This window comes from Salmo salar, chromosome ssa03 (genome assembly GCF_905237065.1).
Source record: "Salmo salar chromosome ssa03, Ssal_v3.1, whole genome shotgun sequence".
NCBI lineage: Eukaryota > Metazoa > Chordata > Actinopteri > Salmoniformes > Salmonidae > Salmo > Salmo salar.
In genome coordinates, this window is record NC_059444.1 from 41,126,092 (window position 1) to 41,198,180 (window position 72,089).

The 72,089-nt window shown below is 40.5% G+C and overlaps 1 protein-coding gene and 1 pseudogene across 1 annotated transcript; both read right to left on the reverse strand.

Annotated features, from left to right (window-relative positions):
* Positions 1 to 3,909: 3,909 nt before the first annotated feature.
* On the reverse strand, positions 3,910 to 59,161 carry LOC106600470 (epidermal growth factor receptor substrate 15-like 1; annotated as a pseudogene).
* A 1,981-nt stretch (positions 59,162 to 61,142) lies between these two features.
* On the reverse strand, positions 61,143 to 62,484 carry LOC106600527 (retinal homeobox protein Rx1; the record flags this gene model as incomplete). Its single annotated transcript, XM_014191950.2, has 1 exon — positions 61,143 to 62,484. A coding segment is annotated over one exon (381 nt), but the record flags the coding sequence as incomplete, so codon positions are not given.
* Between the last annotated feature and the right edge of the window lie 9,605 nt (positions 62,485 to 72,089).

The following is a 72,089-nucleotide window of genomic DNA, read 5'->3' on the forward strand; positions in this document are numbered from 1 at the left end:
TGTTTTATATTGATATAAATGGTATACACAAAATATACACAATACATTTTGTGTGATGGCATTGTCAGTGTGCCTCCATGCTTTGCACAAGTCCTCATATTCTGAAATCTAAAAGGTTGAGACCAACATTGTTGAGTACCTGCGCTAGGCGGAAGTGACCAGACCCTACCCATTTGTGTTGGCTCTTGGGGACTGCTCACAGGTGTTTACAGTCATTAGTGGACAGGCATTGGAGCAAGGTACATTTGCTCGGGGCACTGGATGTTTGCTTCAAGTCCTATTATGTGTTTGATATCAACTTTCCTACAGAGCACAGTTTATCAGCTGCTAGGAGCAGAATCCCTTGCAGTAAGACTGTTGCGAGCATTTCCCCTTTATATTATAATGCTTATATGCTCTTAAGGCACTATTTATAGATCGGTTAATTAACTTTTGGTTTATTTTAATGCATTTGTGCCTGCTTTTTGCCTACTGTACGGTATGTGCTTGTTTACCTTTACTTCAACTACTGTTGCACAAATATTTTGTATATTTGTATGATTAATATATAATTACATTTTTTGTTCAAGATGGGCTAAGCTTTCATTATATTGCAACATTTCATTTTTAAAACAAATGTTACGTTTTGGGAATTCTGAAAAGTGCTTTGAGTGAAATACAGTTATTACTTAATGACATAGTCTATGTCCTTAGTAGAGTTCAACCGTAATATTTGACACTTTCTCTGTGTAACAAATGTAGACCATTATTGTATGGCAAAACAGCATGATGTGTGTGTGTCTGTGTGTGTGTGTGTGCTGTTCCCTACAATAGCCGAAGATGGCTGAAGTGTGGCAGTAAATGTGAATATCTACTGATTTGCTCTGGCACTGTCTGATAGACAGATCTGTGTTAATACCACTTAAGAAACACATTGTCACACACGCATGCTTTATTTTTATCAGATTGCAATCTGAGTGTGCACATCAAGTTTAGCTGAGGCCTTAGTCGGATGTTTGGACTGTTTGATTCATGAAATAATATCAATCAATTTTAAGATGCCATAAAATAGAATTGGTAATTTTATGAAATAACACATACTTAGACAATGTCTTTGTTTCATTGTGCTATTTAAAAAATATATATTTTCTCGTTCGATGTGATGTATATTCCAAAATGCAGGCAATACAAATCAATTATTAGAAATGTAACATTGTATCTTGATTGTGTGTAGGAAAGGGAGGGGTGGGATGGTAGGGAAGGCAATTGAAATTAGGATTAACTGAAAATATCCCAAGGATTACATTTTTTTAAATTACCCAGCTGCTGGGTCAATCCCCCAACCCAACACACTGGGTTGTTTTAACACAGCGATATAGTCTAATTTACCCTGCAGCTGGGTCAAGTGGTCAACCCAAGGTGCTGGGTGTTCAATATTGACCTAGCGTATGGGTTGTCGAAATGACTCAAATTGGGCTATTTTAATTATTTTCAGTTTCCAAATGTTGTTAGTTTTGTCTTTTCTGATTGTTTCAGTGCATGCATTCAACAAGCTTTAGACGAAGGACTTCCACAGGGCCACCACCTCCAGAGCTCACTCAAAAAGGCAATAGTTCTGAACTGGGTTTGATTTAGTTGTTGTTAATTATCTTTAACTTCCATTGGTTGAAATCTATTGCTCAGTTATCATGTACATAATTCTGTAGTTGCCTCTTTAAACAGCCTAAGGTCAACATCGCCATAGTGTTCACATTTCTCTGATGTAAATCTTGTAGCTACATACAAGGATTAAATATACAATTTGCGAAAAATCCAGTCGTTGCTCTTTTCTTCATTACCATGCTGATGATTTCAAGTTGTATTGGATTTATTTGTATCTGTTAAGACATTGAATACATGTTTAGTATATTTAATGTTTAGTTTTTTTCGTCTAAGAAGTAAGTTCATGTAGATACAACTATTAGAATGTTAAAACGCATTAACCAAAAACTGGATCTAATTTGCATATTCAAATTGAGTTTGCAGCAAATTAGCCACCAAAAAAATGAGCTTCCCGCAAATTTGCGATCAATTGGCCAGAAGCCTGTTTTTTTTGGTAAGGGATACTATATTTAACAATTATTTTTTTAGCTTTAACTAGGCAAGTCAGTTAAGAACAAATTCTTATATTCAATGAAGGCTTAGGAACAGTGAATTAACTGCCTTGTTCAGAGGCAGAAAGACAGATTTTTACCTTGTCAGCTCAGGGATTCGATCTTGCAACCTTTCAATTACTAGTCCAACGCTCTAACCACTAGGCTACTTGGTGCCCCAGTAAACATTGGATTTATTAACTAAAAAAAGGTAAGATGTGTTTTTATTGTAATTCTGGTGCTGCTCTACAAAAAATAATGAACAGAAAGAATCGATATAAACCGTTACTTTTCTATGTTCGAATTGGTTCAGAACTTTATTTTGCTGGTTGGAACAATGGAAAGGAATGAAGAAAATAATGGATCTCTTCAGAACAAAATTATTGGAAAATTATTTTGGTCCCAACACCTGGTCATAACCATAAACTCCATCTCCCTGATACATTAAGACAGGATATGCATGTTGGTTTCAATATGTTTATTTTAACCTGTTGAGGATAGGGGGCAGTATTTGCACGGCCGGATAAAAAAGATAGATTTCTAGATTTTCAACAGTCTTTACAAAGTGGTTTGAGTCTTCTATGGTAGAAACTGACCCAAAGAGAGGCTTGGGAAGTTGGTCACAGGGGGAGGGCCATTATTACTATGACGCGGGCGCCCACGGGAACCCTTTTGTTCCGAAATGTTTAGTAAGACAATGCAATCGTCCGCCTTGAATATTATTGAAGCTCTGGTTGAAAAAGGCCCTAAAGATTTATGTTATACAACGTTTGACATGTTTGAACGAACTTAAATATATTTTCTTTGCACATTCGTGACGACAAGTCCCGCGCGCTTCAGTACATTATGAGTAGCCTTCGGAACGCGCTAACAAGAAGGAACTATTGGGACATGAATTATTAACTTTTTCGAACAAAACTACATTTGTTGTGGACCTGGGATTCCAGGAAGTGCCTTCTGATGAAAATAATCAAAGGTAAGGGACTATTTACAATAGTATATTTGATTTTAGATGGTTCCAAGATGGCGCTAACATGTATCGCCTAGCCTATTTTTCTGAGCATACCACGTCGTTTATTGCAAAGTGTGATTTCCCAGTAAAGTTATCTATAAATCTGGCAATGCGGTTGCATTCACGAGATGTTAATCTATAATTCTTTGAATGACAATATTAAATTTTAAAAATGTTTTCGAATAGTAATTTTGTAAATTGTAGCGCTGCTTCACCGGAAGCATTTGAGGGAAAATATTTTCTGAACGCCACGCGCTGATGTAAAATGCTGTTTTTATATATAAATATGAACTTTATCGAACAAAAAATGCATGTATTGTGTAACATGATGTCCTAGGAGTGTCATCTGATGAAGATTGTCAAAGGTTAGTGCTGCATTTAGCTGTGTTTTGGGTATTTGTGATGCATGCTAGTTGCTTTGAAAATGGCAGTGTGATTTTTTTTGGCAGGGTACTCTCCTAACATAATCTAATGTTTTGCTTTTGCTGTAAAGCCTTTTTGAAATTGGACAACGTGGTTCAATTCAGGAGAGGTGTATCTATAAAATGGTGTAAAATAGTCATATGTTTGAGAAATTGAAGTTATAGCATATAGAGGTATTTGTATTTCACGCGACGCGATTCCACTGGCTGTTGACTAGGGTGGGACGCAAGTGTCCCACGTTCCCAGACAGGTTAATTAGGTTTTAGAGTCATAAAGCAACTGAGGAAAAATAAAATGCTACTTTTTATACCACTTGAACGACGAAAAATTATATTTTGTCAGCTCCGTAAAACATTAACTCCATCAGAGTGCTGAAAAAACAGAATGTTTAAGCTATTCAAGTATTTTCTGTGCTAGATATAAGGGATAATGTATACTTTATAAATGTTTTATTTTCTGAATCTAGAAAAGCATGCCAAATTGAAATATGCCCTGGAGCTTTACAAAGCGCTATAAAATAAAGTTTGGAGATTTTTATTACACATTTTAATAATCTAATGTAAGAATTCAACAATAAACACCTTTAACAATAAACATGGAGTCAACATCAATTAATTTAGTTGCATTTTATAGAAAGATTTAAGAATGAACAGGTTTCTTCTTTACATGGTGTGATAGCTGACACTTTGGTCTATGAAAATATATATTTAAAATGTTGTTAATACTAAGAAAAATATTTGTGGGAAAAATGTTCAGGTTGTCCCATCTTTCAAGAATCTCTTACCTAAATTATTTACTTTAACATGCAGTACATTGGAGTCCTGTAAAAAATATATGTTTTTGAATTGAACAACATTACCAGAAATTAGAAATACACGTATTGTTTTAGAAACATTATAAAGCATGCTCATCCATTATTTGTAATTTTTTGTGTATTTATGGCAAAACATATTTTGGCTGGTAAACAATGTGAGTAGCCACAGTGGCTGGTGGACCAAAAAGTACATTTCCCACCCTATACCCAACCCTGCTTACCTGTAGGCTTGGGGCTGGGCCAGGGGCTGTGGGAGGTGAAGAGATCACTGCTATCAAACGGACTGCCACTGGGCTGAGACAGAGACAATGAAAGGAAGATAAAAACACAAAGGCCCAGTGCAGTCAAAAATGTGATTATCCTGTGTGTTAAAAACACTCACCAGACAGTTTATTAGGTACCCCACCCCATTCACAAAAATGGATCGCTCCTACATATGTGGTTTGCTATATAAAGCAAGCAGACAGGAATCAAGGCATTCAGTTACAGTCCGATTGAACGTAAAATGACCTAAGCAACTTTGAGCGTGGTATGATTAGGGCTGTGGCGGTCATGCATTTTGTCAACTGGTGATTGTCATGCAAATAATTGCCGGTCTCATGGTAACTGACCGGTAATTAACATAAACACGTTTAGCATCTCCTGGTTTCCATGCATAGCCTACAAGCCACTGATGCAGACCTTTGGAACATCTACATTTAAAAAAGAAATAAAGCCATTTAATATAGCCAACACCATCACAATAAATCCATTATTTATTTTAGACAGTTGTAAAGAAACATGATATGAAGAAAATGTAGCCTATTTCAGAAGAGCAGAATAGCATATTCTGAATTGTCCTTATGTTAGGCCCTGATCTGGCTATGCCATGGGCTACACTAGTTCATTTAGCAGACAATAATTACTTAGAATTCCGTGGCATTATTTTATAGCATGAAGAATACAATTGAACAAAGCTGAATAAAATAGAAAGGATATTTTCCCCAAACGATTTCCGAGGGAGTGCTCACATGGGCAATTGTGTTGAGCAGTTAACAAAGAAACAGGTCTTCCTCATATGCTTAATTTAGAGTTATTTATGCAACTTTAGTTTTGATACAAACGTTAGGCTATATGTTTTGATTTTTAATACGATGCGACAAATGATGATTTGAAAAAAGTTGCATGAAAGGCATGAGCTCTGCTGTTTCTTGCGCAGGCTATATTTCATCTCATTCACAATTTGACTTGTACTTGATAAAATTTTCATCTATCAGACTATTCTTAATTTAATCTAGTCTTTACATATTGCCTACTAAAATATATATATATATATTTGGAATTATTTTTAATTTAGAATTTCCCACAAAAAAAAGTCATCCGTAGCCTGCACTAGAATAGCGAATGGAGGTTACGTGCATTTACGTTTTTAATATGCAAGCATAGGCACCACGTCTATAAGGTTAGGGGAAGCTTTCCCTAAAGTAAATTTGATAAAGATAGCATAAAATCGCCTACTCCTGTCTATACAGACATAATTCAAATCATTCAAAATAGGCTACTAAAGCATGATTAGCTTTATTTTAAAATAAGTTGTGGATTGTTTTAAATCACATTGCCTACAGTGAAAGGAAAGGCAGTGCGTGCAATTTGGGCAAATTATTGTTGAGTTGCGACTGTCTCTGAAAAGTAAAGAGGCCATGCCAAGCATTTCGCAATATTTCAAAATACAATCGCTGAAATACATAGTTTTTGAAAGCAAATGGTTATTGCTGTAAAGAGAATATAAACAAACAAATAACCAATCTTTTAGTTATCAAAATTCTCAATTTAACTGCGCGAACAACATTATAGCATACCTTATTGGCACCAGTAGAGAGCATCAGCAATATCCTTGGTGTGTGCGCACTGCACATATTCACTATTTATAATTGTTGGGTCAGTGCTACTTAAAAGTTTTTGGAAAATAATTTCCTTCTCCGGTTTAGATGGACGTCATATTTTATTTGTGTCTCCCCATCTCGTAGGCCTATTATATGGACAATGTTGTTTTTATTGATCTATGTGTCAGTGTCAGCAGAGTAGGCTACCCTGTAAATTGTCATATTAAAAAAGATTCTGCTAATGTCTCCAGTCATATAACATGTAGTAGAATTGCATGAAATGTGTTTATTAAATAAGATCACATTTTTCCCATGAAAAGAAAGAAGAAACTTATCCAATATAGCCTATCGCAGGGATCATCAACTATATAGAGACAGCCGCGGGCCGTTTTTTTTCTTGTCTGGATAGTCGGGGGGACGGAACATAACTAAAAATAATTTTTAGACCGCAAATTGACCGCAGCAAGAAGGCCAAAAATATATAATATTTGACTAAAACATAATCATTTCAAATTATGCTTACATTTGTATACATCTCTGTTTTGTGTGGGAATACTTGGGAACAGATTTCCTAAATTAAAATCACTTGAAGCTGATTTCCTGGTGTTTTTACAGTCTATTATGTCCAACAATAAATATATATATATATTTTTTAATCAAATTAAAATATGTTCAGAAAACTTGGGTGGCCAGATAAAACCACCTCCGGGCCAAATTCGACCCGTGGGCCACCAGTTGGGGAACCCTGGCCTATAGCCTAGGCCTACTCTACTCTATACATCAGGGGTCGTCAACTGACGGCCGTGGGATAAATTTGGCCCGTGGGTGGTTTTATTTGACCCCAAGTTTTCTGAACAAAAAAAACAAAAACTTTTTTGGTGGGGGGGGATTTTCATTGTTGGACATAAAAGATTGTAAAAACACCAATAAATCAGCTCCAAGTTATTTTAATTTAAGAAATCTGTTCCCAACTGTCAATTAGCCTATCAGAAGCTTCTAAAGCCATGACATCATTTTTGACATCATTAAGTGTATGTATACTTCTGACCCATTGGAATTGCGATTCAGTGAATTATAAGTGAAATAATCTGTGTCATGCACAAAGTAGATGTCCTAACTGACTTGCCAAAACTATAGTTTGTTAACCTGTTAGGGCTAGGGGGCAGTATTGACACGGCTGGATAAAAAACGTACCCGATTTAATCTGGTTACTACTCCTGCCCAATAACTAGAATATGCATATAATTGGCTTTGGATAGAAAACACCCTAAAGTTTCTAAAACTGTTTGAATGGTGTCTGTGAGTATAACAGAACTCATATGGCAGGCCAAAACCTGAGAAGATTCCATGCAGGAAGTGGCCTGTCTGACAAGGTGTGTTTTATCTTGGCTCTTTTTATTGAAGACTGAGGATCTTTGCAATAACATGACACTTCCTACGGCTCCCATAGGCTCTCAGAGCCCGGGAAAAAGCTGAAGGATATCGAGGCAGGCTCTGGCTGAAACACTTTATCGCGTTTGGATAGTGGCTGGTCAGAGTACTGTGGGCTTAGGCGCGTGCCCGAGTCGACCGAATGCTTTATTTTCTTTCCTCTGTTTACCTAAATGCAGATTCCCGGTCGGAATATTATCGCTTTTTTACGAGAAAAATGGCATAAAAATTGATTTTAAACAGCGGTTGACATGCTTCGAAGTACGGTAATGGAATATTTAGATTTTTTTTGTCACGAATTGCGCCATGCTCGTGACCCTTATTTACACTTCGGATAGTGTCTTGAACGCACGAACAAAACGCCGCTGTTTGGATATAACGATGGATTATTTTGGACCAAACCAACATTTGTTATTGAAGTAGCAGTCCTGGGAGTGCATTCTGACGAAGAACATCAAAGGTAATCAAACTTTTGTAATAGTAAATCGGAGTTTGGTCAGGGCTAAACTTGGTGGGTGTCTAAATAGCTAGCCATGATGGCTGGGCTATGTACTCAGAATATTGCAAAATGTGCTTTCACCGAAAAGCTATTTTAAAATTGGACATATCGAGTGCATAGAGGAGTTCTGTGTCTATAACTCTTAAAGTAATTGTTATGCTTTTTGTGAACGTTTATCGTGAGTAATTTAGTAAATTCACCGGCGGTTTGCGGGGGGTATGCTAGTTCTGAACGTCACATGCTAATGTAAAAAGCTGTTTTTTGATATAAATATGAACTTGATTGAACAAAACATGCATGTATTGTATAACATAATGTCCTAGGTGTGTCATCTGATGAAGATCATCAAAGGTTAGTGCTGCATTTAGCTGTCTTCTGGGTTTTTGTGACATTATATGCTAGCTTGAAAAATGGGTGTCTGATTATTTCTGGCTGGGTACTCTGCTGACATAATCTAATGTTTTGCTTTCGTTGTAAAGCCTTTTTGAAATCGGACAGTGTGGTTAGATTAAAGAGAGTCTTGTCTTTAAAATGGTGTAAAATAGTCATATGTTTGAAAAATTGAAGTTTTAGCATTTTTGAGGAATTTGAATAACGCGCCACGGGTTTACACTGGCTGTTACGTAGGTGGGACGATTTGGTGCCACCTAGCCCAGAGAGGTTAACCTGTTAGGGCTAGGGGGCAGTATTGACACGGCTGGATAAAAAACATACCCGATTTAATCTGGTTACCACTCCTACCCAGTAACTAGAATATGCATATACTTATTACATATGGATAGAAAACACCCTGAATTTTCTAAAACTGTTTGAATGGTGTCTGTGAGTATAACAGAACTCAAATGGCAGGTCAAAACCTGAGAGATTCCTTTACAGGAAGTGGTCTGTCTGACCATTTCTTGAACTTCTTTTCCATCTCTATCATTTACTAAGGATCTCTGCTCTAACGTGACACTTCCCACGTCGTCCATAGGTGCTCAGAGCCCGGGAAAAAACAGAATGTCGTCATTCCAGCCCCAGGCTGAAACACATTATCGCCTTTCTCAAGTGGCCGATCAAGGGACACTGGGCTTATGCGCGTGACCCGAACGCCCCCGCCTTTGGGATTTTTTCCTCTGTTTGCCGAAAAGGAGATTCCCTGTCGGAATATTATCGCTTTTCTACGAGAAAAATGGCGTAAAAATTGATTTTAAACAGCGGTTGACATGCTTCGAAGTACGGTAATGGAATATTTAGAATTTTATTGTCACGAATTGCGCCATGCGCGACACTTCTTTACTATTTCGGATAGTGTCTGGAACGCACGAACAAAACGCCGCTATTCGGATATAACGATGGATTATTTTGGACCAAACCAACATTTGTTATTGAAGTAGCAGTCCTGGGTGTGCATTCTGACGAAGACAACAAAAGGTAATCAAACTTTTATAATAGTAAATATGATTATGGTGAGTGCTAAACTTGCCGGGTGTCTAAATAGCGAGCCCGTGATGCCTGGGCTATGTACTTAGAATATTGCAAAATGTGCTTTCACCAAAAAGCTATTTTAAAATCGGACATATCGAGTGCATAGAGGAGGTCTGTATCTATAATTCTTAAAATAATTGTTATGCTTTTTGTGAACGTTTATCGTGAGTAATTTAGTAAAATGTTAGCGAATTCCCCGGAAGTTTGCGGGGGTATGCTAGTTCTGAACGTCACATGCTAATGTAAAAAGCTGGTTTTTGATATAAATATGAACTTGATTGAACAAAACATGCATGTATTGTATAACATAATGTCCTAGGGTTGTCATCTGATGAAGATCATCAAAGGTGAGTGCTGCATTTAGCTGTCTTCTGGGTTTTGGTGACATTATATGCTGGCTTGAAAAATGGGTGTCTGATTATTTCTGGCTTGGTACTCTGCTGACATAATCTAATGTTTTGCTTTCGTTGTAAAGCCTTTTTGAAATCGGACAGTGTGGTTAGATTAACGAGAGTCTTGTCTTTAAATAGCTGTAAAATAGTCATATGTTTGAGAAATTGAAGTAATAGGATTTTTAAGGTTTTGAAAATCGCGCCACAGGCTGCCAGTGGCTGTTACGTAGGTGGGACGCAAGCGTCCCACCTAGCCCATAGAGGTTAACAAAAAATGTGTCGAGTGGTTGAAAAACGAGTTTTAATGACTCCAACCTAAGTGTATGTAAACTTCCGACTTCAACTGTAAGAGCGACGTCAACTTACTAACATTACGACCAGGAATATGATATTCCCGAAGCGAATCCTCTGTTGGGACCACCACCCTGGACAATGGATCTAATCCCAGAAGCCAACGGCGCCGTAGAAGGGGCAGACAGAGCGGCCTCCTTGTCAGGCTCCGTAGACATAAACATAGCACACTGCTCCCGCGTATACTACTAGCCAATGTCCAGTCTCTTGACAACAAGGTAGATGAAATGCGAGCAAGGGTTGCCTTCCAGAGAGACATCAGAGATTGTAACATTCTCTGTTTCACGGAAACGTGGCTCTCTCGGGATATGTTGTTGGAATCGGTTCAGCCACCGGCATCGCGCCGACAGAGATAAACACCTCTCTGGGAAGAGGAAGGGCGGGGGTGTATGCTTCATGATTAACGACTCATGGTGTAATCATAACAGCATACTTCTGCTCAACCCGCCTTGAATTCCTCACAATCAAATGCCGGCCATATCTTCCAAGATAATTATTGTCAGTTATCGTCACAGCTGTGTACATTCCCCCTCAAGCAGACACCAAGATGGCCCAAAAGGAACTTCACTTGACTCTCTGTAATATGGAAACCATATATCCTGAGGCTGCGTTTATAGTAGCTGGGGATTTTAACCTGTTAGGGCTAGGGGGCAGTATTTGCACGGCTGGATATTTTTTTTTTACCCGATTTAATCTGGTTACTAATCCTACCCAGTAACTAGAATATGCATATACTTATTATATATGGATAGAAAACACTCTAAAGTTTCTAAAACTGTTTGAATGGTGTCTGTGAGTATAACAGAACTCATTTGGCAGGCAAAACCCTTAGACATTTTCTGACAGGAAGTGGATACCTGATGTGTTGTATTACCTTTAAACCTATGCCATTGAAAAACACAGGGGCTGAGGAATATTTTGGCACTTCCTATTGCTTCCACTAGATGTCACCAGCCTTTACAAAGTGTTTTGAGTCTTCTGGAGGGAGATCTGACCGAACAAGAGCCATGGAACGATGATGGCCCATTAGACACCTGGTGCGCGAGTTCATGTTGGGTACCCTCATTCCAATACGTTATAAAAGAGTATGCATTCGTCCACCTTGAATATTATTCATGTTCTGGTTAAAAAAGGCCCTAATGATTTATGCTATACAACGTTTGACATGTTTGAACGAACGTAAATATATTTTTTCCCCTCGTTCATGAAGTGAAGTCCGGCGGGCTTAGATCATGTGCTAACAAGACGGAGATTTTTGGACATAAATGATGAGCTTTTTTGAACAAAACTACATTCGTTATGGACCTGTGATACCTGGAAGTGACATCTGATGAAGAGAATCAAAGGTAATGGATTATTTACATAGTATTTTCGATTTTAGATCTCCCCAACATGACGACTAGTCTGTATCGCAACACGTATTTTTCTGGGCGCAGTGCTCAGATTATTGCAAAGTGTGATTTCCCAGTAGGGTTATTTTTAAATCTGGCAAGTTGATTGCGTTCAAGAGATGTAAATCTATAATTCTTTAAATGACAATATAATATTTTACCAATGTTTTCTAATTTTAATTATTTAATTTGTGATGCTGACTTGACTGCCGGTTATTGGAGGGAAACGATTTCCTCAACATCAATGCCATAGTAAAACGCTGTTTTTGGATATAAATATGAACTTGATAGAACTAAAAATGCATGCATTGTCTAACATAATGTCCTAGGAGTGTCATCTGATGGAGATTGTAAAAGGTTAGTGCATCATTTTAGCTGGTTTTATGGTTTTGGTGACCCTGTCTTTGAATTGACAAAACATTACACACAACTCTTGTAAATGTACTGTCCTAACATACTCTAAATTTATGCTTTCGCCGTAAAACCTTTTTGAAATCGTAAAACGTGGTTAGATTAAGGAGATGTTTATCTTTCAAAGGGTGTAAAATAGTTGTATGTTTGAAAAATTTGAATTTTTACATTTATTTGGATTCAAATTTGCCGCTCTTGAAATGCACCTGCTGTTGATGGAGTGCACCACGGGTGGGACGCCTGCGTCCCACCTAGCCCATAGAGGTTAACAAAGCAAATTGGAAAACAAGGCTACCTAAATTCTATCAGCATATTGATTGCACTACCCGTGGGGGAAATACACTCGACCACTGCTACTCTAACTTCCGCGATGCACATAAAGCCCTCCCCCGCCCTCCCTTCGACAAATCTGACCACGACGCCATCTTTCGCCTTCCGTCTTATAGGGAGAAACTCAAACAGGATGTTCCAGTGACTAGAACCTTTCAACGCTGGTCTGACCAATCGGAATCCACACTTCAAGATTGTTTTGACCACGAGGACTGGGATATGTTCCGGTCAGCCTATTTATAAGGAAATACATTGGAGATGTTGTACCCACTGTGACTATTAACCTGTTGGGTCTAGGGGGCAGCATTTGCACGTCTGGATAAAAAAAATGTACCCGATTTAATCTGGTTACTAATCCTACCCAGTAACTAGAATATGCATATACTTATTATATATGGATAGAAAACACTCTAAAGTTTCCAAAACTGTTTGAATGGTGTCTGTGAGTATAACAGAACTCATTTGGCAGGCAAAACCCTGAGACATTTTCTGACAGGAAGTGGATACCTGATGTGTTGTATTGACTTTAAAGCTATCCCATTGAAAGACACAGGGGTTTAGGAATATTTTGGCACTTCCTATTGCTTCCACTAGATGTCACCAGCCTTTACAAAGTGTTTTGAGTCTTCTGGAGGGAGATCTGACCGAACAAGAGCCATGGAACGGTGATGTCCCATTAGACACCTGGCGCGCTACTTCATGTTGGGTACCCTCGTTCCAATACGTTATAAAAGGCTATGCATTCGTCCACCTTGAATATTATTCATGTTCTGGTTAAAAAGGCCCTAATGATTTATGCTATACAACGTTTGACATGTTTGAACGAACGGAAATATATTTTTTCCCCTCGTTCATGACGAGAAGTCCGGCTGGCTTACATCATGTGCTAACGAGACGGAGATTTTTGGACATAAATGATGAGCTTTTTTGAACAAAACTACATTCGTTATGGACCTGTGATACCTGGAAGTGACATCTGATGAAGAGAATCAAAGGTAATGGATTATTTACATAGTATTTTCGATTTTAGATCTCCCCAACATGACGTCTAGTCTGTATCGCAACGCGTATTTTTCTGGGCACAGTGCTCAGATTATTGCAAAGTGTGATTTCCCAGTAAGGTTATTTTTAAATCTGGCAAGTTGATTGCGTTCAAAAGATGTAAATCTATAATTCTTTAAATGACAATATAATATTTTAACAATGTTTTCTAATTTTAATTATTTAATTTCTGACGCTGACTTGACTGCCGGTTATTGGAGGGAAACGATTTCCTCAACATCAATGCCATAGTAAAACGCTGTTTTTGTATATAAATATGAACTTGATAGAACTAAAAATGCATGCATTGTCTAACATAATGTCCTAGGAGTGTCATCTGATGGAGATTGTAAAAGGTTAGTGTATCATTTTAGCTGGTTTTATGGTTTTGGTGACCCTGTCTTTGACTTGACAAAACATTACACACAACTCTTGTAAATGTACTGTCCTAACATACTCTAAATTTATGCTTTCGCCGTAAAACCTTTTTGAAATCGTAAAACGTGGTTAGATTAAGGAGATGTTTATCTTTCAAATGGTGTAACATAGTTGTATTTTTGAAAAATTTGAATTTTGACATTTATTTGGATTCAAATTTGCCGCTCTTGAAATGCACCTGCTGTTGATGGAGTGCACCACAGGTGGCACGCTAGCGTCCCACCTAGCCCCAAGAGGTTAAAACCTACCCTAACCAGAAAACATGGATGGATGGCGGCATTTGCGCAAAACTTAAAGCATGAATTACCGCATTTAACCATGGAAAGAAGTCTGGGAATATGGCTGAATAATAAAATTGTGTAGTTATTCCCTCTGCAAGGCAATCAAACGAGCAAAATACCGGTACAGGGACAAAGTGGAGTCGCAATTCAATGGCTCAGACACGAGACATATGTGGCAGGGTCAACAGGAAATCACAGACTACAAAAAGAAAACCATTAACCTCTATGGGCTAGGTGGGACGCTTGCGTCCCACCTACGTAACAGCCACTGGCAGCCAGTGGCGCGATTTTCAAAACCTTAAAAATCCTATTACTTCAACTTCTCAAACATATGACTATTTTACAGCCATTTAAAGACAAGACTCTCGTTAATCTAACCACACTGTCCGATTTCAAAAAGGCTTTACAACGAAAGCAAAACATTAGATTATGTCAGCAGAGTACCAAGCCAGAAATAATCAGACACCCATTTTTCAAGCCAGCATATAATGTCACCAAAACCCAGAAGACAGCTAAATGCAGCACTCACCTTTGATGATCTTCATCAGATGACAACCCTAGGACATTATGTTATACAATACATGCATGTTTTGTTCAATCAAGTTCATATTTATATCAAAAACCAGCTTTTTACATTAGCATGTGACGTTCAGAACTAGCATACCCAAAGCAAACTTCCGGGGAATTCGCTAACATTTTACTAAATTACTCACGATAAACGTTCACAAAAAGCATAACAATTATTTTAAGAATTATAGATACAGACCTCCTCTATGCACTCGATATGTCCGATTTTAAAATAGCTTTTTGGTGAAAGCACATTTTGCAATATTCTAAGTACATAGCCCAGGCATCACGGGCTCGCTATTTAGACACCCGGCAAGTTTAGCACTCACCATAATCATATTTACTATTATAAAAATGTCATTACCTTTTGTTGTCTTCGTCAGAATGCACACCCACGACAGCTACTTCAATAACAAATGTTGGTTTGGTCCAAAATAATCCATCGTTATATCCGAATAGCGGCGTTTTGTTCGTGCGTTCCAGACACTATCCGAAATAGTAAAGAAGTGTCACGCGCTTGGCGCAATTCCTGACAATAAAATTCAAAGTATTCCATTGCCGTACGTCGAAGCATGTCAACCGCTGTTTAAAATCAATTTTTACGTCATTTTTCTCGTGAAAAGCGATAATATTCCGACAGGGAATCTCCTTTTCGGCAAACAGAGGAAAAAATCCCAAAGGCGGGGCGGTCGGGGTCACGCGCATAAGCTAGTGTCTCTTGATCGGCCACTTGAGAAAGGCGATAATGTGTTTCAGCCTGGGGCTGGAATGACGACATTCTGTTTTTTCCCGGGCTCTGAGAGCCTATGGAAGACGTGGGAAGTGTCACGTTAGAGCAGAGATCCTTAGTAAATGATAGAGATGGCAAAGAAGTTCCAGAAATGGTCAGACAGGCCACTTCCTGTAAAGGAATCTCTCAGGTTTTGACCTGCCATTTGAGTTCTGTTATACTCACAGACACCATTCAAACAGTTTTAGAAAATGTAGGGTGTTTTCTATCCATATGTAATAAGTATATGCATATTCTAGTTACTGAGTAGGAGTGGTAACCAGATTAAATCGGGTATGTTTTTTATCCAGCCGTGTCAATGCTGCCCCCTAGCCCTAACAGGTTAAGGAGATGTTTATCTTTCAAATGGTGTAAAATAGTTGTATTTTTGAAAAATTTGAATTTTGACATTTATTTGGATTCAAATTTGCCGCTCTTGAAATGCACCTGCTGTTGATGGAGTGCACCACGGGTGGCACGCTAGCGTCCCACCTAGCCCATAGAGGTTAACATCAGTACATAGCATCTCAATGTATTACAAATAGCTTTATCCTTATTAATACATTCTATACAACCATGTGGATGCAAGTCTCATCGCTGAGGCTATTATATAAACCGTTTTATGGTAATATGGCTATATTGTCTCTTCTGAGTATCACAAAATTGTACCAAGCGGACCAGTTCGTAGCTGGATTCTTCACCAATCTTCCATACCTTCTCCAGACACAAATGTCGCTTGGCTCCCCAATTCTGTGAGTTGGAAGAATTTCCTGTGTCTCTCTATGGGCCATGTGGCAAGAGATTCTCCTGGAATGTTACCACTCCTTCCCACAGGGACTGGGTGGGGGAAGGTAGGTTGGGGATGGTGCAAGGGGGGAGGGGGTCAACTGTCCTCCCTGTACTCAAAGAGGCCAACGTCATGACAGTATATTAGGTAGTTGTTGGGGAACTCTTAGATTACTTGTTAGATATTACTGCACTGTCGGAACCAGAAGCACAAGCATTTTGCTACACTCACATTAACCTCTATGGGCTAGGTGGGACGCTAGCGTGCCACCCGTGGTAAAATATTATATTGTCATTTAAAGAATTATAGATTTACATCTCTTGAACGCATTCAACTTGCCAGATTTAAAAATAACCTTACTGGGAAATCACACTTTGCAATAATCTGAGCACTGCGCCCAGAAAAATACGCGTTGCGATACAGACTAGACGTCATGTTGGGGAGATCTAAAATCGAAAATACTATGTAAATAATCCATTACCTTTGATTCTCTTCATCAGATGTCACTTCCAGGTATCACAGGTCCATAACGAATGTAGTTTTGTTAAAAAAAACTCATCATTTATGTCCAAAAATCTCCGTCTTGTTAGCACATGATCTAAGCCAGCCGGACTTCTCGTCATGAACGAGGGGAAAAAATATATTTACGTTCGTTCAAACATGTCAAACGTTGTATAGCATAAATCATTAGGGCCTTTTTAACCAGAACATGAATAATATTCAAGGTGGACGAATGCATACTCTTTTATAACGTATTGGAACGAGGGTACCCAACATGAACTCGCGCGCCAGGTGTCTAATGGGACATCATCGTTCCATGGCTCTTGTTCGGTCAGATCTCCCTCCAGAAGACTCAAAACACTTTGTAAAGGCTGGTGACATCTAGTGGAAGCAATAGGAAGTGCCAAAATATTCCTCAGCCCCTGTGTTTTTCAATGGGATAGGTTTAAAGGTAATACAACACATCAGGTATCCACTTCCTGTCAGAAAATGTCTCAGGGTTTTGCCTGCCAAATGAGTTCTGTTATACTCACAGACACCATTCAAACAGTTTTAGAAACTTTAGAGTGTTTTCTATCCATATATAATAAGTATATGCATATTCTAGTTACTGGGTAGGATTAGTAACCAGATTAAATCGGGTACATTTTTTTTATCCAGACGTGCAAATGCTGCCCCCTAGCCCTAACAGGTTAACATCTGATAACCATGTGTATGTGACAAAAACATTTTTTGATTTGAATTTGATTTGATTATTTATTTTTTTATACTTGAAGGGGTTTAAATTCTAAATCAAATAGCAAAATGATCCTTGGTATGGCCTTACTACCCCCCCATAGAAATGTTGTGCAACAATGAAGTGTTTACATTGATGTCAGAGTAATTAGAGGGACAATAGAGTGCTGAGTACCAGGCCATTAGCGACTGTCAGTTAGCAAGTTCAGTAGACTACTAATTACCATCTGTGTCATCAGAGCACAGTTTTGGAGAAGCCTAGTTACCATGACTAAACGGTCACGTGGAATTTGAATCGTGACCGCTGGTGTGGAGGTAATATGGTCACCGTAACAGCCCTGGGTGTGATCGTCGGTGGTAGGCGCGGTGGATCTTGTATCTCAGAAATGTCCGCCCTTCTGGGCTTTTCACGCACGACTATGTCTAGGGTTTACTAAGAATGGTGCAACAAACAAAAAACAACCATTCAGTGGCAGTCGGCAGTCCTGTGATAATGTCCTTTTAGTGTAAGAGCTGTATGAAAAGACTGCTTGAAATTTCTGCCTGTTTTGGTGGGATGGAGCTTTGGCCAGGCTGGTGACATCAACAGGTGGTAAATTGGTTAATAGACCAATACGAAAGAGAGTTACAAACATCTCTGCCAATAATAGCTAGTTTTCCCCTCCCCACTCAGACCACTCCCAGACAGTCCTAGCAAAATTATTGCCTGGGAAAATGCTCTTCACTAAGAAGTTATTTTTGTTTATTTTTGACCATTTTAATTGAAAGCAATCACAGTAAGGTACTTAACCTGTTATGGCTAGGGGGCAGTATTTTCACGTCTGGATAAAAAACGTACCCGATTTAATCTGGTTACTACTCCTGCCCAGTAACTAGAATATGCATATAATTATTGGCTTTGGATAGAAAACACTCCAAAGTTTCTAAAACTGTTTGAATGGTGTCTGTGAGTATAACAGAACTCAAATGGCAGGTCAAAACCTGAGAGATTCCTTTACAGGAAGTGGCCTGTCTGACCATTTCTTGAACTTCTTTGCCATATCTATCTTTTACAAAGGATCTCTGCTCTAATGTGACACTTCCTACGTCTTCCATGGGCGCTCAGAGCCCGGGAAAAACCTGAATATCGTCATCCCAGCCCCAGGCTGAAACACATTATCGCCTTTCTCAAGTGGCCGATCAAGGGACTGTGGGCTTAGGCGCGTGCCCTGGCTGCCCCCGTCTTTGTGATTATTCCTCTGTTTGCCGAAAAGGAGATTCCCGGTCGGAATATTAGCGCTTTTTTACGAGATAAATTGCATAAAAATTAATTTTAAACAGCGGTTGACATGCTTCGAAGTACGGTAATGGAATATTTAGAATTTTTTTGTCACGAATTGCGCCATGCGCACGACCCTGATTTACCATTTCGGATAGTGTCTGGGACGCACGAACAAAACGCCGCTATTCGGATATAACGATGGATTATTTTGGACCAAACCAACATTTGTTATTGAAGTAGCAGTCCTGGGAGTGCATTCTGACGAAGACAACAAAAGGTAATAAAACTTTTATAATAGTAAATCTTATTTTGGTGAGTGCTAAACTTGCCGGGTGTCTAAATAGCTAGCCCGTGATGGCTGGGCTATGTACTTAGAATATTGCAAAATGTGCTTTCACCAAAAAGCTATTTTAAAATCGGACATATCGAGTGCATAGAGGAGTTCTATATCTATAATTCTTAAAATAATTGTTATGCTTTTTGTGAACGTTTATCGTGAGTAATTTAGTAAATTGTTAGCAAATTCCCCAGAAGTTTGCGGGGGGTATGCTAGTTCTGAACGTCACATGCTAATGTAAAAAGCTGTTTTTTGATATAAATATGAACTTGATTGAACAAAACATGCATGTATTGTATAACATAATGTCCTAGGTGTGTCATCTGATGAAGATCATCAAAGGTTAGTGCTGCATTTAGCTGTCTTCTGGGTTTTTGTGACATTATATGCTAGCTTGAAAAATGGGTGTCTGATTATTTCTGGCTTGGTACTCTGCTGACATAATCTAATGTTTTGCTTTCGCTGTAAAGCCTTTTTGAAATCGGACAGTGTGGTTAGATAAAGGAGAGTCTTGTCTTTAAAATGCTGTGAAATAGTCATATGTTTGAAAAATTGAAGTTTTTGTATTTTTGAGGAATTTGTAATTCGCGCCACGCCTATCATTGGATATTGGAGCAGGTGTTCCGCTAGCGGAACGTCTAGATGTAAGAGGTTAATGGTTACCCAGAAATGATTTGATATTGAGATAAAAAAGAGCTGCATTGGACCTTTAATATCATCAAAATCGATAAATTAAACTGATAAAAGGAGGATCACATTTCAGTACCAACATATTCAATAATTACAATAAAAAACATAAATTATATAAATTACCATTGCATATAATATATTGAATAATTCTGTTAGTATTTACCTTGATGGGAGGAGTAGGTTTTTTACTGAAGGGGTCTGCTGATGAAAACAGATCTGTCTTGGTCATCTTCTTGAAGAAGTCTTCAGACGCAGCATCCTTAAATGCATCACTCTCTTTGAAGGCATCACATCTACATCAAATGGATCAGAGGGGAGAATGGAGAAGTGCTTAGCTGGATCTGAATGATCACTAGGCAGATCTTGACAAGTGTGACATACAGGTATAGAATGTTGAGCCTCTGGAACAAACTCTATGTCCAGTTTATTAGGTAGACAACCCCGTTCACGAAAATGGTTCGCTCCTAAAGGCAGTGAGTCTCGTAGCTGTGGCTTGATATACACTGCTCAAAAAATAAAGGGAACACTTAAACAACACAATGTAACTCCAAGTCAATCACACTTCTGTGAAATCAAACTGTCCACTTAGGAAGCAACACTGATTGACAATACATTTCACATGCTGTTGTGCAAATGGAATAGACAACAGGTGGAAATTATAGGCAATTAGCAAGACACCCCCAATAAAGGAGTGGTTCTGCAGGTGGGGACCACAGACCACTTCTCAGTTCCTATGCTTCCTGACTGATGTTTTGGTCACTTTTGAATGCTGGCGGTGCTTTCACTCTAGTGGTAGCATGAGACGGAGTCTACAACCCACACAAGTTGCTTAGGTAGTGCAGCTCATCCAGGATGGCACATCAATGTGAGCTGTGGCAAGAAGGTTTGCTGTGTCTGTCAGCGTAGTGTCCAGAGCATGGAGGCGCTACCAGGAGACAGGCCAGTACATCAGGAGACATGGAGGAGGCCGTAGGAGGGCAACAACCCAGCAGCGGGACCGCTACCTCCGCCTTTGTGCAAGGAGGAGCAGGAGAAGCACTGCCAGAGCCCTGCAAAATGACCTCCAGCAGGCCACAGATGTGCATGTGTCTGCTCAAACGGTCAGAAACAGACTCCATGAGGGTGGTATGAGGGCCCGACGTCCACAGGTGGGGGTTGTGCTTACAGCCCAACACCGTGCAGGACGTTTTGCATTTGCCAGCGAACACCAAGATTAGCAAATTCGCCTCTGGCGCCCTGTGCTCTTCACAGATGAAAGCAGGTTCACACTGAGCACGTGACAGACGTGACAGAGTCTGGAGACGCCGTTGAGAACGTTCTGCTGCCTGCAACATCCTCCAGCATGACCGGTTTTGCGGTGGGTCAGTCATGGTGTGGGGTGGCATTTCTTTGGGGGGCCGCACAGCCCTCCATGTGCTCGCCAGAGGTAGCCTGACTGCCATTAGGTACTGAGATGAGATCCTCAGACTCCTTGTGAGACCATATGCTGGTGCGGTTGGCCCTGGGTTCCTCCTAATGCAAGACAATGCTAGACCTCATGTGGCTGGAGTGTGTCAGCAGTTCCTGCAAGAGGAAGGCATTGATGCGATGGACTGGCCCGCCCGTTCCCCAGACCTGAATCCAACTGAGCACATCTGGGACATCATGTCTCGCTCCATCCACCAACGCCACGTTGCACCACAGACTGTCCAGGAGTTGGCGGACGCTTTAGTCCAGGTCTGGGAGGAGATCCCTCAGGAGACCATCCGCCACCTCATCAGGAGCATGCCCAGGCGTTGTAGGGTGGTCATACAGGCACATGGAGGCCACACACACTACTGAGCCTCATTTTGACTTGTTTTAAGGACATTACATCAACGTTGGATCAGCCTGTAGTGTGGTTTTCCACTTTAATTTTGAGTGTGACTCCAAATCCAGACCTCCATGGGTTGATAAATTGGATTTTCATTGATTATTTTTGTGTGATATTGTTGTCAGCACATTCATCTACGTAAAGAAAAAAGTATTTAATAAGATTATTTCTTTCATTCAGATCTAGGATGTGTTGTTTAAGTGTTCCCTTTATTTTTGAGCAGTATATAAAGCAGGGAGACAGGCAGAGATATTCAGTTACTGTTCAATTGAACATTAGAATGGGCAAAACAAGTGACCTAAGTCACTCTGAGCGTGGTATGATCATCATTGCCAAACGCGCCGGTTCCAGTATCTCAGAAACAGCCGGCCTTCTGGGCTTTTCACTCACAATAGTATCTAGGGTTTCCCGAAAATGGTGCGACAAACAAAAAACATTCAGTCAGTGGCAGTCCTGTGTGTGAAAACAGCTTGTTAACGAGAGGTTGAAGGAGAATGTAAAAAATTGAACAAGCGGGCTACAAACAGGAAAATAACGGCGAAGTACAACAGTGGTGTGCAGAATGGCATCACGGAACGGACAACTCATCGGTCCTTGTCACGGATGGGCTACTGCAGCAGACGACCACACCGGGATCCGCTCTTATCAGCTAAAAACAAGAAGAAGCGGCTCCAGTGGGCACTCGATCACCAACACTGGACAAATAAATCGCCTGGTCCGATGAATCCCGATTCATGTTGCGCCTAGCTGATGGCAGAGTCAGGATTTGGTCTAAGCAGTATGAGTCCATTGTCCCATCCTGCCTGGTGCCAATGGTGCAGGCTGGTGGTGGTGGTGTAATGGTGTGGGGAATATTTTCGTGGAAAACGTTAGGTTCCTTGAAACCAATTGAGCAACATTTCCATGCCCAAATAATTCAGTCTGTTCTGGAGAAAAAGGTGGGTACCTAATAAACTGCCCTGTGAGTGTACAGTCCTAGCCATATAATTAAAATAGTTTCAGAATTGTTAAAATAATATAAGCACAAACATTCAGAACATATCAAGATAATGCACTATTGCAGCAGTATCACCTTTGAAGGGGTCTGATTTGAAGGGCTCCTATGTCTGGAAGGGGTCTACTGCTGGAAGGGGCTCTGGTGTTGATTTGTTGCTACTAAACGTGGCTATCTTCGATAGATTTTTTTTATTTTACGCACGTGTAGGTAGTGCACCAAAAAATTTCTTCTCCATCTCCAACTCTGATATGAGCATTGATTAAAAAGGTATCATTTCTGTCAGGTGTGAGAAACAGAATGTGATGTCAAACTAAACGCATTGTGAGAATTCCACATGAATAGCCTGTATATAATATATATTTAAGTAAGCCAAGCTCCTTCCTGTCTTGGGTGGTATTTACTTATTAGGGCAAATCATAGCAATACGTATTGCAAAAGAAAAGGACAAAGAGCGTTTCTTATTGGACTTCAGGTATTCCCTCCCTGCTTGTCAGTTTTCTTCCGTTTGGTGCCTAATGAACAAGACCCTGGAATTGGGACAACACTACTCACCATGGCTCCAAAGCCTCCGTTTTCATTCTTTGAGAACCCTCCTTCACTCATGTCAGCCATGTTGGTCATGCTGCCAGCGTGTGTCTGGCTGTGTGTCCCTTCAGAGAGTTGTTGTATTGCTCTATAGTCTTAGTCACCTCCTGCTGACTGTCCTGGATCTGAGACAGCTTACAACGAGCCTGCACGGACAAAAGACTGTCAGGACGACAGTATAACAGCACTGGACCTTCTTGTAAAAGGGTCCCGTCTAGAAAACACCTCTAACCCTTACCTTCTAGTCACTTGTCTAGATCTGAAAGTATTGGATAGGTATAAGCAATATGGGGAATATTTCATTTATACTGAGCAAAAATATAAATGCAACATTTGAAGTGTTGGTTCCATGTTTCATGAGCTGAAATAAAAGATCCCTGAAATTGTCCATACATACAAAAAGCTTATTTCTCTCAAATGTTGTGCACAAAGGTGTTTACATCCGTTAGTTAGCATTTCTCCTTTGCCAAGATATCCACCTGACAAGTGTGACCTATCAAGAAGCTGATTAAACAGCATGATCATTACACAGGTGCACCTTGTGCTGGGGACAGTAAAAGGCCACTCTAAAATGTGCAGTTTTGTCACACAACGCTACAGTTTGGAAGTTTTGAAGGAGTAGGCAAATGGAATGCTGACTGCAGTAATGTCCACCAGAGCTGTTGGCAGATAAATTATCATTAAATTATCTACCATAAGGTGCCTCCAATGTCATTTTTGAGAATTTAGCAGTACATCCAACCGGCCACACAACCGCAGACCACGTGTATGGCGTGTGGGCGAGCGGTTTGCTGATGTCAATGCTGTGAACAGAGTGCCCCATGGTTGCGGTAGGGTTATGATATGGACAGGCATAAGCTATGGACAATGAACATAATTGCATTTTATCGATGGCAATTTAAAAGCACAGAGAAACCGTGACGTGATCCTGAGGCCCATTATCGTGCCGTTCATCCGCCACCATCACATCATGTTTCAGCATGATAATGCCCGGCCCCATGTCGCAAGTATCTGTACACAATTCCTGGAAGCTGAAAATGTCCCAGTTCTTCCATGGCCTGTATACTCACCAGACATGTCAACCATTGAGTATGTGTGTGATCGACGTGTACGACAGCGTGTTCCAGTTCCAGCCAATATCCATCAACTTCGCTCAGCCATTGAAGAGGAGTGGGACAATATTCCACAGGCAACAAACAGCCTGATCAACGCAATGCGAAGGAGATGTGCAATGCTGCATGAGGAAAATTGTGGTCACATCAGATAGTGGCTGGTTTTCTGATCCACACCCTTACTTTTTTTAAGGTATCTGTGACCAACATATGCATATCAGTATTCCCAGTCATGTGAAATCCATAGATTAGGGCCTAATTAATTTATTTCAATCGACCCATTTCTTTGATGAACTGTAACTCGTTGAAATTGTTGGATGTTGTGTTTATATTTTTGTTGGTATAGCATTGGAAGGAACATTTCCTTTTTCTGGATGGACATTAAAGTTATATTCTACTCCAAACTTAACACTACCTTAATTTAAATCAACATTTGACTATTTCCTGAACAAGAGCTATAGTATCTCTTTCCCCGTACATTGTTGATCTCATCCTGCGTGGCCTTGAGGGACTTGATAATGCTGTCTAGCTACATGCGTCATATTGTACCCTAATCTAAACACTAAATTAAATTATTAAAAAATAATTTCTAGACTATATCCTGAAAATGACTGATGCGCTCTCTCTCTTCTCTTACGCTTTCCCCGTACCTGGTTTATCTCGTCCTGCGTGACCTTGAGGGACTTGATGATGCTGTCCAGCTGCATGCGTCCAGCCAGCAGGCTCTGTTCTAGCTGGGTCTCGTCCTGTTGTAGTCTGTTCAGGTCAGACTTGGTACGGCTTAGCTCGTCCTCCTGAGTATGAATGTCAGACTCCTGGCTGTGGATCTGGGTCTGTAAGGATGAGATCTGTAAGGAGGGAAAAGAGGAGGAGACTAGATATAAGATGGGTAAGGAAGAATGAAAGAGTCAAGAGAAAACGAGAGATGAGAGACAGGGTGAGAAAGACAGACATAGAAAATGTCATAACTACTCATAAGACAGCACAAAAAGAGACCGCTATCCAAGCTTCAGGAATCCCATGAAAATCAGATATGATAAGCGCTAGTGACAGCCTAAAACTGGGGACATTCGTTTTTCCTGGCCCTGTCAGGAGTTCAGGAAAAACTCCTGGCCCTAATGATGAGATCAAACCTGTTGCTAACTGACAGCAACAGGAGTCATCCAGTAAATCAATTAGATGTTATAAGCCTCTATAAGTGAGGACAATAGTTTTTCCTGTTCAGACCATAATAATATAAGTGTGTTGCTAACTGACCAGCGTGGACTCGTCCTGACACTTCTGCCTGACGTCGTTGAGCATGCCATCCAGCTTGTTCCTCTGCTGATCACCGTGGATCTCATAATACAGGGTTCCCCAATAGGCGGCCCGTGGGTGATTTTATTTGGCCCCCCAAGTTTTCTGAGCAATGTTGTTGAACATAAGACTGTAAAATCACCAGGAAATCCTCTCAAAGTGATTTTAATTCAGGAAATCTGTTCCAGAGTATTCCAATGAAATCAAGGTTTGAAATGACAAACTGTTTGTCAAATACTATATCTGTTTGGGCTTCTTGTGGTCAATTTGCAGTGCACAAATGATTTATAATTATGTTCCAGCCCGCCAACCATCCCCTCAAGAAAAATAAATCGGTCCGCAGATGAATGTAATTGGGGACCCCTGTCCTAATAGATAAAACCTCAGACCACAGCAAGCCCATAGATAGACATAGTGCCTTCAGTAAGTATTCATACCCCATGACTTATTCCACATTTGTGGAGTTACAGTGTGAATTCAAAATGAATTAAAATAAACGTTTTTTTCTAACCCATCTGCACACAATACCCCATAATGACAAAGTGAAAACATATTTTTAGGAATCTTTGCACATTTATTGAAAATGAAAAACAGAAATATTCAATTTACATAAGTATTCACAAGTCAATACTTTTTAGAAGCAGCTTCGGCAGACATTACAGCTGTGAATCTTTCTGGGTAAGTCTCCACACCTAGATTGTGCAACATTTGCCCTTTATTATTTTCAACATTCTTCAAGCTGGTTGTTGATCTTTACTAGACAACCATTTTGGCCTAGTGTTTTTGGTTATTGTTCCACTGAAAGGTGAATTCCTCTCCCAGTGTCTGGTGGAAAGCTGACTGATCCAGGTTTTCCTTTAGGATTTTACCTGTGCTTAAGTCTGTTCCATTTCTTTTTTTAATCCTGAAAAATTCCCCAGTCCTTAACGATTACAAGCATACCCATAACATCATGCAACCAACACTATGCTTGAAAGTATGGAGAGTGGTACTCAGTAATGTGTTGTATTGAATTGGCCACAAACACAACACTTTGTATTCATTTTTTGGAGTATAACTTTAGTGCCTTGTTGCAAACAAGATGCATGTTTTAGGATATTGCATATAATAGGACCTTACATATAATTATATATGTATGAGGTACAGAGATGAAGTAGTCATTCAAAAAAATCATGTTAAATACTATTATTGCACACAAATTGAGTCCATGAAACTTATTATGTGACTTGTTAAGCAAAGATTTCCTTCTGAACATATTTAAGCTTGCCATGACAAAGGGGTTGAATACTTATTAATTCAAGACATTTCAGTTTTCCATTTTTTATTAATTTGTAAAAATGTAGAAAACATAATTCCACTTTTACATTATGGTGTATTATGTGTAGACCAGTGACAAAAACATTTTTCAGGCTGTAACACAACAAAATGTGTAAAAAAAGTAATTGATAGTTAGTATTCAGATGACTGCTCTCCCGGTCCAGGTTAAACTGTATCTCCTGATGAATGGACACACACCAGAATGCACACCTTTTTGTGATGGTTTTAAATTAGAATGGTCAATAATAAACTAAAATAGCTTCTTTCCAAAGAGCAATTTTTCAAGTAAGAATTTTGCTAAGAATGTCTGGGACTGGTCTGAGTGAGAGGCCTAAATTGGGAGGGAACTGTAACCTGAAAACGAGTGTTTATTGGCAGAGAGGTTTGGAACTCTGTTGTTGGTCTATTAACTTATACCGCCCAGTGATCTTGCCAAGCAGGCCAAAATTCCATCCCACCAAAACAAGCTGAATGTTAAGTGGCCTTTTATAACAGCTCTTACACTAAAATGGCATTATCATCATTTTCACAATAATATTCCAACCTCAGTGTGGAAATATATATAAAACATAAGAAAATCATGTTCTGACTGCACTGGGCCTTTGAGCTAGTATCAAGGAAGTATCATGCCAATGCGGCCCTAGGGATGCATAGGGTGTAGGAGCAAGGGTTTGATTTTGGACCCATGGATTAAATGGGACATCTCTAAAGACAGTCAATTCCTTGGAGTCTCACCTGAACCTCATTGTTCTTCTGTCTGATGCCTTCCTCCTTGTCCCTGATGTCCTGCTCCAGAGTGTACTTCTCCCTACAACACCATTCACACACACACACACGAGCTTGGTGAGAAGATGAAATCAAATGATACATTGCTATCCCAGCCAAATACTTGGAGATTAGTTGAATCAAGCACAATAGTGCTTGGTTGGAACACAAATGTGCACTCTGGGGGTTTGCGAGGTATAGATTGAGAAACACTGCCCAAGCTAATGCTACAAGTTGCAACAGCTGAACAGCACATAATGCTTACGTGTCATTAGGTTACCTGTGTATTCCAGTGTATTAAGGATAGAGTGCTGAGGAGGCAGTGCGAAGAGAACAGTGTTTAAAAACCACACATCAAGGAAAACCACCAGGGCGTCACATAGGAGATCAGCTGAGCTGGAAAAACCAGGGAGAGTGTCTGTGTCCCAAACACTCGAGGCAACTAGAAGATATCTAAACCTGTTGAGACCTCTCTTTACACTGGGCTAAGAAGCAAATTGCAGAGTGAGCATACTCAGAGCCACTAAGCCCAGTACTCCATCAAATCTACAATTCCACAAAGTGGTCACCCTGGCACATTTTTGGGATGGGGCTGGAGAAATGTAATCACTCACCCTTTCAATAAGATTCCCATTTATTTTCGAAGGAATGACAAAGAGTTCCTCCAGGGAGAGGGGGTTAGGGTTAGAGGGGTTGGGGGCGGAGCTCACCTCTGTAGCTGGGCGATTTCCTGACTGATGTCATCCAGCTCTTTGGTGCCTGTCAGGTCAGCTGACTCTGTAGAACTGCTGCTGTCCTGAGGGGACTGGGAAGAGGGTGGGGAGAGGGAGTGAGAGAGGGGGAATGGAGGGTAGAGGGGATAAGAAGGGAGAGAGAGAAGAGGAAGACAAGGAAGAGGGGTAAAGGGGTAAGAAGGGAAGGGATATGGGAGGAAGTGTAGATAATAGATAATGGGATAATGAGAGGGGGTAGAAAATGAGGGAGGAAAAGAGGTAAGGAAAGGGAAAAGAGTGTGTCAAGGAGGTCTAGTGGTTAGAGCATTGGGCCAGTAACCGAAAGGTTGCTGGATCGAATCCCAGAGCTGACCAGGTAAAAAGCTGTCGTTCTGCCCCTGAACAAGGCAGTTAACCCACTGTTCCTAGGCAGTCATTGTAAATAAGAATTTGTTCTTAGTTAACTTTTTTTATTTATGACAGACTTGTGTCTCCAATCAAATAGCCTAAATGCCCCTATCAAATAAAAATGCGCTACAATTTGAATATGACATGTTAACAAACACCATATCCTTAAAACATGACAGGTCAAAATAAAATGGACAATATGGAATGAAATTAGACTGCTGTCCGGGAGTTTCACTCTGTGGGCTAAATTGTCATAAATCAGTGATTTCAATTGTAGGCCTATTTGTAAATGTTTGACGAGCTGATCATAGCAAAAAAAATACTTCTGCATTTCCCGCTGTATAAACACATTGATTCTCATTGCAAATAAGCTCAAAATAACTCCTGATAAACTTGGGTAGCTGATATGCAGACCTTAAATAGCCAAATTATGTCTTAAGCTTTGGTTTTTACAAAGGTACGGCATGGATGGGCATTCATAAAATTGCATTGTGGGGCGACCCTGTAGGCCCACATATCCTCACCACTCTCCCCTCCTCAGACTCTTACTCCTGACATGATCACCCCCCCGTCCAAAAGGACCACCACCACTACCCAGGCCTGGTCGTTCTGCCGTCCAAGGCGAGACAAAAAAAAATTATTCTCAAACTATTCTAGTTTTGCGCTGAGTTTTTTGTCTCGCCTAGGACGGCAGAACGACCAGGCCTGGGTAGTGGTGGTGGTCCTTTTGGACGGGGATATCATTTCTGGAGTGAGGGTGACCTTCTGCTCGATCAGCCACATGGCCAGAGAGAACTGTTCTCTAGACAGCTTTCCTGTCTGCTTGGTATCAGCCAGGCCCCTAGGAACAAGGTTAATTACGATACTGCCCTCTAGACAGCTTCCCTATTGGCTTGGTGTCAGCCAGGATCCTGGGAACAAATATCAATTACATTACATGACATTGTAATCAAGTTAACAGGTACTGTGTACAGGGCAGGTTAAACACAGTGGCTTACAGGGGCTGAAGCCCGTAGGGGGCCCCAAGAGGCAAAACAAATATATATAAAACTATATAGTGCCTTCGGAAAGATATATATAATACATACAGTGCCTATTCAGACCCATTGACTTTTTCCACATTTTGTTACGTTACAATCTTATTCTAAAAATGGATTAAATACATTTAAAAAAATCTCAGCAATCTACACACAATACCCCATAATGACAAAGTGAACAGTTTTTATTTTTTTACATTTTTGCAAAAGGAAAAAAAGAGGAAAAAAAATAATACTTTTTTTACATAAGTATTCAGACCATTTGCTATGAGACTCGAAATTGAGCTCAGGTGCATCCTGTTTCCATTGATCTTCCTTGAGATGTTTCTACAACTGGATTGGAGTTCACCTGTGGTAAATTCAATTGATTGCCTTTCCAAAGCATGTCTACACACCTGTCTATATAAGGTCCCCTAGTTGACAGTGCATGTCAGAGCAAAAACCAAGCCATGAGGTCGAAGGAATTGTCCGTAGAGCTCCGAAACAGGATTGTGTCAAGGCAGAGATCTGGGGAAGGGTACTAACATTTCTGCAGCATTGAAGGTCCCCAAGAACACAGTGGCCTCCATCATTTTTAAATGGAAGAACTTCAGAGGTCTTTTGAGTTGTGATCCACCATAAAAGTTGAGCTGTGAAAAACAATACACAGACCAAAGAATAAGTAAAAACATTATCTTGGCAGCGGAGCAAAAATGCTGCACTTTCAAAGCTAATCTCCTGCAATTCCACACATCCTGCCAATGGAGCTGAAAGAAAATGTTGCAGTTTTATAGCTAATTTCCTGCAATTCTATGCATTTTGACATGGCTAATGCTGTGTTCTTATGCTCAAAAATTATAACTAAATCAATTGAGGCCCAATTGTCCATCTGGACCCCTGCCGCGACCCACAGTTTGGGAACCACTGCCCTATAGTGTACTACTACTACTGAAAAGTAGTAACTACAGTACTATACTGTAGCTAAAAGTACAGACGGGTGACAATGTCTCGCTCTTTCTCTCTTGGTAAGGTTCTCGGTAGAACCATTTATAGTGGGTTCTAGGAACAACCCTTCATAGAGGATTCTAGGTAGAACCATTACGAGGGTTATATGAAAAACCCTTCATATAGGGTTCAATCTTGCACCAAAAAGGGTTCCCCTGTGGAGACAAGCCAATGCACCCTATATGGTTCTACTTAACACCTTTTTGTTCTAAGAGTGTACTACTACTGAAAAGTAGTAACTACAGCCCTACACAGTAACTGAAGGTGCGGTCGGGTGACAATCTCTTTCTCTTCATCTCTCACCATATTTGTGCCAGCATGGTCTGCGGAAGGCTGGATTGCATGAAGATCTCGATTACTTCCCCTCCGGTGACCAGACCATCCATGTCGGTGTCTGTCTTCAGAAAGATGTCATCGTAACATCCTCTGTCTGCCACAGGGACCACCCAGTTCCCTACTGCTGGTTGCACACAGGAGACCCAAGACTATTACCCCAGTTCAATACTGGTGGTGGCTAGCACACAGAGATCAGGACAGGAAAGAGAATAAGAGTAAGACAACCAAGCTGATGGCAATAAGGAGCTACAGTCTTTGGGCTGAATCCTACATTGAGATCTGTGTTCGATGTGCATACCTTGCACTTTCACATAAATCATGCATTAACGTGAGTCAAGTACTCATTGACGCACATTAAGTCCTATGGTTGTTCTCTTGCGTATAAACTTAATGGTGTGTGTGGCATCATTTCCCTTTCAATGGAACATGTTCCTCTTAAATCATCAGATAAACTCCTTACCACTACATTCAGATGGTTAAGAAGGGGACCACTCAGGGATTTAAGAGAAAACAAAGAATGTGGTCAAACAAGTCTACTGCTATAACTATCCCTAGGTAAAGTAGGTAGAAGAAGTGCAGGTTGGTAAATCGCAGCTATGCCCTCATCAGAATGTCTTCGGGACAGTGAGGGAAACAGAACAATACCCTTCGCTTAAGCACTGCCCCATCACACACACCACTCTCTTACACTTTCTGAGATGTATTGCCCCCCTGACAGTCTGTGGACATACCATAATGCATTCTGAATGTGCTACTCAGCCATTCTCTAAATACATAGAGCGAGTCAAGGACAGTCCACAAAAACATTAAAGGCATCAAGTCTCACACCTACATAGGGTTCTCATCAAAAGTAGTGTACTATATAGGGATTAGTGTATCATTTGAGAAATACAATGTTGTTGTGAGTGACACTGACAGCAGCGGTCCTTGCCACTACCAAGGCAGTGTGTGAATTGAAGAGTCTGTACCATACCTGTGAGGGGGCTTTGAATGAGTGTTTAGGGGAGAGACTACCAGTGCTGTTGATGGAGGTGATGCTGCCATGGGACGGGTGGAGCGTAGGGTATCATTGAGAGGAGGGGAGCTGGTCAAACCAGACCCAGACAGACCATACAGGGCAGGCAGAACCGCCACTGCACAAGACAAAGGAGGAGAGCTGAATGTCCGAGACAGACCAGAGAGACCTGAGACAGCAGACATGGGAGGGAGGATGGAGACTGTGCCAGGCAGAGCCCCTGTAGACTTCTTCCTCTTGGGAGGAGGGAAGGGTGGAGGGGACAGGCTCATTCTCCATGGCCCTGTACACCAGGTGCATGGCCTGGGGGGAGGGGGGGTGGATAAACAAGTTCAGTACTTTATTAGCCCCATTCATACCTTGCAATGGCATGAGTCCTAGTGATTGGATCATCTTGACTGGATGACGAAAAACCACATTTACGCAAGGTGCAACCCGGCCTATTGTCCTTATTCAGGAACTTGTATTTTAACTCGATGAGCTCAAGATTCAAGACAATCAAAAACAAAGACAAAAGTTCCCAACTGAACTTACCACTGAAAACTCTTCTTTGTCTAAGTGTCTATCTTTGTCCACATCACTGAGGTCCCAAATCTACATATAAAATATAACGAAATATGACCAAAATGTGACAATTTCTGTTAGAGCTACCTTCTTAGTATACTGGATCACACAGAGGGGAAAATCAGAGATACCAATAGTGATGGGGTTACGTATCAGGACATTATTTTTGACGATCTATCATATTGTTTTGACAATATATTATTTTTGCACTAGTTTGCTGTACCTGTCCAAAACTCCAATGTTTTTCCTTCATAACTTGTTCACCATCTTCTTTAGGGAGTCCATTTGTTTTTATCACTTTTATTTCCATGACTGATCAAAACTCGTTTTCTCATGGCTCTCTCATCCCTCTGCAGCAGACATATAGTGAGCAATATGTTGGGAACATCGAATCTCAATAAATCAAATTGCATTTGTCACATACAACAGGTAAGGAAATGAAGTAGTAGTTAAATGCTTACTTACAAGCCCTTAACCAACAATGCAGTTCAAGAAATAGAGTTAAGAAAAATATTTACTTAATAAACTAAAGTAAAAAATAAAGTAAAAAGTAGCAATAAAATAACAATACCGACACTATACAGGGGGTACCGGTACCGAGTCAGTATGCGGGCATACAGATTAGTCGAGGTACATAAGTACAGGTTAGTATCGTATCGTCAGGTCCCTGGCCATTCCCAGCCCTAGGTACTACCACATTGCTTATACCTATCCAACCATTTCAGATCTACACAAGTGCCTAGGGGGTAGAGGCTGTTTCGGGACAGGACCTAATCATGTGCTTACCCTTCCTAACACGTCCAGGGGTAGTTTAGTTGATCAGGACGGGTTTGACCTTGTCTCCAGACAGAAGACTGGTCTCAGACCTTCAGATGCCATCAAACTTCCCTTTCTCATCAGACTGGATGGGTGGATAGGCAAGGCAGGGAGAAACAAACAGAGAAATATGTTACATGGTGTAGAGTTTATTTTTACCTGTATAGAAAAAAAACTATGTTCTGTGGTGGTCATTACTCTGAATATAATCTCACAGTTTTTTCCAAAATGAAAAGTATACAAACATTGAATGATTGTTTGATTTATTATATACTGTATGTTGCCCTTCAAAAGGAAATGATTTTGTATAAAATGAAAGTATGTCATGTAAATTATGTTTTCTATGTATAAAATATATGAATGATCACCCTAACAGTCCAGTGGGAATCAGATGAAAATGTATTTAGCGATGCGTTGAATGATGAACTCAGGGAAGTACTCAGTGATGTGTTACGTGATGAAGTATTGGTGTCTCTCTGCAACAAAAAATACAACACAAGTTAGCTTGTAACAATAAAGATCACAATAAATTAACTGATATGATGACTGAGATGACCCCAATGACAATTAGCTAAACAGAGGGGTATCAATGATAAATAGCAAACAATAACTATTGATTTTGGGGTTCATTAAGAAAGCTAAACTTAGATATGTGTTTTTTTGTTGTGGAGTCATTCCAGTGTTAATTTTCGCAGATATTTTAGATTTAGTTTTAGTCTTTTGACTAAAATAGTTTGAAGTCTTAGTCACATTTTAGTCATTTCATCCTTCTTAATTTTAGTTATTATCAGTCGTCAAAACTAGACAAAAATTGTCCAGAATTTTTTGTCACACTGAGTGTACAAAACATTAAGGAGTACTTCCTAATATTTAGTTGATTTGCTGGCCCATGTTGACTCCAATGCTTCCTTCCCACAGTTGTGTCAGTTTGGCTGGATGTTCTTTCGGTAGTGGACCATTCTTGACACACACGGGAAACTGTTGAGTGTGAAAAACCCAGCAGTGTTGCACTTCTTGACACAAACCGGAGCGCCTGGCACTTACTACCATACCCCGTTCAAAGGCGATTAAATCTTTTGTCTTACCCATTCACCCTGGCACACATACAAAACCCATGTCTCAATTGTCTCAAGGCTTAACACTCCTCCTTCAACCTGTCTCCTCATCTACACTGATTCACCTGGTCAGTCTGTGCCATGGAAAAAGCAAGTGTCCTTAATGCCAGAATTATTGCTGTTGTCCTAATATTCAGTAAATAGCATTAGTATTTCCAATCGGGAAAAAAGTAACTGCAACTCGCATTTGCGGACTGCGAGAGCAGCAACACAGATGAAAATCAGCGTAAATGGCAAAATATAATGGTTAGCTTCAGTTGTGATCAAAACAAAAATAGCCAATATAAACATTAATGTTTCTGACCAGAATAGAGGTTTGTTACAATTTAGAAGTGCATTGCCTGCATATCAGTTCAAAAGAGAGACGACTGAAGTGACCGTGCAGGAGCTGTGTGTGTTGGAAAGGTGGGCAGGGCTATAAACTCAACTAGTCCGCACACATGAAAGACGTTCATTCTGCCAATGAGAGGAATGCATTAAATATTCTGCAAAGGCCTGTATGCTTATGATTGGACAAAACAGATTAAAAGTAGCTTCATGTCAAATTGAATGTCCATTAGTCTCAAGTGAACATCTCATCTCGTTACGTTTTCATCAACTAAAATGGAAAACTATTTGTAATAGTTATCATTTTTGGGGGGGCATCTCATCTAGTTATCGTCAGGAAAAATACATTGTTGATTAATATTTTTATCATAGTTATTGTTGACGAAATGAACACTGACTTAGACCATGCCTATTTCAAGTTTATCCTTCACATTTTTTAAACGTTTTTCAGAATATTTAGGCACGTTAGCTGGCTAAATCATTGATTCTGCTTTGCAGTATACGCCTCTGGTCATTGCTGAAAAAATTGATAAGATCAAGTTTCTACAGCTGTTTTAACATATATGATACTGCAAAGAGATGTTCTCTACAAGGACATTAATGTTTGTGGAAAGTAAATAAAGTAACACTCACAAACTTGGGAGCTGCTAGAGTCTGGATGAGGTTGTTGAGACTGATGTCGTTGCCACCCTGAGCAGAGGCCACCAACCTCAATGCTACAAAGAAACCCTGGAAGAGAGGAACACAGGAACTGGTCAGTGTTTCTTGTGGGAAATCATCAGTTAATTGGTAGTAAGAAGTAATCATTGGGCACTTTACCCGCTTGTCCAAGAAGCCCTTCCTTTCTGGATCAGCCAAATCCCAGATCTGAAAATAGGAAAAGAATATGCTGTAACTGTACTCAGGGCTCTAAATGAACACTGGTGCGCCCAACTTAAAAAAGTTAGGAACATATAAGAAGCCAGGAATGGTATTTATAGCGGATTTTGAAAAGGCATTTGATAAAGTAAGACTGGATTTTATTTATAAATGCCTGGATTTTTTCAATTTTGGTAATTGTCTAATAAAATGGGTAAAAATAATGGATAGCAACCCCAGGTGTAAAATAGTAAATAACGGCTACTTCTCAGAGAGTTTTGAATTGTCAAGAGGAGTTAAACAAGGGTGTCCGCTGTCACCATATCTATTCGTTATGGCCATCGAAATGCTATCTATTAAAATCAGATCAAATAACAACATTAGAGGATTAGAAATCCAAGGCTTAAAAACAAAGGTGTTCATGTATGCCGATGACTCAATTTTTATATTAAGTCTGCAAGCTAGATCCCTGCAATGTCTCATTGAAGATCTAGATAACTTTTCTGTACTCTCTGGACTAAAACCTAACTATGATAAGTGTACAATATTACGTATTGGATCCTTAAAAAATACAACTTTTACATTACCCTGCAGTTTACTTATAAAATGGGCTGGTGAAGTAAACATACTCAGGATTCATATCACAAAAAATATAAATAAGCTCTCCACAATGAATTTCAATAGGAAACTTGTAAAAAAGACAAGATCCTGCAACCATGGAGAGGTAAATACCTGTCTATTTATGGAAAAATTGCCCCAATTTACTCCTTAGTCATATCTCAGTTTACTCACTCACTTATGGCGCTGCCTACTCCTGATGATTCATTTTCAAATCATATCATAAAATATTTCGCTTTATCTGGGACGCTAAACCAGACACAATAAAGCGTGCCTATCTATATAATGAATATAAATTGGGTGGGTTGAGATTATTAAATATAAAAGCACTAAACCTCTCTCTTAAAGCTTCACTCATTCAAAAGTTGTATTTGAACCCTAAATGGTCCTCAAATAGATTACTAAGAAAAACTCGTCCATTGTTTAAAAATTGCCTTTTTGACTTTGTGCAGATTGCCATGTCTCATTTTTGATTAATTGAAAATGATACTTTTTCAAAGTATCTCTCTTTTTCAAACAAGCATTGCAGAGCTGGCTACAATTTCAATTTCATCCCCCTGAAAAGATAGAACAAATACTATGGCTGAACTCAAATGTGCTAGTTGATAAAATACCTGTATTTATGGGAAAGATGTTTGAAAGGGGTATTTTGTTCTTAAATTATATTGTAAATTGGAATGGAAGTTATCAGAATTGTACGGAAGGGTCTGCTCAATCCAAGAGTACAATCAATTGATTACAGCATTACCCCAAAAATGGAGGAGGCAGGTGGCAGCGGGAGGAGGTATGGAACTGGTCTGTCTGCCTAATATAAAGGATCAAAATTGGCGTAGGAATAAAAAAAATTCATAAATAGGAAAGTATACCAGTTTCATTTGAGGACCAGGATGTTGACAACTGTGCCATACAGATTGCAAAATAGTTGGGAAGAGATTTTTGATGTACCAATTCCATGGTACAGGGTGTATGAGTTGATATATAAAACAACGCAAGATTCAAGACTTATTATGTAGAATTCTTGCCACCAACAACATGTTGAATATTTGGGGCATAAAATCATCGATGCTCTGCAGATTTTGTTGTGAGGATACAGAATCAATAGACCATTTATTTTGGTATTGCCCTCAGGTAGCCTGTTACTGGTCTCAGGTTCAGGAACGGCTGAAAATGCATAGCATTGATCTAAAATTGACCCTAGAAATAGTACTGTTAGGAGATCTGGAGAGACCAGGTCAGTCAATTACTAATATACTAATACTCTTAGTAAAAGTATTTATCTTCAACTCGCAATCTGTGGATTCTATTCAATTAGATAGATTGAAAATGTACGTTAAACATCACAGCATAGTTGAAAGATGTGTATTGCGTAGAAACCCGAAGTGGGTGGCTAGCAGAGATAGATGGGATGGGCTGAGGGAGGCTGAGGGTTTGTATGTGGAATTGGAGACAAGTGGGAATGGAGTTGCTGTGTGGGAGATAGAATGATGGTCAAAGATAAAAGTTTTAAAACATTTTTTTTTAAATCAAAGTCTAAATAAAACATAATAAAAAGTACTTTTGAATGACACTAAGTGGCAGTGTTTTTACAACTAATGCTGGTTTCCTGAGGCTGATGCAGTGCAGGTGTTTGTGCATATACACACACTCTCTCATTCAAATAAACACATACAAAAACACACACATACATGTAATAGTGCCAGACATGCGCACACAAACAAATCAAATTGTATTTGTCACATACACATGGTTAGCAGATGTTAATGCGAGTGTAGCGAAATGCTTGAAATGCTTGAAACATATACATTGCTGTTATGATTTTAGTTGTCCTTGGTGTCCTTTGTTTTAAATGTATACATTTTTTAAAATGTTGCATTGTTGTTTGCTGTTTTCTTCTGTCTTTTCCTTTTTCTCTTTAGTTCATTCTCTTGGTTGTTGGTGCATTGGGGGTGTTTTTAGGGGGTGGGGAATGGAATTAATTGTATTATTTTTTTTTTCCTATGGAGGACTGTGGAAGGGGTCTCGAATGGTTGCGGGACAGCTATTGGGGAACTGTGGGGGGATCTTGGAGGGTTCGGGTTCACGTTTTTTGGCCTGGTGGTAGATCGGTCAACATGCCCTTGAGCAGGGCATTGACCCTGAATGCTTCTGTGTGTCGCTCTGAATGAGAATCTGTTGGATGACTGGTATGATGTAGTTGTTGAGCAGCTTCAATGCAAGTATATTGTATGTCTTGAATAATAAATAAATAAATATTATTAAAAATAAAAAGTTAGGAACACAACATAAAATCTAGGAGCACAATACTTTGCATTCAGAAAGTATTCACCCCTTTACTTTTTCCACATTTTGTTGTTTTCAGACTAATTTTAAAATTGATTGAATTGAGATTTTATGTCACTGGCTTACACACAATACCCCATAATGTCAAAGTAGAATTATCTTTTTAGAATTTTTGGCATCTGTTGTAAATATTTGTGTTTTCTTATTTTTATATATCTCATGTGTCTTTGTTCTACCTAGTTATTTTTTTGTATTACATTGTAATTGATTACTGCATTTTTGGGGTTAGTGCTTGCAAGAAAGGCATTTCACTGTACTTCTGCATGTGACATGAAAATAGGAAATTTGTTGTCAAGATGGGAAAGCTGTTCTGACTTTGTGGCTGTGTTAAATCGCTAATTTCCTGGTTGCTAAAATTCTACACTGTTCGCTTAATTTCAGTTCATGTGAGAAAACAAGCACTGAATAGTGTAGGGAATCATTGTACCATCTAAATCACTATGAAATATATTTACAATAACCAAAAATATAATTTTTACAGCTGTTTGAAGCTGGTGGATAAAAATAAACAGAATAGAGCTAAGCACAGGCAAAATCGGAGAGGAAAATCTGGTTCAGTCTGCTTTCCAACAGACACTGGGAGACAAATTCACCTTTCAGCAGGACAATAACCCTAAATCTATGAGGCTAAAATGCCTATTTAGTCTGTTCCATCTGACTGCACAATCTATTGTCTCATCAGCCCAGCCAAGCAATTTATAAATCTCCACTATAAAAAGCATCTAGACATTTTCACATTTCTTTTAGACTAATATTTAGTTTTCAACAGCGTAGATTTGAATAAACCTTGCTGTTTGTCTCTCCGACATTTACAACATTGTTTCAATATTCAAATTCGATCTCCAGCTGTCCCATAGTAATTAACGTGTCGGGAGACAGAGAGGCAGTTAGCGTATCTCAGCCAGTCGAAATGTAATTTTTGAAAAGAAAATTATGGATACAGTGGAAGTTGGAAGTTTACATACACCTTAGACAAATACAATAAACTCAGTTTTTCACAATTCCTGACATTTAATCCTAGTCAAAATTCCCTGTCTCAAGGTCAGTTAGGATCACCACTTTATTTTAAGAATGCGAAATGTCAGAATAATAGTAGAAAGAATTATTTATTTCAGCTTTTATTTCTTTCATCACATTCCCAGTGGGTCAGAAGTTTACATACACTCAATTAGTATTTGGTAGCATTTCCTTTAAATTGTTTAACTTGGGTCAAACGTTTTGGGTAGCCTGTCACAAGCTTCCCACAATAAGTTGGGTGAATTTTGGCCCATTCATCCTGACAGAGCTGGTGTAACTGAGTCAGGTTTCTAGGCATCCTTGCTCGCACATGCTTTTTCAGTTCTGCCCACAAATGTTCTATAGGACTGAGGTCAGGGCTGGCCACTCCAATACCTTGACTTTATTGTCATTTTGCCACAACTTTGGAAGTATGCTTAGGGTCATTGTCCATTTGGAAGACCCATTTGCGACCAAGCTTTAACTTCCTGACTGATGTCTTGAGATGTTGCTTCAATATATCCACATAAATTTCTTTACTCATGATGGCATCATGTTTGGGAAGTGCACAAGTCCCTCCTGCAGCAAAGCACCCCCACAACATGATGCTGCCACCCCCATGCTTCACGGTTGGGATGGTGTTCCTCGGCTTGCAAGCATCCCCCTTTTTCCTCCAAACATAACAATGTTTTTTTATGGACAAACAGTTCTATTTTTGTTTCATCAGACCAGAGAACATTTCTCCAAAAAGTATGATCTTTGTCCCCATGTGCAGTTGTAGTCTGGCTTTTTTATGGCGGTTTTGGAGCAGTGGCTTCTTCCTTGCTGAGCGGCCTTTCAGGTTATGTCGATATAGGACTTGTTTTACTGTGGATATAGATACTTTTGTACTTGTACTCTAGGAGACAGAACGCGTCTCCTTCCTGAGCGGTATGATGGCTGCGTGGTCCCATGGAGTTTATACTTGCGTACCATTTTGGAAATTGCTCCCAAGGATGAACATACATCCACAGGTACACCTCCAATTGACTCAAGTGATGTCAATTAGCCTATCAGAAGCTTCTAAACCATGACATCATGTTATGGAATTTTCCAAACTGTTTAAAGGCACAGTCAATTTAGTGCATGTAAACTTCTGACCCACTGGAATTGTGATACAGGGAATTATAAGTGAAATAATCTGTCTAAACAATTGTTGGAAAAATTACTTGTCATGCACAAAGTAGATGTCCTAACTGACTTGCCAGAACTATAGTTAACAAGAAATTTGTGGAGTGGTTGAAAAATGAGTTTTAATTACTCCAACCTAAGTGTATGTAAACTTCCGACTTCAACTGTATATACAAAGAAATGTCAATTGAAAAAAGGCACAACGAAACAAAGTGCAGCTAGTTTGCATCACATTTTCTATGCCAGGCGAAATCGCACCTCACATTAGCTCATTAGCTCATTTATCCAAATAAATGTCACTAGAAAACAGCTTAAACAAATGCAAAAGCGAGTACTTTGCTGTTATTCTGGCTGCATGATAAGAACATTACCAACCAGTATGGGAATGGAACATTTAGAACGAACGACTGGGTTGCATCCATAGACACAGATCAAAAAGACTGAAGGACTGAGTCGCATCTTGAGCAACTGAACCAATAGAACGAACGACCAGCCGGCTTGGGTTGCAACCCAAGATTTGTGTCAGGACTATATCTTATGGAATGATGAAAGACTATGAATAAATTCATCAAAATAACGTTTATGAAAATATATCAATCATTATTTGATTATGTTGGTAACCTGTATATAAGTGACAATGCCCTCAAAGACGGTGTTTGAAGGACACAGTGTACAGCATTGGCGCCATTCACCATTTGCCGGTCCTTGACTTCGTCTGGGGCCTAACAACACCCGTGCCAATATTCCTCCATATCCTCCTTGGCTTCCCAGGGATTACCACTTCAGTATACAATGGGTGGGTCTAATCCCGAATGCTGATTGGTTAAAACCGCATTCCAGCCAGCTAGCAAGCAAGGGATAAGAACTTTGCCAGCCAGTGGAACATTTAGAACGAACGACAGGGTCGCATCCATAGATACAGAACAAAAACACTGAACGATTGGCTAGCAACTGAACTAGAGGTCGACCGATTAATCGGAATGGCCGATTAATTAGGGCCGATTTCAAGTTTTCATAACAATCGGTAATCGGTATTTTTGGACACCGATTGTGGCCGTTTATTTTAGTTTTTTTTTTTTACACCTTTATTTAACTAGGCAAGTATGTTAAGAACACATTCTTATTTTCAATGACGGCCTAGGAACGGTGGGTTAACTGCCTTGTTCAGGGGCAGAACAACAGATTTTTACCTTGTCAGCTCGGAGATTCGTTTTTGCAACCTTCTGGTTGCTAGTCCAACGCTCTAACCACCTGCCTTACATTGCACTCCACGAGGAGCCTGCGTGGCAGGCTGACTACCTGTTACGCGAGGGCAGCAAGAAGCCAAGGTAAGTTGCTAGCTAGCATTAAACTTATAAAAACAATCAATCAATCTTAACATAATCACTAGTTAACTACACATGGTTGATGATATTACTAGTTTATCTAGCATGTCCTGCGTTGCATTTAATCGATGCGGTGCCTGTTAATTTCTCATCGAATCACAGCCTAACGTTACTTCGCCAAACGGGTGATGATTTAACAAGCGCATTCGCGAAAAAAGCCCTCGTTGCACCAATGTGTACCTAACCATAAACATCAATGCCTTTCTTTAAAATAAATAGACAAGCATATATTTTTAAACCTGCATATTTAGTTAATATTGCCTGCTAACATGAATTTCTTATAACTAGGGAAATTGTGTCACTTCTCTTGCGTTCCGTGCAAGCAGTCAGGGTATATGCAGCAGTTTGGGCTGCCTGGCTCGTTGCGAACTGTGTGAAGTCCATTTATTCCTAACAAAGACCGTAATTAATTTGCCAGAATTGTACATAATTATAACATAACATTGAAGGTTGTACAATGTAACAGCAATATTTAGACTTAGGGATGCCATACGGAACGGTTCCGTATTCCACTGAAAGAATAAACGTTTTGTTTTCGAAATGATAGTTTCTGGATTCAACCATATTAATGACCAAAGGCTCGTATTTCTGTGTGTTATGTTATAATTAAGTCTATGATTTTATATTTGATAAGCAGTCTGACTGAGCGATGGTAGGCAGCAGCGGGCTCGTAAGCATTCATTCAAACAGCACTTTCGTGCGTTTGCCAGCAGCTCTTCGCTGTGCTTCAAGCATTGAGCTGTTTATGACTTTAAGCCTATCATCTCCCGAGATTAGGCTGGTGTAAACGATGTGAAATGGCTAGCTAGTTAGCGGGGTGCGCGCCAATAGCATTTCAAACATGACTCGCTCTGAGACTTGGAGTAATTGTTCCCCTTGCTCTGCAAGGGCCGCGGCTTTTGTGGAGCGATGGGTAACGATGCTTCGAGGGTGGCTATTGTCGATGTGTTCCTGGTTCGAGCCCAGGTAGGGGCGAGGAGAGGGACGGAAGCTATACTGTTACACTGGCAATACTGAAGTGCCTATAAGAACATCCAATAGTCAAAGGTATAGGAAATACAAATGGTAGAGAGAGAAATAGTCATATAATTCCTATAATAACGTCAACCTAAAACTTCTTACCTGGGAATATTGAAGACTCGTGTTAATTAAAAGGAACCACCATGTTCTGAGCAAGGAACTTAAACGTTAGCTTTTTTACATGGCACATATTGCACTTTTACTTTCTTCTCCAACACTTTGTTTTTGCATTATTTAAACCAAATTGACTTGATTGATGTATTATATTAAGTAAAAATAAAATTGTTCATTCAGTATTGTTGTAATTGTCATTATTACAAATAAATACTTTAAAAAAAAAATTAAATCAGCCAATTAATCGGTATCGGCTTTTTTTGGTCCTCCAATAATCAGTATCGGTATCGGCGTTGAAAAATCATAATCGGTCGACCACTAAACTGAACCAATAAAACGAACGACCAGGAGGCTTGGGTAGCAACCTTAGATTTGTGTCGGGACTATATCTTACAGAAGGATGAAATAAACTCAGCAAAAAAAGAAACAGCCCTTTTTCAGGACCCTGTCTTTCAAAGATAATTCATAAAAACCCAAATAACTTCACTGATCTTCATTGTAAAGGGTTTAAACACTGTTTCCCATGCTTGTTCAATGAACCATAAGCAATTAATGACCATGCACCTGTGGAACAGTTAAGACACTAACAGCTTACAGACGGTAGGCAATTAAGGTCCCAGTTATGAAAACTTAGCACACTAGAGAGGCCTTTCTACTGACTCTGAAAAACATCAAACAAAAGATGCCCAGGGTCCCTTCTCATCTGCGTGAAGGCATGCTGCAAGGAGGCATGAGGACTGCAGATGTGGCCAGGGCAATAAATTGCAATGTCCGTACTGTGAGGCGCCTAAGACAGCGCTACAGGGAGACAGGACGGACAGCTGATCATCCTCGCAGTGACAGACTACATGTAACAACACCTGCACAGGATCGGTACATCCGAACATCACACCTGCGGGACAGGTACAGGATGGCAACGACAACTGCCCGAGTTACACCAGGAACGCACAATCCCTGCATCAGTGCTCAGACTGTCCACAATAGGCTGAGAGAGGCTGGACTGAGGGCTTGTAGGCCTGTTGTAAGGCAGGTCCTCACCAGGCAACAACATCGCTTATGGGCACAAACCCACAGTCGCTGGACCTGACAGGACTGGCAAAAAGTGCTCTTCACTGACGAGTCAGGGTTTTGTCTCACCAGGGGTGATGGTCGGATTCGCGTTTATCGTCGAAGGGAATGATCCTTACAATGAGGCCTGTACTCTGGAGCGGGATCGATTTGGAGGTGGAGGGTCCGTCATGGTCTGGGGCGGTGTGTCACTGCATCATCGAACTGAGCTTGTTGTCATTGCAGGCAATCTCAATGCTGTGCGTTACAGGGAAGACATCCTCCTCCCTCATGTGGTCTCCTACCTGCAGGCTCATCCTGATATAACCCTCCAGCATGGCAATGCCACCAGCCATACTGCTCGTTCTGTGCATGATTTCCTGCAAGACAGCAATGTCAGTGTACTGCCATGGCCAGCGAAGAGGCCAGATCTCATTCCCATTGAGCACGTCTGAGACCTGTTGGATCAGAGGGTGACGGCTAGGGCCATTCCCCCCAGAAATGTCTGGGAACTTGCAGGTGCCTTGGTGGAAGAGTGGGGTAACATCTCACAGCAGGAACTGGCAAATCTGGTGCAGTCCATGAGGAGATGCACTGCAGTACTTAATGCAGCTGGTGGCCACACCAGATACTGACTGTTACTTTTGATTTTGCCCCCCCCCCCCTTTGTTCAGGGACACATTAATCAATTTCTGTTAGTCACATGTCTGTAGAACTTGTTCAGTTTATGTCTCAGTTGTTGAATATTGTTATGTTCATACAAATATTTAAACATGTTAAGTTTCGTATAAATAAATTACTCAAAATCACATTTTCAATGAAAACATGTAAATCGTTATATGAATATGTTGGTAACCCGCTGTATAAAAGTGATAATGCCAGAGGAGCCGGTGTTTGGAGGACTTCGTCTCGGGCCTAACACACATGCCAATATATCCTCCAAACACTGGCTTCTCTGGCATTATCACTTAAATAGCATATTGGGCCTATATTTATTCCAGCTACTTTTGAAGCACATGTTGTGCTCTAGAAACGAATATTCAACTCCAATAAAGAAATGTGTTTATTCTAAAAAGCTACATTGTGTAAATCACAACCTATTGAGATGCATTACATAGAAAATGCAACTCTGTCACCTTAAGAGCCTCAAGAGTGATGACACGCAAGAGATCATTCATTGCTATGATCATTGACCTTCGAAAGAAGCTATCCCTGTTTCCCTTCTTTCTGTGCCCCCAAATGTATAGATATGCGGGTAGCTAAAGAGCTAACAGGACTGAACAAGATGCAAACAAATGCCCATAGTGGTTTCGGAACGACCCGTGAAATGGTTTAACAGGGCCTAAAAACTAAACTAAAAACTTTCTGGATCTACCAGCCACTCAGAATTCTTATCAGCCGATACATTTATTCGCCAAAAAACACTAAAAACTAAGAGAAAACATTGTTTGTTAGTTTACTTTCTTCAGGTTTTCGGATTTTCCCTCTCATAATCACACTTTTTTATTTGTATTGAAAACCAACTAAATCGGATTTTCCAAGTCCACAACGATTCCTGAACCACATAACAGAGTTCAGTGTGTCAAATCGGAAGGCCTGTTGTCCGGACCTCTGGCAGTATCTATGGGTTCAATTCTCGTGGGCCGACTCTTTCTCTGTATATATCAATGATGTCGCTCTTGCTGCTGGTGATTCTCTGATCCACCTCTATCCTGTTGGGGCTAGGGGGCAGTATTTTCACGGCTGGATAAAAAACGTACCCGATTTAATCTGGTTACTAATCCTACCCAGTAACTAGAATATGCATATACTTATTATATATGGATAGAAAACACCCTAAAGTTTCTAAAACTGTTTGAATGGTGTCTGTGAGTATAACAGAACTCAAATGGCAGGTCAAAACCTGAGAGATTCCTTTACAGGAAGTGGCCTGTCTGACCATTTCTGGAACTTCTTTGCCATCTCTATCTTTTACAAAGGATCTCTGCTCTAACGTGACACTTCCTACGTCGTCCATGGGCGCTCAGAGCCCGGGAAAAAACAGAATGTCGTCATCCCAGCCCCAGGCTGAAACACATTATCGCCTTTCTCAAGTGGCCGATCAAGGGACTGTGGGCTTAGGCGCGTGACCTGGCCGCCCCCGTCTTTGTGATTTTTTTCCTCTGTTTGCCGAAAAGGAGATTCCCGGTCGGAATATTATCGCTTTTCTACGAGAAAAATTGCATAAAAATTCATTTTAAACAGCGGTTGACATGCTTCGAAGTACGGTAAAGGAATATTTAGACATTTTTTGTCACGAAATGCGCCATGCACCGTTATTTACCATTTTGGATAGTTTCTGGATCGCACGGACAAAACGACGCTATTCGGATATAACGATGGATTATTTGGGACCAAACCAACATTTGTTATTGAAGTAGAAGTCCTGGGAGTGCATTCTGACGAAGAACAGGAAAGGTAAGACCATTTTTCTTATAGTAAATCTGATTATGGTGAATGCTAAACTTGCTGGGTGTCTAAATAGCTAGCCCTGTGATGCCGGGCTATGTACTTAGAATATTGCAAAATGTGCTTCATCCGAAAAGCTATTTTAAAATCGGACATATCGAGTGCATAGAGGAGTTCTGTATCTATAATTCTTAAAATAATTGTTATGCTTTTTGTGAACGTTTATCGTGAGTAATTTAGTAAATTGTTAGCGAATTCCCCGGAAGTTATGCTAGTTCTGAACGTCACATGCTAATGTAAAAAGCTGTTTTTTGATATAAATATGAACTTGATTGAACAAAACGTGCATGTATTGTATAACATAATGTCCTAGGGTTGTCATCTGATGAAGATCATCAAAGGTTAGTGCTGCATTTAGCTGTCTTCTGGGTTTTTGTGACATTATATGCTAGCTTGAAAAATGGATGTCTGATTATTTCTGGCTGGGTAGTCTGCTGACATAATCTAATGCTTTGCTTTCATTGTAAAGCCTTTTTGAAATCGGACAGTGTGGATAGATTAACGAGAGTCTTGTCTTTAAATAGCTGTAAAATAGTCATATGTTTGAGAAATTGAAGTAATAGCATTTCAAACGTTTTGAAAATCGCGCCACAGGATTCAACTGGCTGTTACGTAGGTGGGACGAATTCGTCCCACCTAGCCCAGAGAGGCTATTCTGCCCTTGAATTGCGTTCCCATGCAAAACTAGACAGATAGCTAACAACTAAGTCTTCAATAAAACTCCCAAGGCGTGACTTTTCTTGAATGAATATTGAAAACGTTTATGTTGTGAAACATAAAATACAGAAAAGAAAAATACAGAAAAGAATATACTTTAGTATTCAATTCAAATCGACATACTGTAGCTGTACATTATACATTTCAAGTTGAAGTTGCATGAAAATACAAAACACATGCTGAGGGTACCATGCATCTGGCATGACGCCAAACCATGTAGCTAATTGTTACTCATATGGTAATTGGCTAACTCCTTTCATTACTCTAATAATGTACAACCATCTCTGTAGAATAACAAAGCATATTACACTAGAAACAGTAACAAAACTTCAGTATTGTATGTTTTACAATTCGTTTACATGACGCACGAGCAAAGTAATACAGCTGACGGCATACATGAAAAGCATTGCAATTTGTGTGAGTAAATACAACCAACCAACATTGATATGTAAGCAACTCTATCAATAACAAGATTATCATCACTAGCTAAATGCTTGAATCGAACTTACAAACAAATATTTTCCGAGGCTGAAGCGTGACAAGAAATAGCTACACTGAAAGACCTGCACCGTAGCGTAGTTTTTAGCTGCTTCTATGCGTGCAGAACGAATTCTCTACTTCCTGTTTGCGTACAGTCTTTAAGCACCAGAAAGCTCCACTAGGGGGTGAATAACACCATGGTACATAATGAAAATCCTTCTTAACCATTGTAATAAAATGATCTGTTACCTTCTAACAGGATGGCAGCACAACCTCTACGCAGACGACACCATTCTGTATACATCTGGCCCTTCTTTGGACATTGTGCTAACAAACGAGCTTCAAAGCCAAACAACACACCTTCCGTGGCCTCCAACTGCTTTTAAATGCTAGTAAAACTAAGTGCATGCTCTTCAACCGATCACTGCCCGCACCCGCCCGCCCGACTAGCATCACTACTCTGGACGGTTCTGACTTAGAATATGTGGACAACTACAAATACCTAGGTGTCTGGTTAGACTGTAAACTCTACTTCCAGACTCACATTATAAGCATCTCCAATCCAAAATTAAATCTAGAATCGGCTTCCTATTTCGCAACAAAGCCTCCTTCACTGATGCCGCCAAACTTACCCTCATAAAACTGACTATCCTACCGATCCTTGACTTCGGCGATGTCATTTACAAAATAGCCCCGAACACTTTACTCAGCAAATTGGATGTAGTCTATCACAGTGCCATCCATTTTATGACCAAAGCCCCATATACTATCCACCACTGTGACCTGTATGCTCTCGTTGGCTGGCCCTCACTACATATCTGTCGCCAAACCCACTGGCTCCAGGTCATCTATAAGTCTTTGCTAGGTAAAGCCCCACCTTATCTCAGCTCCCTGGTCGCCATAGCAACACCCACCCATAGCACGCGCTCCAGCAGGTATATTGCACTGGTCATCCCCAAAGCCAACACTTCCTTTGGCCGCCTTTCCTTCCAGTTCTCTGCTGCCAATGACTGGAATGAATTGCAAAAATCTCTGAAGCTGGAGGCTTATATCTCCCTCTCTAACTATAAGCATCAACTGGCCTACCTGGTTAAATAAAGGTGACAAAAATGTAAAATAAATAATGAGTCTACTGTAGAGGTCTGGGTAAGAAAATATAAAAAAAAATATTTTGGAGGGCCCATTCATGTGCTCCCGAGTGGCGCAGCGCTCTAAGTGCATCTCAGTGCTAGAGGCGTCACTACAGACCCTGGTACGATTACAGGCCGTATCACAACCGGACGTGATTGGGAGTCCCATAGGGCAGCGCACAATTGTCCCAGCGTCGTCCGAGTTTGGCCGTCATTGTAAATAAGAATTTGTTCTTAACTGACTTGACTAGATAAATAAATACAAAATTAAAAATGAATTTCAATTGTGCACCTCAAGAGGCTGGTGTTTGGCTAGCGGTGTTTCTGTACTGAATGAGCAATGGCAGAGTTTGCAAAACAAAAGACCACCCGATTGATACAAATCATCAAGTTATCATATTTTGCCAGCTAAGACTACTTTGCAGTTATTATTTAATTTTTAAAGTTTTTTGGGAAAGCCTTTAGAAATGACTGTTTCGGTGTCGCCAACTGACTACACAAAGTGGTTGACACAGGCATTCCCATGCCATTTCATTTTCAGAAAGTTGCAAGAAATTCTAAATCACTGAGGTATGTTTTAATATTCTTTACGTGTAGGCTTTGGATTGAACAAATCTGCGCAACGTTTTTTTATAGGGCACAACTGCACAGTGAAGCCTATCATTATAATAATTATTGCCTGGGTGATTTTTTCCTGGTCGCACTGGTGCTGCCAAATAAATAAAATGTCAGGTTGCACAGCAAGATATCTAAGAGCATATGTAGAGCCCAATAAAATAAGTTAGATTTTTTTGCCTACTTATGTTTAGTTTTCTTCCCAAATTCAGTTTACTCCATTTTATTTTTTCAGATATCACCCTTTTTTATGTTTTTGCTCTCAAAATCACACTTATTCAGTAGAAAAACAACAACGCTTCAATCACATCAGAGGTCTGGGAAAAAAAATGGAAGAATTTTCATTTTGGGGTGTAGCATGAGACTTTGGTAAGCGGTGCTTCTGTAGAACACGTGATTGCAGAGTTTTCTAAACAAATCACCACTGGATTGATGCAAATGATCATGACACCAGGCATGCACTAGCTACTTTGTAGATAATATAGAAGGTTTTAGGGAAAGCCTTTCCATCTTCCAGAAGACGGTTATCATTATTAGCGTCATCGCTAAACTGTTACACAAGGTAGTAGACAAACACACACAGGGGCATTCCTGCTTTAACTCTTCAGAAAGTTGAAGGAAAATACAAATCACTGATCCATTTTGTTAATGTATTATGATAATCGTGGGTATATTAATACATTACCTCCATCTCCACCGCACTTACTGTCTCGACCTCTGAATTCTCGGCTATGAAAAGCCAACTGACATTTACTCCTGAGCTGCTGACCTGTTGTACCCTATATAAACACAATGAGCATTATTTGACCCTGCTCATCATCTATGAACATCTTAAAGAACGATCTGGCCTTATTGGCCATGTTCTCTTATAATCTCCACCGGGCACAGCCAGAAGAGCCTGGTTCCTTTTCAATACCAGAACATGAAAAACGGTTCAGCACTAGAATTTGTTACTTTCAGTACTTTAGTCAAATGTTTCTCACGTCATATACAGATTGAGAGGATCAAGTCGGTCTAGTAATTTGTCGGAATATTCTCAAGGGGGAACTAGCCTGGCAACTTTCGCTTGAATCTGACACCGATTCACTTCTGAGAAGCACGCGAATATGTTGACAGCATGGCTTCTAACGAAAACATACCTCCATGCCCGCTGCTTGTTGACAAAACTGACTCCAGAAACGAACTATGGGAATACTTTGCTTACAGAGCAGATGGTGAAGGCCAGCCCACCAAAACAACTACGCAAAAGTTTTACAATGCAGTGCAAGGGAGGTTAAGTTGCAAAACAACATAAAAAACGTTTACACATGACTTTCGGATTGTAACATTCTACTAGCAAGTAAATTTGAAATATTTTTGAGTAACAATGACATGAACATTCAGCATTTCATTCATGTAAGCATGTGAAATGCACTCACAATGCACAAATGCACACACAGCAATATACGTATTTAGACTACTTCGCGTTTGTGTGGGAGTTGAAATGCACTCTGGGAATCGTAGTATGCTGTGTAAAAGCCGTTGCATTTCTATGGTGTGTAGACTCTTGCAATAGGCCTATAGAAGCTTCAGAAATGAGCTTCAAAGTGTTTTTATGTAATTTTGGAACTTACCGAAAAGTATTCAGACCACTTGACAATTTCCACATTTTGTTATGTTACAGCCTTATTCTAAAATGGATCAATCTACATACAATACCCCATAACGACAAAGCAAAAACAGGTTTAGACATTCGCGCAAATTTATAAAATGTAAAAAAACTGAAATATCATATTTACATAAGTATTCAGACCCAGTACTCAGTACTCAGTACTTTGTAGAAGCACCTTTGGCAGCGATTACAGCCTCGAGTCTTCTTGGGTATGACGATACAAGCTTGGAACACCTGTATTTGGGGAGTTTCTCCCATTCTTCTCTGCAGATCCTCTCAAGCTCTGTCAAGATGCATGGGGAGCGTCGCTGCACAGCTATTTTCAGGTCTCTCCAGAGATGTTCCATTGGGTTCAAGTCCAGGCCACTCAAGGACATTCAGAGACTTGTCCTGAAGCCACTCCTGCGCTGTCTTGGCTGTGTGCAGAGGGTCGTTGTCCTTTTGGAAGGTGAACCTTTGCCCCCAGTCAGAGGTCATGAGTGCTTTGGAGCAGATTTTCATCAAGGATCTCTCTGTACTATGCTCCGTTCATGTTTCCCTCGATCCTGATTAGTCTCCCAGTCCCTGCCGCTGAAAAACATCCCCACAGCATGATGCTGCCACAACCATGCTTCACTGTAGGGATGGTTCCAGGTTTCCTCCAGACGTGACGCTTGCAATTCGGGCCAAAAAGTTCAATCTTGGTTTCATCAGACAAGAAAATCTTGTTTCTCATGGTCAGAGTCCTTTAGCTGCCTTTTGGCAAACTCCAAGCAGGCTGTCCTGTGCCTTTACTGAGGAGTGGCTTCCGTCTGGCCACTCTACAATAAGAAGACTCAAGGCTGTAATTGCTACAAAATGTGCTTCAACTAAGTACTGAGGAAAGGGTCTGAATACTTTAATGTGATAATTAAACTTTTATTTGAATACCTTTGCCAACATTTCTAAAAAACAGTTTTTGTTGGTCATTATGGGTATTGTGTATAGATTGAGGAGGGGGAAAAATTATTTAATCCATTCTAGAATAAGGCTGTAAAGTAACAAAAAGAGTCTCAGATATTGTTTTGCATAAAGACATTTCAGATATTCTTTTGTTATTTAATATGGTGTTTTATTTTTGAAAGAAATTGAATATAGTGGCATCATTTTGGTACCGAGTATAGTGATACTAAACCTGGTATCGAAATCAAAATTCTGGTATTGTGACAACACAACGTTGGTCCCTGCTACTCACCTTTCCCAAGGTACTGTCTGAGAGGCCTGATTTCTTTAGGAATTGAGCAGCATCTGCAGCTCCTACTTTCCCTGTGTTTCCCAGATCCACCTGCAATGGAGGATTGACATGGAGGTCATGTAACGAATTGGGTTTTCTTCTGTATATAGCTACTATGCTCATACGTTCTGCATTTCACTACATTGGAGATGTAATATAATGCAATGCAGAATGAACAAGAAGAGTGGCTAGCTTCTGTAGAGACATAGCAAGTAAATGGACTAAACCTTAAACAAAACATGAATGGCACAAATTATCACACTCAGCAGTGGATATTTACCTGTCTGTAGTAGACCTCGTACGCTGGGTTTCCACTCGATAACTACAAGGAAATCAAGAAACGTCAGGGGAGATGTAGTGAAGAAATGGAACCTTTACTTACACATTAAGGCCTACTTACAGTGCCTTAAGAAAGTATTCATACCCCTTGATTTATTCCAGATTTTGTTGTGTTATAGCCTGAATTCAAAATTGATTAAATATAATTTCTCACTCATCTACACACAATACCCCATAATGACAAAGAGAAAACATGTTTTTAGACATTTTTGCAAATTTATTGAGAATGAAATACAGAAATATCTAGTTTCCATAAGTACTTTGTAGAAGCACCTTCGGCAGTGATTACAGCTGTAGAGCTTTGCACACTTGGATTCTGCAACATTTGCCCATTATTCCATTCAGAAGTCTTCAAGCTCTGTCAAATGGGTTGCTGATCATTGCTAGACAACCATGTTCATGTCTTTCCATAGATTTGCAAGTAGATTTAAGTAAATCTACACAACTCCAGTGTAGATTTGGCATTGTGTTTTAGGTTATTTTCCTGCTGAAAAGTTAATTAATCTCCCAGTGTCTAATGGAAAGCAAACTGAACCAGGTTTTCCTCTAGGTTTTCCTCTAGGATTTTGTCGGTGCTTAGCTCCATTCTGTTTATTTTTTATCCTGAAAAACTCCCTAGTCCTTAATGATTACATTGTTACTCTAACTTCCGCAACGCATACAAAGCCCTCCCTCGCCCTCCTTTCGGCAAATCTGACCACGACTCCATTTTGTTGCTCCCAGCCTATAGATAGAAACCAAAACTGGAAACGCCCGTGCTCAGGTCTTTCCAACGCTGGTCCGACCAATCTGATTACACACAAGTGTGTAAAAGGTAGTTGTTGTGAAATTGTTAGATTGCTTGTTAGATTACTTGTTAGATATTACTGCATGGTCGGAACTAGAAGCACAAGCATTTCGCTACACTCGCATTAACATCTGCTAACCATGTGTATGTGACAAATAAAATTTGATTTGACAAGTATACCCATAACACGATGCAGTCACAACAATGCTTTACAATATGGAGAGTGGAACTCAATAATGTGTTGTATTGGATTTGCCCCAAACATACCACTTTGTATTTGTGACAAAAAGTTAATTGCTTTGCCACATTTCATGCCTTGTTGCAAACTGGATGCATGTTTTGGAATATGTTTATTTTATTCCTTCTGTTCACTGTCAATTAGGGTAGTATTGTGGGGTAACTACAATGTTGTTGATCCATCCTCAGTTCTCTCTTATCACAGCCATTGAACTCTTTAACTGAAATCCCTGAGCGGTTTCCTTCCTCGCCGGCAAAGGAGTTAGGAAGGACGCCTGTTTCTTTGTATCCAAAGTGTAATTATTAACTTCACCATGCCCAAATGGTTATTCAATGTAAGTTTTTCTTACACATCTACCAAAAGGTACCCTTCTTTGCAAAGCATTGGAAAACCTCTCTGGTCTTTGTGGTTGAAGCTGTGTTTGAAATTCACTGCTCGACTGAGGGACCTTACAGATAATTGTATGTGTGGGGTACAGAGATGAGGTACTCATTCAAAATTAATGTTAAACACTATAAATGCAAACAGAGTGAGTCCATGCAGCGTATTATGTGACTTGTTAAGAACATTTTTAATCCTGAACCTATTTAGGCTTGACATAAAAGGGGTTGAAGAATTAATTTGTAAAAAGAAAATATGAAAAAATGAAATAATGAAAAACTCAATTCCACGTTCATATTATGGGTTATTGTGTGTAGGCCAGTAACAAAACATCTCAATTGAATCAATTTTAAATTCAGACTGTAACACAACAAAGTCAAGGGGTGTGAATACTTTAAAGATGTAGCCTACGTTGTCACAGCTAAAGTTACAGCAAATTAAACAGTGTCTAAATCATTGTCACTTATTTCATGTCTTCCATGACAATCTAACTAAAGCAGCCCACATAATTTGGTAATCTAGATGAAGTAGAGCAAGTCAATAGCCAAAAGGAACAGAAACTGTGTAACCAGTGAGGATGAGGAAAATCAAAAAGGAAATGAAAGCTGAGCGTCACTAGCAGCTAAACTTTGGTAACTTGCCAGTTGCCAGCAAGCTAACTTCAAATTGATTACATTTTTGTCATTTAGCAGACGCTCTTATCCAGAGCGACTTACAGTAGTGAATGCATACATTTCATACATTTTATTTTTTGTATTGACCCCCGTGGGAATCGAACCCACAACCCTAGCGTTGCAAACACCATGCTCCACCAACTGAGCCACAGGGAACAGGGAACCACAGGGAACCTGATTAGTAGCTAGCTTACTGTTTCACAGTGTTACTGACACAACTACGATAGTGAGCATGGTCAATGTGATTCAGGATATTAGAAAAACATAGAGCTAGCTAGCAACCAAATAACACAACTAACATGCTAGTAGTAGAGAGGAAGAGGCGAACCGAGAGGTTTTACTCCTCCCAAAAGCTGCCCACGAGGTGAGGAATTTTTGTATGGAGGTCAACGAGAGCATTGCATTTGGTCAACAAAAAAGGGAATTGCTCATTTGCTACGTGAGGCTTATTTGATCAAATATAAGTTTCGTAATGGTTTGGTTATTACAAATGCGATGATATAGGTGCATTTTGGCTGTTGCCTGTTGACATAGACATAGATAGAGGACTCATAATAGATATAACCTGTTTTACCATGGACATTGCTAGGGCATAAAATTACCTTTTTGGTCCAGCAGCCACTGTGGGAGGTAGATTTTAAAACCTACCAGCCTCTCAGATTTTTAAGCAGACAAAATATTTTGTTGTTGCTAAAATTACACCAACAAAACTCACAAAAAACAGATGAGCATGCTTTGTAACATCTAAAACAATACATGTATTACTAGTATGACAATGTGGTACTTTGTTTCATTCCATTTTTGTGACCGGAGTCTTTTAACCAAAATATCACAGATGAGACAGAAATGTTCACCTGCCCCTTTAACCTGTTTCGGATAGGGGGCAGTATTTTCACGGCCGGATAAAAAACGTACCCGATTTAATCTGGTTACTACTCCTGCCCAGAAACTAGAATATGCATATAATTAGTAGATTTGGATAGAAAACACTCTACAGTTTCTAAAACTGTTTGAATGGTGTCTGTGATTATAACAGCACTCATATGGCAGGCCAAAACCTGAGAAGATTCCATACAGGAAGTGCCCTGTCTGACAATTTGTTCTCCTTCTGTGGCATCTCTATCGAAAATACAGCATCTCTGCTGTAACGTGACATTTTTAAGGCTTCCATTGGCTCTCAGAAGGCGCCAGAAAGTGGAATGACGTCTCTGCAGTCTCTGGGCGAAAAACAGCAGGAGTTTTTGTGAGTGGTCAGGCAGGGAACAATGACACTGGAGATGCGCATGCACGAGACGACTCCATTTTTTTATTTCAGTCTTTGAATGAATATAACATCGCCCGGTTGGAATATTATTGTTATTTTACGTGAAAAATAGCATAAACATTGATTTTAAACAGCGTTTGACATGCTTCGAAGTACGGTAATGGAATATTTTGAAATATTTTGTCACGAAATGCGCTTGCGCTTCACCCTTCAGACAGTGACTTGAACGCACGAACAAAACGGCGGTATTTGAATATAACTATGGATTATTTGGAACCAAAACAACATTTGTTGAAGTAGAAGTCCTGGGAGTGCATTCTGACGAAGAACAGCAAAGGTAATCCAATGTTTCTTATAGTAAATCTGAGTTTGGTGAGGGCCAAACTTGGTGGGTGTCAAATTAGCTAGCCGTGATGGCCGGGCTATGTACTCAGAATTTCGCAAAATGTGCTTTCACCGAAAAGCTATTTTAAAATCTGACACCGCGATTGCATAACGGAGTTCTGTATCTATAATTCTTAAAATAATTGTTATGTTTTTTTTGTCAACGTTTATCGTGAGTAATTTAGTAAATTCACCGGAAGTTTGCTAGTTCTGAACATCACATGCTAATGTAAAAAGCTGGTTTTTGATGTAAATATGAACTTGATTGAATAAAACATGCATGTATTGTATAATAAAATATCCTAGGAGTGTCATCTGATGAAGATCATCAAAAGTTAGTGCTGCATTTAGCTGTGGTTTTGGTTTTTGTGACATATATGCTTGCTTTGAAAATGGCTGTGGGATTATTTTTGGCAGGGTACTCTCCTGACATAATCTAATGTTTTGCTTTCGCTGTAAAGCCTTTTTGAAATCGGACAATGTGGTTAGATTAACGAGAGTCTTGTCTTTAAAATGGTGTAAAATAGTCATATGTTTGAGAAATTGAAGTTATAGCATTTTTGAGGTATTTGTATTTTGCGCCACGCTCTACCATTGGATATTGGTGAGGCGTTCCGCTAGGTCACTGGGAGGTTACTGTGGTAATGAAACTCTAGTCATGTTTGTGCCTGAGAGATGGAGTGTGACTAGTAGAAGCGTTGTCTTTTCTTCCCTAGCAGTTGAAACTCAAACATAGAAAAACAACCTAGCGTGTGAACAAAACAATGTAGATAGCCAAGAAACACAAGGATAAAGTCTCACTTCAGTAGACTTTCATTTCAAGTAAATTAGACCAACTTTTACACCTGTGCACAGCACTTCTAAAAAGTAATCTTTCACTCAGCTCTTCATGTGTGCACATACCCCTGCCAGCAGTTTTGCAGCGCGTGGTGGAATAGGCTATATAGGATTTGTAGTTCTTTGACTTTGTGTGATTCATTTACCAGTTATGAAACAAAACAGCAGAAATACTTTGAAAACAGCTACTGCAGCATTTATTTTATTATAAATGGGTTCATACTTGACAATTTTTATTCACAAATGCGAGTGAAATGTGAAGCCCTGACCAACTGCCAACGAGGCTGGTGAAATGGACATCTTACCTGCCAATTACAATATCTATCTGCATTTGGCTGGTGGCGGGTGTCAATTTTAGGCCCTGGACATTGCCATTGGGGGCTTCCACCATTTTCAAGTAGTCCACTGGATGGGGATGAGTTGGGAGCAATCAGCCAATAAAGAAGAAGAAAATGGACTACTTCAAAATGGAGATAGCTTGGGCAGTGCCATTAAAGCTGTCACAGACACTATAATGGCAAAGATACAAAGATGAGTCCTCTATCTATCTCTATGGACTGTTGTTCACACACATATCTGCCCTCTCATTGGTTAGAATGGTCAGGTGTCATTGGCTACCACCTGACCATTCTAGCCATAGAGAACCTGCAAGTAAGCATTTTGCTGGACGGAGTATACCATATGTTTCCCGTACAGAGGAGGCTGATGGGAGGTTATATAGGAGGATGAGCTCATTGTAATGGCTGGTGGGGGAAGGCTCATTGTAATGGCTGGAATGGAATAAATTGAACAGTATCAAACATGTTTGACTCCGTTCCATTAATTCCATTCCAGCTATTACATTGAGGCAGTCCTCCTATAGCTCCTTCCATCCAACTTGATCTCGCTTCCATCTTTGAGGACATGTATTTTCATTGTTAGAATGGTTAGTCGAGTATCTTGTCAATTTAATAGACAATCTTTGCTAACGTTAGTAGCTACATGGTTGGAATCCTGTGTAAGATACAGGCAAAAATGCTAACAGCTAATGTTAACTAGCAAGGGGATCCGCAGCAATATTTGACCTCTCGGCTGATGGCTACCATATGATAAAATGCCTTTCAATATTTATTAAACTAACTAATGTACACCATTTTCCCATTACAAAAACCTTCGGAAAGTATTACATTTGTCAAGTATTTAGCATTACCTGGGTGAGAGTCATGAGCGCCGCCATTTTTCCTGCAGTCTCGGGAGCGCGCATACTCTTGAAGTGAGCACGCGCCTCAACACTGACAGCTCAACATTGGGTGCATTCGTAAATTCAGTCTGGAGTGCTAGAAAATTAGTCTGGAGTCCATTCGTAAATTCGGAGCGCACACTGGAAGTTCTGGCCGAGGAGTAGGGTTGATCCGAGTGTTCTGACCTCACAACGGCAGTCAAGCACACAAGCTAACTGGAATAAGTTAGCTAGCAGAACACCAAATGAAAGAACACCTCATCTGACCATTTTACTTGCACTAGCAGAGCTGGTTAGGCTGTTTTCATGTTATCCAGAGCGTTGGTGGCTGTAACTATGCTGCTGGCAACAATTTAATAAAGTTTTTTTGCCAATGTTTACTGACACTGACCATATTCAACGGGTGTTGAGCGTTCGTAAATTCATCAGTTGTTCTGCGCTCTGACGCACTCAAACGAGAGTGCTCTGAAATCAGAGTAGATAGCCAGAGTGAATTTACGAAGGCGGCCATTGTTGACATCAGCGGTGAGGGTCATGACTGCACACGGGAGGAAAACGTGTTCTTTTCTCAGTGACAAAGAGAATAAAAATAGAAGTTGCATGCATAACGATGGAGAATACAACAGAATCGACCTTTCGTTGTCATAAAGCTTCTGAAAAAAAATCTGTTTGCTAAGACATTGTCATTATTATAGGACACATACATTAAATTAATAGGAATAAATACTCAAGTTGGATCACTTATTGCGGAGGCATTTTGCTCACTTACTGTACTAGTAAATTAAATTAGATTACCATGTTCATTTTTCATTAGGTTATAATAATCCATGTCTTCTGGGAATGTTATGAAGTCCAAACATTATGGGTGGAGTTAGAAATTTGGCTGTCAGAAGTAATACAATGAAATTTAACTTTTAATCCGTCTGTCTGCATATTTCAAGACATGGCTTATAAGGGTGAAGTTCTCTCTCAACTCCGGGACCACCCGCCAGCAATTATTATTTTTTGACTGATGCAGGACTCTAATGCCAAAGAAGAGAGACTCTTCGACATTCTCACCTCCATTCATTTACGAAAATATAGTCAGTCTGTGCACAGTTCAGACTACCGATAGATTGGCGTTCTAACTCCCCCTTGTGATAGCGTGGTGCAATGACAAAATGACGCAATTTACTAAAATCTGCCACCAGACACAAATGGTCACGGCATAAGCTCTAAACTTTTAATTGAGGAACCACTGGACCTATAGTCAACTGTATTGGTAGATTGGTAAAAATAAAGAAAAGGAGACATTAATATCCATTTGAGCATGGTGAAATTATTATTTACACTTTGGAAGGTGTATCAGTACTACTAGTCACTACAAAGATACAGGCATCCTCAATTGCCCCGGAGAGGAAGGAAACCACTCAGGGATTTCACCATGAGTCAAATGGTGACTTTAAAACAGTTACAGAGTTTAATGGTTGTGATAGGAGAAAAGTGAGAATGGATCAACAACATTGTAGTTACTCCACAATACTAACCTAATTGTCAGAGTAAAAAAAAGGACGCCTGTACAGAATAAAAATATTCCAAAACATGCATCCTATTTGCAACAAGGCACTAAAGTAATACTGCAAAACATGTGGCCAAGCAATACACTTTTTGTCCTGAATACAAAGTTATGTTTGGGCAAATCCAACACACTGTGTACCACTCTATATATTTTCAAGCATAATGGTGGCTGCATCATGTTATGGGTATGCTTGTAATTGTTAAGGCTTGGAGTGTTTTTCAGGATAAAAAAAACTAAAGGGACACAGGCAAAATCCTAGAGGAAAACCTGGTTCAGTCAACTTTCCATCAGACACTGGGAGAGGAATTCATCTTTCAGCAGGACAATAACCTAAAACACAAGGCCAAATATACACTGGAGTTGCTTAACAAGAAGACAGTGAATGTTCCTGAGTGGCCCAAGTTACAGTTTTGACTTAAATCTACGGCAAGACCTGAAAATTGTTGTCTAGCAATGATCAACAACCATTTTGACAGAGCTTGAAGAATGTTGAAAAGATTAATGGGCAAAAGTTGCACTATCCAGGTGTGCAAAGCTCTACGACTTACCAGAAAATATGTAAATTTGATATTTCAGTATTTCATTTTCAATACATTTTTCTTTCTTCTCAATTTAATCCATTTTGAATTCAGGCTGTAACACAACAAAATGTGGAATAAGTCAAGGGGTATGCATACTTTCTGAAGGCACTGTATGTTTGAACATAAGGTAACAAACCTAGCAGCATCTCTGTAAATGAGTGTGTGTGGGGGTTGACTGTTTTTAATGTCAATCACTTTAAAAACAGTTAATTAGGTGTAAATAGGTATGCTTGTCTGCACAAATTTCCAGGCATAACAGATTACGAAAGACAGAGGATTTCCTCAGTCACCAAGACCTGTTGCCTCATCAGGGCCAGGAGGATTTCTTAGTCAGGCCACATTGTCAGGAAAGACTCCTGGCCCTAATATGGAAGTAAGCAGTGTCTGTCCTGTCGCTGTCTGTCCTGTCGCTTTAAACGGATAGAGTATTAACTAGAGATACACTGGTCAAATTCAGCCGTCCATTGCAATACCCTTACAGTACAAGCTTAATTGCATCCAGAGTATAAATCAATCATCAATGCTTGTAGCTCAGTTCTGTCTTTACGAGTCACTCAACAAGCTGACAAGGTGACACACAAAGTATTCTCTCTGTCAGGATTTTAAACCAAGAAAGAAAAAAAAGCTTGGGAACATAGCTACATTCATTTAGTTGAACATCCTTTACACAGAATCTCTTTGTTTTTGTTATCACATTTGTTTAAGTTGGTCATCACACAGAACGTATTTTCTCCTTCTTCTGATCACATGTGCTGCCAGGTTTTATCCATGGACCGAATGTGCTCCTTAGCCTTCATTGGTTACTTATCGTTGAAGGTGGGAAGACACTGACATGGAGACGGGGCCATTAACTGCATGCCCTGCACCATCCCCTGGTGCACCTTGCCATGTACTGGAGGGCTGTTGAGGAAGCTTTGGCTGTGGGAGTGGCTAGGGTAAGCAGACTGGAGGTAAGGGCTCTGCCCTGGGCCCATGTAGCCAGGGATAGTGTTCATGGGGGCGGCACTAGTCATGGGAGAGGTCAGCCAGGGGTTAGACATGGGCCCCGCGTTGGAGTGCATGGGCGGCCGGTTGAAGGGCAGCATGGGGGAGTCATGGAGCTTCATGGAGCTAGAGTCCATCTTTTCCTGACGTTGCCACTTAGCCCGACGATTCTGGAACCAAACCTGGACACGGACAGAGAGGATACAGTATTATTACTCTACAGCAGGCACACAGTAGTGTACACTACAGTGTATTATAATAGTAGTAATAATAGTATTTGTCGTAGTAGTAGGAGGAACAGTAGAAGAGTCAGTAGCCTAGAATTAGTCAACAGAACTGTACAAAATGATCTTTATTGGAGTGGGCAGTGTATTTATCGATTCAACCTTTGTATTTAACCAGGAAAAAAACCTTGAGGTTAGAAACCTCTTTTGCTATGGGGACCTGGCTGTATGATGAGTGTGTAGTAGTAGTAGTAGTAGTAGTAGTAGTAGTAGTAGTAGTAGTAGTAGTAGTAGTAGTAGTAGTGGCAGTGGTAGTGAAATTGAGCTCAGGTACATCTTGTTTCCATTGATCATCCTTGAGATCTTTCTGCAACTTGATTGGAGTCCACCTGTGGTAAATGTCATTGATTGAACATGATTTGAAAAGGCACACACCTGTTTATATAAGCTCCCACAGTTGACAGTGCATGTCAGAGCAAAAACCAAGCCATGAGGTCGAAGGAATTGTCCGTAGAGCTCTGAGACAGGATTGTGTCGAGGAACAGATCTGGGGAAGTGTACCAAAACATTTCTGCAGCATTGAAAGTCCCCAAGAACATAGTGGCCTCCATCATTCTTACATGGAAGAAGTTTGAAACCACCAACGCTCTTCCTAGAGTTGGCCCCCCAGCCAAACTGAGCAATCGAGGGAGAAGGGACTTGGTCAGGGAGGTGACCAAGAACCCGATGGTAACTCTGACAGAGCTCCAGAGTTCCTCTGTGCAGATGGGATAACCTTCCAGAAGGACAACCATCTCTGCAACACTTCACCAATCAGCCTTCATGGTAGAGTGGCCTGCCACTCCTCAGTAAAAGGCACATGACAACCAGCTTGGAGTTTGCCAACAAGCACCTAAATACTCTCAGACCATTAGAAACAAGATTCTCTGGTCTGATGAAACCAAGTTTGAACTCTTTGGTGTCACGTCTGGAGGAAAGCTGGCACCATCCTTACGGTGAAGCATGGTGGTGGCATCATCATGCTGTGGGGATGTTTTTCAGTGGCAGGGTCTGGGAGACTAGTCCGGATCGAGGGAAACATGAACAGAGCAAAGTACAGAGATATCCTTGATGGAAACCTGCTCCAGAGCGCTCAGGACCTCAGACTGGGATAAAGATTCACCTTCCAACAGGACAATGACCCTAAGCACACAGCCATAACAAAGCAGGAGTGGCTTAGAGACAAGTCTTTGAATGTCCTTGAGTGACCCAACCAAAGTCCGGACTTGAACTCGATTGAACATCTCTGGAGAGACCTGAAAATAGCTGTGCAGCAACGCTCCCTATCCAACCTGACAGAGCGTGAGAGGATCTGCAGAGAATGGGAGAAACTCCCCAAAAACATTGTCATTGTGGGGTACTGTGTGTAGATTGATGAGGGGGGAAAACAATTTAATCAATTTTAGAATAACGCTGTAATGTGGAAAAAGTCAAGGGGTCTGAATACTTTCTGAATACACTGTATACCGGGAGTACCAGATCATTGTGCAGGGGCATGAGGTATTTGAGGTAGATATGTAAATAATGTCAGGGTAAAGTGACTAGGCATCAGGATCAGACCTGGGCAGAAAATATTTGTATTTTGTATTTTATTTGAAAATAGCAACTTATCAAATACTCAAGGTAGTCAAATATAGGTTCAACTAAAAGGCAACTATTTTCTTTGATATTCAAATACATGCCTCAGAAAAACTAATCATATTTGAAGGTATTCTGAATTTTGCCTAGTCAAATAAAATAAAAAGTTATTTTGAATACATATCAGAAAACCAAATAGTATTTGAAGATATTCGAATATATGAAAGCTATTTGAAAAAAAAAAAACATTTATTTGATGGCTGCCAAATATTTGATGAAGAACAAAAAACTACAATAGTTAGTTGAAAGGTAAACAAGAAACCTTACCCTCTGCAGCATTTTCAGGTATCATAAAATGTATTGCGGCATTCAACGTTTTCAGTGGCATGTTGAAAGAGTCATACAGTAGCTGAGCATTACAACTTTATTTATACTTATCTGTCCAAAATATCATTGGTTAATTGATTAGACTTTATGATGTACACCGGGGGCAATCGACATTCAGGAGAATAGACATTTACAAAATGTTCAGATATAAATGTATTGTGTTGATCAAATATGACTTAGATAGATTGGAATAGTATATGAGATTATATATCATTCTATTTCTATCTTCAACATCCATGTCCAGATACAGCCCTACCATTAGTTGAAGGCAGCCAATCAAATAGTTTCATAAAAGTAGTCTGTTCCTGAGATCTGTATTCAAATATATGTTTTAAGTATTTGCTTTCTCAGGTCTGTGTTCAAATATTTTAAAAAGGTAGTTACTTTCTGAGATCAGTATTTAAATAGTTTTTAAAAATGTGTGCAAAGTAACTATTTGTTCCCCCAAAGAAAGTTACTTTCCACAAAGCATACTTATAGTTATCCCAGGTCTGATCAGGATAGATAATAATAAGAGTAAAATATAGAACAGAGTATCAGCTGCATATGTGTGTGTGTGTGTGTGTGTGTGTGTGTGTGTGTGTGTGTGTGTGTGTGTGTGTGTGTGTGTGTGTGTGTGTGTGTGTGTGTGTGTGTGTGTGTGTGTGGCTGGGTTTCTGTACAGCACTTTGTGACATCAGCTGATGTAAGAAGGGCTTTATAAATAAATGTGATTGATTGATTGATTGATTGATTGTGTGTGTGTGTGTTTGCGCGTGTGAGTGTTGGTGTGTGTGTTGGTTTGTGTGTACATATGTGAATGTGTGTGGGTTTTGTATGAGAGTGTAGTGTCAGTGTAGTGTGTGTGCATGTATAGCCTATATATAGCCTTGTAAGTGAGCAAAGGGTCAGATACTGAGGGCATGCTGCTGGAGGAGAATGGAATTAAAACCAAAGGATTTAATAGGCTTCTTAATTGGAATCCTTCCCCTTTAAGAATAACTATTGCCAGTTGTTTTCTGGTCAAGTAACTGCTGCAAATGTGGCCTGCATTCAGACCACAGACCACATTACCACCTTGGGTAATGAAGGCTTGACAAAACTTTCTTTCAGAAATCTATTGTTTAAAAGGTAATGGCTCCTAATGATCGCTTCATTACATTCAATAAGTGAGAGAACAGACACAGAGATATGAAGATGTAGGCTTTGTTTGGACACAAACTGGTCCTGCACAGGAAAGACATGAAACACATTCTGTTAAAGCCCCTGTCTGAGCACTTGTGGATTGTGAAACGAGAGCACAGATGTCAGATAAATGAACAATGACTATGGGCTCTATTTTCACAAACCTATAGCAATGGCACCTGTGTAGCGGTGCTCCCTTACATTTTTCAATTTGAGAATACACAGAACTGGTCAACAAATTCTGATCAATTCTAAATAAATTATATTTAATTACCCCAAAAAAATCCATGAAAAATAATAGAATGACAAACAAAATAAATATGTATGGCAGCCTAGCGATGGTGGTGCCTGGCGGTGGCGAGAATGATGAAGAACTGTAGGCTATGTGTGTGCACTGCTGTGGTCCATAGGAGGATTGGACATTTGAATGTGGCCAAGATGGAGATAATAATGCATTTAGGTTATAGTTTGAGATGCATGAATGCACCACACCAAAAGCTTGATTTTTAATGGCTGTTTTAAAACGAATTTCCTGCAATTCTACTTAATAATAATTTATCTTCAATACTTGGTCAATTGATTTGATAGCATGTTTAACCTACGTAAATAAATTATATGAATAGATAATTCACCTCTTTTCTTTTTTTCTGTAATAGAGTATATTGTAACCATGTGTTCAAGCTAATCAAATCAAAGTTCATTTATGATACAGCATAGTGGAATCTACACAATACAATGAAATGCCCACTCACATCAAAAGCTCTCCTTGCAAACAGTGCAATGATATTAAGGGGATACTTCAGGATTGCACGCTAGTAGATACCCATAGACTTCCAGTCATTGCGCTAGTTAGCACTGGCTCGCGAAACTACCGCTAACTTTCTTCATACAGGACACAGAGACATAAAATTGATATCCACAAGTTCATCTGACTCTGGGGAAGTAGGTCATAAAATCCCAAAATTGCCAAAATCCCAAAGTATCCCTTTAAGCTATACTGTATATGCATTTGTATTTACATTAGAATATAGCCTAAATATAGCTATACCCCGTAGTCATAGAACTATTAAGCTATACTGAAAATTATTGTTGTTTATTCCTGAACTGGACGAATGGCAGAGCTATCCTTCAGCTTCAGCCATCGGCACCACAAGTTGGTTAAACTTTTTTAACTTCATTGCCCGATCATGGCGCTGTCCTTTCAGCACCACGTCGGGCGCTCCAATTGCAACTTCATCGGTTTCGGTGTCCCGTCCGCGGGACGGTTGAGCTAACGTAGGCTATTGCAATTAGCATGAGGTTGTAAGTAACGAGAACATTTCCCAGGACATAAACTTATCTGATTTTGGCAGAAAGCTTAAATTATATCCTTGCTTAAGGGCCTGAGCTACAGGCAGTTAGATTTGGGTATGTCATTGTAGGCGAAAATTGAAAAAAAGGGGCGGATCCTTAAGAGGAATGAATGTTAAAATAACATTCATCAAGGTCTGTTTTAGGATGGTTAGCTAAGGTTGAATAGTAAATAAATGTCACGACTTCCGCCGAAGTCGGTCCCTCTCCTTGTTCGGGCAGCGTTCGGCGGTCGACGTCACCGGTCTTCTAGCCATCGCCGCTCCACCTTTAATTTTCCATTTGTTTTGTCGTTTTCCTGCACACCTGGTTTACATCTCCTCATAATTACTATGTGTATTTAGCCCTCTGTTCCCTCCATGTCTGTGTGGGGTATTGTTTATTGTCAGGTTGGCACGATTCCGGCTGGTTTGCGCCGGGTTTTGTTTTACACCCGTGCTTTGTGGCAGCCGGTACTTTGTACTTGGTTATTGTAGTTTGTGCTGCCTCACTTGTTCTTTGGGCATTCGTTTTTGTGACGCGGTTGCGTTCTGTTCAAATAATTGCCTCATTAAAGTGCTTTGTCCACTCATCTCTGCTCTCCTGCGCCTGACTTCCATGCACCAGCTACACCCACCACCTGACAATAAAAAATATATCATGCACCAAAACTTAACAGAGCGCGCCAATAGGCATGATATATACTTTGATTGAAAAATAAATAAATAAATGAAGGCTAATAGTTAACTTAATCTGCTCTAATTCACTCACAAAACAGTAATTCAAGAAGATCTAAATCTATATTACCATGAAACTGATTAAGATCATTCAAATGATTGGCATGCAGGTGCAGTTTGAACATTTCACCAGTAAACCGTGAACAATTATAATTCACGGTTGACAGTGATGATGCCGTATTTTGAAATTAGGTATGCGTAACTTGGTGTTTTCTTGAGACAATATGTGTGTGGTCATAGGCAGATGTTGCAATTGGAGGATGCATTTTATGCATATTCTATGAAAGGCTATTCAATAGGTTACATGTGGGTACAAACTTTGATTGAGGAAATGATATACAGTACCAGTAGAAAGTTTGGACACACGTACTCATTCCAGGGTTTTTCTTTATTTTGCTTGTTTTCTACATTGTAGAATAATAGTGAAGACATCAAAATGATGAAATAACACATATGGAATCATGTAGTAACCAAAAGGTGTCAAACAAATCAAAATATATTTTATATTGTAGATTCTTCAAAGTAGCCACCCTTTGCCTTGATGACAGCTTTGCACACTCTTGGCATTCTCTTAACCAAATTCATGAGGTAGACACCTAGAATGCATTTTCAACAGTCTTGACGGAGTTCTCACATAAGCTGAGCACTTGTTGGCTGCTTTTCCTTCACTCTGCGGTCCAACTCATTCCAAACTATCTCAATTGGGTTGAGGTTGGGTGATTGTGGAGGCCAGGTCATCTGATGCAGCACTCCATCACTCTCCTTCTTGGTCAAATAGCCCTTACACAGCCTGGATGTGTGTTTGGATCATTGTCCTGTTGAAATACAAATGATAGTCCCACTAAGCGCAAACCAGATGGGATGGAGTATCGCTACAGAATGCTGTGGTAGCCATGCTGGTTAAGTGTGCATTCAATTCTAAATAAATCCCTGATAGTGTCAACAGCAATGCACCCCCATACCATCACACCTCCTCTATACTTCACGGTGGGAACCACACATGAGGATATAATCAGTTCACCTACTCTGCGTCTCACAAAGACTTGGCGGTTGGAACCAAAAATCGGTCTAATGTCCATTGCTTGTCTTTCTTGGCCCAAGCAAGTCTGTTCTTCATATTGGTGTCCTTTAGTAGTGGTTTCTTTGCAGCAATTTGACCATGAAGGCCTGATTCATGCAGTCTCCTCTGAACAGTTGATGTTGAGATGTGTCTGTTACTTGAACTCTGTGAGTCATTTATTTGGGCTGCAATCTGAGGTGCATTTAACTCTAATGAACTTATCCTCTGCAGCATAGGTAACTCTGGTTCTTCCTTCCCTGTGGCGGTCCTCATGAGAGCCAGTTTCATCACAGCGCTTTTTGGTTTTTGCGACTGCACTTGAAGAAACTTTCAAAGTTCTTGAAATGTTCTTCATTGACTGACCTTCATGTCTCTTTGTTTATCTGAGCTGTTTTTGAGATAATATGGACTTGATCTTTTACCAAATAGGGTTATCCTCAGTATACCAACCTTACCTTCTCACAACACAACTGATTGGCTAAAACGCATTAAGAAGGAAAGAAATTCCACCTATTAACTTTGAACAAGGCACACCTTTTAATTGAAATGCATTCCAGGTGACCACCTCATGAAGCTAGTTGAGAGAATGCCAAGAGTGTGCAAAGCTGTCATCAAGGGTGGCTACTTTTAAGAATCTCAAATATAAAATATATTTCGATTTTTTTTTATTTCTGAAAGCTAAACTGTACAAAAAACCCAAACTCAAATTGCTGAAATAAATAAATGAAATCAGAATAGTCAGATTAACTGATAAATCATTTTTTCACGAGATCAAACATATAAGAAATATCTTGCAGCGTTTTTTTAACCGCAGATCTAAAATGCTTCTTATTATTAATTTCAGCTCGGCTTCATACAAATTTTGTGTATCAGTGGCACTTTTCCACTCGGATGAAAAATCTTTGTCTGTTCCACCTGAGGCAGGGGACGAGGAGCGTGCAGGATTTCGCTTTGGACTTCTGGATCCTGGCCGCCAGCGCAGAATGGAACGACAGGGCCCTGATCGATCACTACCAGTGCAGTCTGCGCGAGGACGACCGTCGGGAGTTGGCCTGCCGAGACACCACCCTCACGTTGGACCAGCTGGTGGACCTGTACATCCGGCTGGACAACCTGCTGGCCACCCACGGACGTCCGGATCGGGGCCCATCAGTTCCATCCCTTAGGGCGACCAGAGGAGGGGTCATTCCCTGCACCATCTGTGGCCGCAGAGGGCACACTACTGGTCGGTGCTGGGGGGGTTCCTCAGGGAGTCGAGGCAGCAGGCAGGGCACTATCGTGTCACCCCAGGTGAGTCGGCACCAGGCTTACCCAGAGCCCCCTGTTGCTCACATGTATGCGTTTATTACATTTCCTGAGTTGTCCCCGCATTCCCAGCAAAAGACACTCGTAGATTCAGGCGCAGATGGGAATTTTATTGACTGTTCATTTGCCCATAGTTTAGGGATCCCCCTTGTTCCTGTGGATATGCCCTTCCCTGTGCACGCCCTAGTCGACCATTAGGGTCAGGGCTGATTAGGGAGGCCACTGCTCCACTAGACATGGTTACGCAGGAGGGTCACAAGGAGAGAATCAGTCTCTTCCTTATTGATTCTCCTGCGTTTCCCATGGTGCTGGGCCTACCCTGGTTGGCCTGTCATGACCCCACTATTTCGTGGCAACAGAGTGCTCTCAAGGGGTGGTCACGAGAGTGCTCAGGGAGGTGTGTAGGGGTTTCCATTGGTGCGACTACGGTGGAAAGTCCAGGCCAGGTCTCCACCGTGCGCATCCCCTCAGAATATGCCGATTTGGCTCTCGCCTTCTGTAAGAAGAGGGCGACTAAATTACCGCCCCATCGACGGGGGGATTGTGCGATAAATCTCGTGGTAGACGCATCACTTCCCAGGAGTCACGTGTATCCTCTGTCACAGGAGGAGATGGCGGCTATGGAAACATATGTCTCCGAATCCCTGGGGAAGGGATACATTTGGCCCTCCACTTCACCTGCTTCCTCGAGTTTCTTTTTTGTGAAGGGTCTGCGCCCGTGTATTGACTATCGAGGTATCAATCAGATCACTGTGAGGTACAGCTACCCGCTGCCTCTCATCGCCAGTGTGATCGAGTCAATGCACGGGGCGCGCTTCTTCACAAAATTGTACCTCAGGAGCACTTACAACCTGGTGTGTATCCGGGAGGGGGACGAGTGGAAGACGGCATTTAGTACCACCTCAGGGCACTATGAGTACCTCGTCATGCCGTACGGGTTGATGAATGCTCCATCAGTCTTCCAGGCCTTTGTTGACAAGATTTTCCGGGACCTGCACGGGCAGGGTGTAGTGGTGTATATCGACGACATTCTGATATACTCCGCTACACGCGCCGAGCATGTGTCCCTGGTGTGCATGTGTCCATGGATCACACTCCCATACTTCCGGCCTCTTGCCTGGTGGCACTGGTGGTGTGGGAGCTGGACGCGGACATCGAGCGGGCATTACGCACAGAGCCCACTCCCCCCCAGTGTCCAGCTGGGCGCCTGTACGTTCCGTCTGCTGTCCGCGACCGGTTGATCTATTGGGCCCACACGTCACCCTCCTCTGGTCATCCTGGCATCGGTCGGGCGGTGCATTGCCTTAGTGAGAAGTACTGGTGGTCCACCTTGGCCAAGGACGTGAGGGTTTATGTTTCCTCCTGCTCGGTGTGTGCCCAGTGCAAGGTACCCAGGCACCTGCCCAGAGGGAAGTTACAACCCCTACCCATTCCACAACGGCCGTGGTCACACCTGTCGGTGGACTTCCTGATGGATCTTCCTCCCTCACAGGGCAACACCACGATCCTGGTCGTTGTGGTTCGGTTTTCTAAGTACTGCCGTCTCCTCCCTTTGCCCGGTCTCCCTACGGCCCTACAGACTGCGGAGGCCCTGTTCACTCACGTCTTCCGGCACTACGGGGTGCCTGAGGACATAGTCTCTGATCGGGGTCCCCAGTTCAGGTCCAGGGTCTGGAGAGCGTTCATGGAGCGTCTGAGGGTCTCAGTTCACCTCATCTCAGATTTTCACCCCGAGAGTAACGGGCAGGTGGAGAGAGTAAACCAGGATGTGGGTAGGTTTCTGCAGTCATATTGCCAGGACCGGCTCAAAACTCACTCCGCCACTCCTCCACTAACCTCTCTCCCTTCCAGTGCGTACTGGGGTATCAGCCGGTTCTGGCACCTAGGCATCAGAGCCAGATTGAAGCTCCTGCGGTGGACAAATGGTTTAAGCGCTCGGAGGAGACCTGGGATGCCGGAAGGCAAGCGCCGACCACCAC